This window comes from Phyllobates terribilis, unplaced genomic scaffold (assembly GCF_046119375.1).
Source record: "Phyllobates terribilis strain yellow unplaced genomic scaffold, ASM4611937v1 Scaffold_9__5_contigs__length_417890890, whole genome shotgun sequence".
Taxonomy (NCBI): domain Eukaryota; kingdom Metazoa; phylum Chordata; class Amphibia; order Anura; family Dendrobatidae; genus Phyllobates; species Phyllobates terribilis.
In genome coordinates, this window is record NW_027362769.1 from 168,408,116 (window position 1) to 168,478,888 (window position 70,773).

General features: G+C 46.5%; 2 protein-coding genes across 2 annotated transcripts; one reads left to right on the top strand and one right to left on the bottom strand.

Moving 5' to 3' along the window:
- Nucleotides 1-15,961: 15,961 nt before the first annotated feature.
- Nucleotides 15,962-26,750, top strand: LOC141160895 (uncharacterized). Its single transcript, XM_073645702.1, has 3 exons — nt 15,962-17,170; nt 25,291-25,483; nt 26,689-26,750. Exons 1-2 carry the CDS (start codon nt 16,187-16,189, stop codon nt 25,447-25,449), a joined length of 1,143 nt encoding a protein of 380 aa, XP_073501803.1. The 5' UTR covers nt 15,962-16,186; the 3' UTR covers nt 25,450-25,483; nt 26,689-26,750.
- A 5,806-nt stretch (nt 26,751-32,556) lies between these two features.
- SLC4A3 (solute carrier family 4 member 3) lies at nt 32,557-58,990 on the bottom strand. Its single transcript, XM_073645703.1, has 18 exons — nt 58,789-58,990; nt 56,806-56,942; nt 56,466-56,646; nt 55,579-55,714; nt 55,068-55,203; nt 54,117-54,210; nt 53,716-53,900; nt 50,464-50,692; nt 50,155-50,388; nt 49,881-50,029; nt 48,503-48,697; nt 48,063-48,245; nt 47,876-47,965; nt 44,208-44,374; nt 43,624-43,874; nt 33,752-33,921; nt 33,462-33,635; nt 32,557-32,634 (listed from the first exon to the last, which is right to left on the bottom strand). Exons 1-18 carry the CDS (start codon nt 58,988-58,990, stop codon nt 32,557-32,559), a joined length of 2,991 nt encoding a protein of 996 aa, XP_073501804.1.
- Between the last annotated feature and the right edge of the window lie 11,783 nt (nt 58,991-70,773).

Genomic DNA, 70,773 nt, shown 5'->3' on the forward strand with positions numbered 1-70,773 from the left:
AGAGGGTCTGGTCTGGGTCTGTATTAGAGGGTCTGGGTCTGTATTTAGAGGGTCTGATCTGGGTCTGTGTTTAGAGGATCTGGTCTGGGGTCTGGATTTAGAGGATCTGGTCTGGGTCTGTATTTAGAGGGTCTGGTCTGGAGTCTGTATTTAGAGGGTCTGGTCTGGGGTCTATATTTAGAGGGTCTGGTCTGGGTCTGTATTTAGAGGGTCTGGTCTGGGTCTGTGTTTAGAGGATCTGGTCTGGGTCTGTATTTAGAGGATCTGGTCTGGGTCTGTATTTAGAGGGCCTGGTCTGGGTCTGTATTTAGAGGGTCTGGTCTGGGTCTGTATTTAGAGGGTCTGGCCTGGAGTTTGTATTTAGAGGGTCTGGTCTAGGGTTTGTGTTTAGAGAGTCTGGTCTGGGTCTGTATTTAGAGGGTTTGGTCTGGAGTCTGTATTTAAAGGGTTTGGTCTGGAGTCTGTATTTAAAGAGTCTGGCCTGGGTCTGTATTTAGAGGATCTGGTCTGGGTCTGTGTTTAGAGGATCTGGTCTGGGGTCTGTATTTAGAGGATCTGGTCTGGGTCTGTGTTCAGAGGATCTGGTCTGGGTCTGTATTTAGAGAATCTGGTCTGGGTCTGTATTTAGAGGGTCTGGTCTGGGTCTGTATTTAGAGGGTCTGGTCTGGGTCTGTATTTAGAGGGTCTGGGTCTGTATTTAGAGGATCTGGTCTGGGGTCTGTATTTAGAGGGTCTGGTCTGGGGTCTGTATTTAGAGGGTCTGGTCTGGGGTCTGTATTTAGAGGGTCTGGTCTGGGGTCTGTATTTAGAGGGTCTGGTCTGGGTCTGTATTTAGAGGGTCTGGTCTGGGGTTTGTATTTAGAGGTTCTGATCTGGAGTCTGTATTTAGAGGATCTGGTCTGGGTCTGTGTTTAGAGGATCTGGTCTGGATCTGTATTTAGAGGATCTGGTCTGGGGTCTGTATTTAGAGGGTCTGGTCTGGGTCTGTATTTAGAGGGTCTGGTCTGGGTCTGTATTTAGAGGGTCTGGTCTGGGGTTTGTATTTAGAGGGTCTGATCTGGGGTCTGTATTTTAGGGATCTGGTCTGGAGTCTGTATTTAAAGGGTCTGGCCTGGGGTCTGTATTTAGAAGGTTTGGTCTGGGGTTTGTATTTAGAGGTTCTGATCTGGGGTCTGTATTTAAGGGATCTGGTCTGGAGTCTGTATTTAGAGGGTCTGGTCTGGGGTCTGTATTTAGAGGATCTGGTATGGGGTCCATATTTAGAGGATCTGGTCTGGGTCTGTATTTAGAGGATCTGGTCTGGGTCTGTGTTTAGAGGATCTGGTCTGGGTCTGTGTTTAGAGGATCTGGTCTGGGTCTGTATTTAGAGGATCTGGTCTGGGTCTGTATTTAGAGGGTCTGGTCTGGGTCAGTATTTAGAGGGTCTGGTCTGGGTCTGTATTTAAAGGGTCTGGTCTGGAGTCTGTATTTAAAGAGTCTGGTCTGGGTCTGTATTTAGAGGATCTGGTCTGGGTCTGTGTTTAGAGGATCTGGTCTGGGGTCTGTATTTAGAGGATCTGGTCTGGGTCTGTATTTAGAGGATCTGGTCTGGGTCTGTGTTTAGAGGATCTGGTCTGGGTCTGTATTTAGAGGATCTGGTCTGGGTCTGTATTTAGAGGTTCTGGCCTGGGTCTGTATTTAGAGGGTCTGGTCTGGGTCTGTATTTAGAGGGTCTGGGTCTGTATTTAGAGGATCTGGTCTGAGTCTGTGTTTAGAGAATCTGGTCTGGGTCTGTATTTAGAGGATCTGGTCTGGGTCTGTATTTAGAGGGTCTGGCCTGGGTCTGTATTTAGAGGGTCTGGTCTGGGTCTGTATTTAGAAGGTTTGGTCTGGGGTTTGTATTTAGAGGTTCTGATCTGGGGTCTGTATTTAAGGGATCTGGTCTGGAGTCTGTATTTAGAGGGTCTGGTCTGGGTCTGTATTTAGAAGGTTTGGTCTGGGGTTTGTATTTAGAGGTTCTGATCTGGGGTCTGTATTTAAGGGATCTGGTCTGGAGTCTGTATTTAGAGGGTCTGGTCTGGGGTCTGTATTTAGAGGATCTGGTATGGGGTCCATATTTAGAGGATCTGGTCTGGGTCTGTATTTAGAGGATCTGGTCTGGGTCTGTGTTTAGAGGATCTGGTCTGGGTCTGTGTTTAGAGGATCTGGTCTGGGTCTGTATTTAGAGGATCTGGTCTGGGTCTGTATTTAGAGGGTCTGGTCTGGGTCAGTATTTAGGGGGTCTGGTCTGGGTCTGTATTTAAAGGGTCTAGTCTGGAGTCTGTACTTAAAGAGTCTTGTCTGGGTCTGTATTTAGAGGATCTGGTCTGGGTCTGTGTTTAGAGGATCTGGTCTGGGGTCTGTATTTAGAGGATCTGGTCTGGGTCTGTATTTAGAGGATCTGGTCTGGGTCTGTGTTTAGAGGATCTGGTCTGGGTCTGTATTTAGAGGATCTGGTCTGGGTCTGTATTTAGAGGGTCTGGCCTGGGTCTGTATTTAGAGGGTCTGGTCTGGGTCTGTATTTAGAGGGTCTGGGTCTGTATTTAGAGGATCTGGTCTGAGTCTGTGTTTAGAGGATCTGGTCTGGGTCTGTATTTAGAGGATCTGGTCTGGGTCTGTATTTAGAGGGTCTGGTCTGGGTCTGTATTTAGAGGGTCTGGTCTGGGTCTGTATTTAGAGGGTCTGGGTCTGTATTTAGAGGGTCTGATCTGGGTCTGTGTTTAGAGGATCTGGTCTGGGGTCTGTATTTAGAGGATCTGGTCTGGGGTCTGTATTTAGAGGGTCTGGTCTGGGGTTTGTATTTAGAGAGTCTGGTCTGGGGTCTGTATTTAGAGGGTCTGGTCTGGGGTCTATATTTAGAGGGTCTGGTCTGGGTCTGTATTTAGAGGGTCTGGTCTGGGTCTGTGTTTAGAGGATCTGGTCTGGGGTCTGTATTTAGAGGATCTGGTCTGGGTCTGTATTTAGAGGGTCTGGTCTGGGTCTGTATTTAGAGGGTCTGGTCTGGGTCTGTATTTAGAGGGTCTGGGTCTGGGTCTGTATTTAGAGGGTCTGGTCTGGGTCAGTATTTAGGGGGTCTGGTCTGGGTCTGTATTTAAAGGGTCTGGTCTGGAGTCTGTATTTATAGGATCTGGTCTGGGTCTGTATTTAGAGGATCTGGTCTGGGTCTGTGTTTAGAGGATCTGGTCTGGGGTCTGTATTTATAGGATCTGGTCTGGGTCTGTATTTAGAGGATCTGGTCTGGGTCTGTGTTTAGAGGATCTGGTCTGGGTCTGTATTTAGAGGATCTGGTCTGGGTCTGTATTTAGAGGGTCTGGCCTGGGTCTGTATTTAGAGGGTCTGGTCTGGGTCTGTATTTAGAGGGTCTGGGTCTGTATTTAGAGGATCTGGTCTGAGTCTGTGTTTAGAGGATCTGGTCTGGGTCTGTATTTAGAGGATCTGGTCTGGGTCTGTATTTAGAGGGTCTGGTCTGGGTCTGTATTTAGAGGGTCTGGTCTGGGTCTGTATTTAGAGGGTCTGGTCTGGGTCTGTATTTAGAGGGTCTGGGTCTGTATTTAGAGGGTCTGATCTGGGTCTGTGTTTAGAGGATCTGGTCTGGGGTCTGTATTTAGAGGGTCTGGTCTGGGGTCTGTATTTAGAGGGTCTGGTCTGGAGTCTGTATTTAGAGGGTCTGGTCTGGGGTCTATATTTAGAGGGTCTGGTCTGGGTCTGTATTTAGAGGGTCTGGTCTGGGTCTGTGTTTAGAGGATCTGGTCTGGGGTCTGTATTTAGAGGATCTGGTCTGGGTCTGTATTTAGAGGGCCTGGTCTGGGTCTGTATTTAGAGGGTCTGGTCTGGGTCTGTATTTAAAGGGTCTGGTCTGGAGTTTGTATTTAGAGGGTCTGGTGTGGGGTTTGTGTTTAGAGGGTCTGGTCTGGGTCTGTATTTAGAGGGTTTGGTCTGGGGTCTGTATTTAAAGGGTTTGGTCTGGAGTCTGTATTTAGAGGGTCTGGTCTGCGGTCTGTATTTAGAGGATCTGGTCTGAGGTCTGTATTTAGAGGGTCTGGTCTGGGGTCTGTATTTAGAGGGTCTGGTCTGGGGTCTGTATTTAGAGGGTTTGGTCTGGGGTCTGTATTTAGAGGGTCTATTCTGGGTCTGTGTTTAGAGGATCTGGTCTGGGGTCTGTATTTAGAGGGTCTGGTCTGGGGTCTGTATTTAGAGGGTCTGGTCTGGAGTCTGTATTTAGAGGGTCTGGTCTGGGGTCTATATTTAGAGGGTCTGGTCTGGGTCTGTATTTAGAGGGTCTGGTCTGGGTCTGTGTTTAGAGGATCTGGTCTGGGGTCTGTATTTAGAGGATCTGGTCTGGGTCTGTATTTAGAGGGCCTGGTCTGGGTCTGTATTTAGAGGGTCTGGTCTGGGTCTGTATTTAAAGGGTCTGGTCTGGAGTTTGTATTTAGAGGGTCTGGTGTGGGGTTTGTGTTTAGAGGGTCTGGTCTGGGTCTGTATTTAGAGGGTTTGGTCTGGGGTCTGTATTTAAAGGGTTTGGTCTGGAGTCTGTATTTAGAGGGTCTGGTCTGCGGTCTGTATTTAGAGGATCTGGTCTGAGGTCTGTATTTAGAGGGTCTGGTCTGGGGTCTGTATTTAGAGGGTCTGGTCTGGGGTCTGTATTTAGAGGGTTTGGTCTGGGGTCTGTATTTAGAGGGTCTATTCTGGGTCTGTGTTTAGAGGATCTGGTCTGGGGTCCGTATTTAGAGGATCTGGTCTGGGTCTGTATTTAGAGGATCTGGTCTGGGTCTGTGTTTAGAGGATCTGGTCTGGGTCTGTATTTAGAGGATCTGGTCTGGGTCTGTATTTAGAGGGTCTGGTCTGGGTCTGTATTTAGAAGGTCTGGTCTGGGTCTGTATTTAGAGGGTCTGGTCTGGAGTCTGTATTTAAAGGGTCTGGTCTGGGTCTGTATTTAGAGGATCTGGTCTGGGTCTGTGTTTAGAGGATCTGGTCTGGGGTCTGTATTTAGAGGATCTGGTCTGGGTCTGTGTTCAGAGGATCTGGTCTGGGTCTGTATTTAGAGGGTCTGGTCTGGGTCTGTATTTAGAGGGTCTGGTCTGGGTCTGTATTTAGAGGGTCTGGGTCTGTATTTAGAGGGTCTGATCTGGGTCTGTGTTTAGAGGGTCTGATCTGGAGTCTGTATTTAGAGGATCTGGTCTGGGTCTGTGTTTAGAGGATCTGGTCTGGGTCTGTATTTAGAGGATCTGGTCTGGGGTCTGTATTTAGAGGGTCTGGTCTGGGTCTGTATTTAGAGGGTCTGGTCTTGGTCTGTATTTAGAGGGTCTGGTCTGGGGTTTGTATTTAGAGGTTCTGATCTGGGGTCTGTATTTAAGGGATCTGGTCTGGAGTCTGTATTTAGAGGGTCTGGTCTGGGGTCTGTATTTAGAAGGTTTGGTCTGGGGGTTGTATTTAGAGGTTCTGATCTGGGGTCTGTATTTAAGGGATCTGGTCTGGAGTCTGTATTTAGAGGGTCTGGTCTGGGGTCTGTATTTAGAGGATCTGGTCTGGGGTCCATATTTAGAGGATCTGGTCTGGGTTTGTATTTAGAGGATCTGGTCTGGGTCTGTGTTTAGAGGATCTGGTCTGGGTCTGTATTTAGAGGATCTGGTCTGGGTCTGTATTTAGAGGGTCTGGTCTGGGTCAGTATTTAGAGGGTCTGGTCTGGGTCTGTATTTACAGGGTCTGGTCTGGAGTCTGTATTTAAAAAGTCTGGTCTGGGTCTGTATTTAGAGGATCTGGTCTGGGTCTGTATTTAGAGGATCTGGTCTGGGTCTGTATTTAGAGGATCTGGTCTGGGTCTGTATTTAGAGGATCTGGTCTGGGTCTGTATTTAGAGGATCTGGTCTGGGTCTGTGTTTAGAGGATCTGGTCTGGGTCTGCATTTAGAGGATCTGGTCTGGGTCTGTATTTAGAGGGTCTGGCCTGGGTCTGTATTTAGAGGGTCTGGTCTGGGTCTGTATTTAGAGGGTCTGGGTCTGTATTTAGAGGGTCTGATCTGGGTCTGTGTTTAGAGGATCTGGTCTGGGGTCTGGATTTAGAGGATCTGGTCTGGGGTCTGTATTTAGAGGGTCTGGTCTGGGGTCTGTATTTAGAGGGTCTGGTCTGGGTTCTATATTTAGAGGGTCTGGTCTGGGTCTGTATTTAGAGGGTCTGGTCTGGGTCTGTGTTTAGAGGATCTGGTCTGGGTCTGTATTTAGAGGATCTGGTCTGGGTCTGTATTTACAGGGTCTGGTCTGGGTCTGTATTTAGAGGGTCTGGTCTGGGTCTGTATTTAGAGGGTCTGGTCTGGGGTTTGTGTTTAGAGGATCTGGTCTGGGTCTGTATTTAGAGGGTTTGGTCTGGAGTCTGTATTTAAAGGGTTTGGTCTGGAGTCTGTATTTAGAGGGTCTGGTCTGGGGTCTGTATTTAGAGGATCTGGTCTGAGGTCTGTATTTAGAGGGTCTGGTCTGGGGTCTGTATTTAGAGGGTCTGGTCTGGGGTCTGTATTTAGAGGGTTTGGTCTGGGGTCTGTATTTAGAGGGTCTGGTCTGGGTCTGTATTTAGAGGGTCTTTTCCGGGGTCTGTATTTAAAGGGTCTGGTCTGGGGTCTGTATTTAGAGGGTCTGGTCTGGGGTCTGTATTTAGAGGGTGTGGTCTGGGGTCTGTATTTAGAGGGTCTGGTCTGGGTCTGTGTTTAGAGGATCTGGTCTGGGTCTGTATTTGGAGAGTTTGGTCTGGGTCTGTATTTAGAGGACCTGGTCTGGGTCTGTATTTAGAGGGTTTGGTCTAGGTCTGTATTTAGAGGATCTGGTCTGGGGTCTGTATTTAGAGGATCTGGTCTGGGTCTGTGTGTAGAGGATCTGGTCTGGGTCTGTATTTAGAGGGTCTGGTCTAGGTCTGTGTGTAGAGGATCTGGTCTGGGTCTGTATTTAGAGGATCTGGTCTGGGTCTGTATTTAGAGGGTTTAATCTGGGGTCTGTATTTGCTTAGGGGGTTTAGTCTGAGGTTTTTATTTAGGGCTGTTGGGTCTGTATCTAGAGGGTCTGGTCTAGATTCTTTGTTTGTTTATGGGGCCTGGTTTGTTTATTATTTGCGTAGTGCTCAGGTATGGGGTGTGTATTTAACTCGCCCCCTGGGCCGTGGGGCACTCGGATCCGGGCAATAGGGGGAACGATGGGAGTAGTAATGGCAACCCGGTTCCGTGGCTCAGGGTGGTCAGGCCAGTGGTAGTCCGTTTTGTGCTGTTGGTTTTGTCCGACTACGCCACCCATGGATTTGCGGTCATTAGGAACCGCCGCTGCAGGGCAGACCGCTGGGACTGATGATATATGCAGCTGGGATGGTGTGACTCCCCACGGGAAGAGTGCGGCCCCAGGGCAGTGTAGTGGATGGTGGGAGTGATGGTAGTGAGAGTCCCGGTGCTGATAGTGCTGGAGGAGCAAGCAGCACACAGACAACAATTTGCAGTCCAGGGTCTTTACTAAAACAGGTAATCTGACCCATAAACAGTCCCGGCTAGGAGGGGACCTGGATGTCTGAGAGCAACGGGGAAATTGGCCCTGGTCAGGGTGAGGGTGTAGGCCTACCGTGCTTTCTGCGCTCCTTCTGGCTATCTCCTCATTATAGGGTAACAGCCCACGTTTCCGAGTTTTCCGTGTATTCTCGCCTGTATGGCCTGCGACGTGGGTTACTTTCTGCTCCCAGCCTTGTACGGCTTTACTGGTCCCTTCGGTTGTGGCAGGGCCTCCAGGCTTCTTAGGCCAAGGAATATACAGTCCCTTGCGGACTGGTTATCTGCTGGAGGATGTAGAATCCTCTCAGCCTCAGACACCAAAGTCTGGTAAAGTCAGTCTCTTATCTGCCAAGACAGGCTTGCTTCGCCTCTTGTCTCTGGCTTGTGGCTCTCCTCCTGCCACACTTCCTCTTAGGTGCAGTGCAACTGTCTGTCCCTGCTCTGCTCCGGGACAAGTTTCAGTGCTGAGACAGGCCATCAAGTTCTCTCTAACCCAGCCCCCAGCACCAGCTTTTATAGGGGCAGCCTGCTCCCCCTACTGGCCTGAGACAGGAGGCATTGCATGCTAATGGTCCCCTGACTAGAGAACCTCCCCCTTGCTCTCAGACACAGCTTTAATTACACTTGTGGCATCCAGGCCAGGGTGACACATTCCCCCCTAGTGAAATTTAGTACTCCGGGACTAAACAATAAACAAAGACAATATGCATAACCATTAAACATTAATAGACAGACGACGCACAAATTGAGTTCTTAAGGTCACAGTGTGGCCTGTGACCGGGTGTCCATATCACCAATAGAAAGGGGAGCCTTAACCAGGTGGGGGTCTGTCCTACCCCAAGTCCTTCACAGTCTTAGTTCATTCCTGGGTTAGGCTCCGAACGGAGTCCATACAAGGTCCCGGTTATAAAAATTCCATAACCTTTGAGTCCTTACGGTAGCTGCAAGAAACTGAAACACAGAATTACCAAACAAGCATGTAACTTGGCAAACATTTCAACATTTGGCAACAGGGTTATTTACAATCTTAGCGCGCTCTATATTCTCCAGCGAGCGGGTATCTGTCCCTTTGTGCTCCTGGTTGACCTCCTTAACCCACTGTCTGGTGGTGGACCAACCTGGCTTTCCCCACTAGCGTTAGGGGTACAGCTACCAGCTGGGTGTACAGGTAGGGCAGGCAGCTGTCTGCGGGTCCTTTGGCTTACCGCAGGCATGGCAGGCTCACTGTCAGCAGAGGGTTGACTCTCCTGGGCTGCTGGTACAGGCTCTTCTGCCTCTGGAACCGCTTGCTCCTCTTCACCTTCCGGCTCTGGTGCAGGTTGTTGCGCAGTTGGTTGCAGGAAATGCAGGACGGGTACCACTATGGCATCATTTATGCGAGTCCAGGACTGAGGGAACTCTCCGAGAATGGTGCTGATCACTTCTTCCTTGTCCTCTGCGGGTTCAAGGTCACTCTGATCCTCTTCTGCACTACGGAGTTGCTCGGGGCACCTTTTGAGGTGGTCTCTGGAGACGACACTAGTGGTTTCTCCTCCGTCCTTGGTGATTACGCACACCTTTGGGTTGTCGTGGTCAGACTGCAGTACGGTGTAGGGTTCCCTTTCCCACTGGTCGTCCAACTTATGTAGCCTTCTTTTTCGCTTTAGGACTTGCTCACCAGGTTCTAGGGGACCAGCAGGGGCGTGTTGATTGAAGAGTTTTTCTTGCCTCTCTCTCACCTGGGCCAGGCTCTTCTCCACACTCTCCTGTACCTTCTTGTACTGCAGTTGCCTTTCCGTATCCCAGTCCGCATCTGGGGAGGTGTCCTCAGGTATTAGGACTCCCATCTCCAGGTCTACGGGCAGCTTACCTGGTCTAGCTCGCATCAGGTAAGCCGGGGTGCAGTTTGTAGCATTCACCGGGATATTGTTGTATAGGTCTATCAGGTCTGGCAGTTTTTCTGGCCACAGGCTGCGTTCCTCCAGGGGCAACGTCTTCAGGAGATCAATAACTATATTGTTCATCTTCTCACACATCCCGTTGGTTTGGGGGTGGTAAGGCGTTGTACGAATCTTCTTACAGCCATAGAGGTTGCAGAACTCCTGGAAGATTTCAGCCTCGAACGCTGGACCCTGGTCTGTCAGGACCTGTTCCGGATACCCGTGTGGATGGCAGAAGTATTGCTGGAAGACTCTGGCCGCTGTTTGGGCTGTCAAGTCCTTTACCGGGACCACCACTAGAAAACGGCAATAGTGGTCCACGATTGTCAGGGCATAGATGTATCCTGACCGGCTGGGAGCCAATTTGACATGGTCCAGAGCTACCAGCTCAAGAGGCTGCGTGGTGAGGATGGGCCTCAAGGGGTGTCTTCTGGCTGGTGCGGTCCTTCCTCCTTAGGTGACAAGGGCCACAGTCTCTGCACCATTTTTCTACAGCTCCTCTCATGCCGACCCAAAAGAACCTTCCTCTTAGTAGGAACTCCAGTTTCTTCCAACCGAAGTGTCCCGCTCTGTCATGGTAAGCCCCCAGGACCATAGCTGCATCCCGCCTTGGGACGACGGCTTGCCAGGTCAGCTCGTGCGTCCGGTGGTTGACAATCCTTCTGCACAACTTGCCTTCGTAGAGGAACAGCTTGCTCTTCTCTTTCCATAGCTGCTTGGCTTCCTCTGGAGCATCCGGATCTATGCGGGCATCTTCCTGGGTCAGCAGATCTTTCACCAGGCGGACAGCAGGGTCACTATCTTGGGTCTCGGCCCAGCTGTGGTGAGGTAGGGGGTTGATCATCACAGTTGTTAGATCCTCCTCCTTCACGCGGTGAGAGTATTGAGCGGCTCCATACCGGTGAAACGCGGGGAGTTCTACCTCCTCCAGCTCTTCTGGGTCTTCGTCACCTTCAGGTAAGTGAGGCATTCTTGATAGGGCGTCAGCGTTGGCATTGGTTTTGCCGGCCCGGTACTTGATCACGAAGTCATAGTTGGAGAGACGGGCCATCCACCGTTGTTCTAGGGCACCCAGTCTTGCATTGTCCAGGTGTGTCAACGGGTTGTTGTCCGTGTACACGGTGAACTTTGCGGAGGCCAGGTAATGCTTGAAGCGTTCCGTCACGGCCCACACCACCGCCAAGAATTCTAGCTTGAAGGAGCTGTAATTCTCCGGGTTCCTCTCGGTGGGTCTCAGCTTCCGGCTGGCGTACGCGATCACCCTTTCTCTGCCCTGTTGGTTTTGGGACAGTACGGCTCCCAGTCCCACATAACTGGCGTCTGTGTGGAGAATAAAAGGCTGGCCATAATCAGGGTAGGCCAGGATCTCATCCCCCGTGAGGGCCATCTTCAACTGGAGGAAGGACTCCTCTTCCGGTTTATCCCACTTGAAGGGTGGCTTTTGACTCCTGGACTTAGACTGTCCGATCAGGAGGTCCTGCATAGGAGCAGCCATCTTAGTGAACCCGGGGATGAACCTTCGGTAGTAGCCTACCAACCCGAGAAACTGTCTCACCTCTTTGATGTTCGAGGGGCTTGGCCAGCTCTTGATTGCCGTGACCTTGTCAGGGTCGGGGGGCTACTCCTTCCGCGCTTACCACGTGCCCTAGGTACTGGACCTTTGGTTTCAGCAGGTGACACTTCGATGGTTTCACCTTCAGGCCATAGCCTACCAGGGCTTCGAACACCTCAGCCAGGTGTTTGAGATGGTCCTCGTAGGTCCTCGAATAGACGATCACGTCGTCCAGGTAAAGGAGGACCGTCTCGAAGTTTCGGTGCCCTAGACAGCATTCCATCAGCCTCTGGAAGGTCCCTGGTGCGTTGCAGAGCCCGAAGGGCATACAGTTGAACTCACTCAGTCCCATCGGGGTGGTGAAGGCGGTCTTCTCCTTGTCAGCCTCTGCCACAGGAACCTGCCAGTACCCGCTAGTAAGGTCCAAAGTAGAAAAGAAGTTAGCTGATTTTAGTGCGGCTAAAGACTCTTCTATTCTAGGCAGCGGATATGCGTCTTTGTGGGTGATACGGTTGATTTGTCTATAGTCGACGCACATTCTCATGGTGCCGTCTTTCTTTTTCACCAGAACCAAGGGGGCTGCCCAGGGGCTACAGCTGTCTCTAATGACTCCAGCTTCTTTCATTTCTCTTTGCATGCCCTTGGCGTTCTGATAATGTGCAGGGGGTACAGGCCTGTGTCTCTCTTTTATTGGTGGGTGGCTCCCTGTGGGGATGTGGTGTTCTATCCCCTTTACTCTGCCGAAGTCTAGCGGGTGCTTACTAAAGACTCTCTCGTACTCCTGTACCGCCCGGTAGACTCCTTGTTTTTGGTGCAGGGGAGTGGAGTCAGCACTCACATGGAGTTTCTGGCACCAGTCCTCCTTTTGTTTCTGGGAGCCATTACCCTCCGCCTGAGGAGATGGAGGCAAGGGTTCCATGGCCCTGATAGCTTTGTGTTCGACAACAAACAGTTTGGCGAGTGTAGCGTACCTGGGTAAGTGTACCTCCCTCTCCCCAATGTTGAGGATGCGGACGGGCACCCTCCCATGACGGACATCAACCACCCCCCGAGCTGTCAAAATGGTGGGCCTGCTGTCTGAGTACACGGGTTCTACCATGGCTTGGTAGTCTCTACCTCTCAATCCGATTGCAGTCCGACACCAGATCATCATTTCACTTTTGGGAGGCATGGAAATGGGGAATGGGTCACTCAGTCTTACGCTACCGATCTCACCACCAGACAGTTCTACCTGCTGCCGTCTCATCAGGGCTTTTATCTCCTTGTTGAGGACTCTCTGTTGGCTGGAACTAGCATTCACCGCCACCTGTTGTAGAATTACAATTACCTCTGAAAGACAATTTTTAATTACATTAGTACCCACAGTTATTTTAGGGTGACTTTCACGACGGTCAATGTCCACAATAATCACTCCCTGTGCCGGCAGTTCAACTTTACCAATTTTAATGGTCATCTCCTTGAACCCCATCTGCGGCACGGGTAAGCCATTACTGGCGATGATGCTCAAGTTACTGTCTGGATACCGTGTGATATCAGCATCAGTCCAATACTGCTTAAAAAGTACATAAGGGATAGTGGTTACTTGTGACCCAGTATCCAGCAAGGCGCTCATGGGGATACCGTCCAGCACCACGGGTAAAACCGGGCGCCCCCCAACGTACTTATCGCGCCAATTATAAGGGCCTGGTGATCTTATGCCTGGGGGTTGGCCCTCTGCCCCAGGTTGGACCCATTTAAATTACAGTACCTGGAAATGTGTCCGGGCTGGTTGCATCGACGGCAAATGGGCTGTCCATCCTCTGCGTAGCGGTCTGTGGGCCTCCCTCGGAATGACGGGATCCTCCTCTGTCGACGCCACGGGACATCCTCCGGACTTGAAGCCAGCTCGATGGGTCTTGCCGGGTCCACTTGCAACGCCTGGACGGTCCTGGTCAACGCCGCGACGCTCCTGGTCAGCTTCTGGACTTGGTGGTGCAGGTCTTTCGACGGGGCTTGGTTCAGGGCCTGTGCATCAGCCCCCACGGGATCCATAGAGGAGGGCGCCGCCTCCTGGTGGTAGGTGATAGCAGGGCGCCGGGGGTTTATAGCACCACTGGTTGCGGATTCACGGAGCACCCTTATGGCCCTGTCCTTAAATTGGGCAAAGGTCAGGTCGGGGTTCTGAAAGAACATGAGGCGCAGTTGGGCCCTGTGGGCGCTAGACAGCAGACCTTCTATGAATTGTTCTGTTAGCAGCTTCATAGAATCATAGAATCATAGAATGGTAGAGTTGGAGGGGACCTCCTGGGTCATCTAGTCCAACCCCCTGCTCAAAGCAGGATTCACTAGATCATCTCAGACAGATGTCTGTCCAGCCTCTGTTTGAAGACGTCCATTGAAGGGGAACTCACCACCTCTCGTGGCAGCCTGTTCCACTCATTAACTGCTTATCCGTTTCCTGCACACTGCCAGGGTCAGTTTGTTGAATAGCCCTCAAGGCTTCCTGCAGATTTAGGGCATAGTCTCTGATGCTGTCCTGTGCCCGCTGCTTACATCCATAGAACCTCATTTTAATCTCAGCGGAGGTACGTGTGTCAAAGGTACCCCGCAGCCGGGCCAGAATACCCTTCACAGTCCTTTTCTCCTCAGTGGGCCATGATTTTACCTCCCTTTGGGCTGCGCCAGTTAACTGCCCCGTTAGTATGCTAATCCTCTGTTCCTCTGTCAGGGGGTAAACGTGGAACAAACTGTATAGCCTTTCCTTGAAGTCAGTTAGGGCATGGGGCTCCCCTGAGCCGCTCCAGGGATGTAGGGCAGGGAAAAGGGCATCACCGCTGCTGCAGCTGCGTTGGTGGTAGTGGGGGCCTCTGTGTTCGACATCTTCCTCCCCCCTAGTTAAGCGTGGCCTACCTTCCGACGATCCTTTTCTGTAGGCCACGGCTCCGCTGCTGCTGCTATGGACGAGGACCTGGCGTCGCGTCCTGATGACGTCAGCGTCGCTCTCTCTCCCTTCCAGGACCTTGCGCAGCGTCGGTGCGTGGGGCGGAGCTTCGGATCTCGCGCGGTTTGGACGTCCACGCCCCTCTTCTTCCCGCGCGGCGTCCTGAAGATGGCGTCCGATGGCGGGAAGCAGCCGCGGATGGCGGGAAGACGGCAGAAGACGGCGGGAAACGGTCCAAGATGGCGTCTGATGGCGGGAATCGGCTCCGGATGGCGGGAAACTTCGCCACAGGTAAGTTACAAAAGTCTTTTTCAGGCACGCAGTACCCGGTGGTTGCGGGCACGAAATCCTGCTGACTACGCCAAAGCTGACTCGCCCCCTGGGCCGTGGGGCACTTGGATCCGGGCAATAGGGGGAACGATGGGAGTAGTAGTGGCAACCCGGTTCCGTGGCTCAGGGTGGTCAGGCCAGTGGTAGTCCGTTTTGTGCTGTTGGTTTTGTCCGACTACGCCACCCGTGGATTTGCGGTCATTAGGAACCGCCGCTGCAGGGCAGACCGCTGGGGCTGAAGATATATGCAGCTGGGATAGTGTGACTCCCCACGGGAAGAGTGCGGCCCCAGGGCAGTGTAGTGGATGGTGGGAGTGATGGTAGTGAGAGTCCCGGTGCTGATAGTGCTGGAGGAGCAAGGAGCACACAGACAACAAGTTGCAGTCCAGGGTCTTTACTAGAACAGGTAAACTGACACATAAACAGTCCCGGCTAGGAGGGGACCTGGATGTCTGAGAGCAACGGGGAAATTGGCCCTGGTCAGGGTGAGGGTGTAGGCCTACCGTGCTTTCTGCGCTCCTTCTGGCTATCTCCTCGTTATAGGGTAACAGCCCACGTTTCCGAGCTTTCCGTGTATTCTCGCCTGTATGGCCTGCGACGTGGGTTACTTTCTGCTCCCAGCCTTGTACGGCTTTACTGGTCCCTTCGGTTGTGGCAGGGCCTCCAGGCTTCTTAGGCCAAGGAATATACAGTCCCTTGCGGACTGGTTATCTGCTGGAGGATGTAGAATCCTCTCTGCCTCAGACACCAAAGTCTGGTAAAGTCAGTCTCTTATCTGCCAAGACAGGCTTGCTTCGCCTCTTGTCTCTGGCTTGTGGCTCTCCTCCTGCCACACTTCCTCTTAGGTGCAATACAACTTTCTGTCCCTGCTCTGCTCTGGGACACGTCTCAGTCCTGAGACAGGCCTTCAAGTTCTCTCTAACCCTGCCCCCAGCACCAGCTTTTATAGGGGCAGCCTGCTCCCCCTACTGGCCTGAGACAGGAGGCATTGCATGCTAATGGTCCCCTGACTAGAGAACCTCCCCCTTGCTCTCAGACACAGATTTAATTACACTTGTGGCATCCAGGCCAGGGTGACACATATTCAGTTGGTCTGGTGTAGGGTCTGTATATAGGACAAGTCTGTGGTCAATATTTTTTTATCAGCTCTGGTCTGGGGTCTACAGTCATTCTGGTGGTCTGGTCATATGCATTATTTGCAATTCATATGTTGGGGGAATGTGTTATATAAAGGGGCAGGGAATATGTTAATTAATTTTGTATACAATAAACTTCTCGAAATCTCCTTTTTTATAATTGACCAGTCAATAGATTCCAGTAATTTTTGTGGGATTCGACTTCAAGGAATTCAAGGCGCCAGTTCTCCCAACATCACAGGGATTTTTAGGATCTATTCCCACATGGCAGATTTGTTGCAGAAATTTCAGCCCCATGGGGTTTGCAAAAATCCATATACATGGTGTATTGAAATAATTTTTTGCACCACACCTGCTGTGAGTGGGTATAGCACCATAACACTGACTAGCACATGTGACACAATCCCTTGTAATTTACCAGCATTACTGCCGGAGATTTATCGCTGATAAATCCATCTGTCTCCACTCACAATGGGCACCAGGCGGACGGGTCGTAGTTGTCACCTAGAAACTAAACATAAAGTTAGAAGCAGCAGGTCTGAACCTGCCGGGAGTTACCAGGAAACCAGAGAGTGAGTTTTAGGAGCTCAGCAGAAGGTGCAGAGACACCTGAGACAGGTGAGAGCAACAAAGGCTACAAATCCGGAGCCGTCAAAAAACTTTCTAGAGTTTAAAAAATAAGGATTCGCACCATGAAGTGAAACAAGATCTGCAAAGGTATGAAAAACTTTTGCCAAACTTGTACTTTTCATCGGACACTTTTGCCAACTATGAATAGAGTTTTATAGTATTTCCAACATGGAGAAACTGTATTCGTCATTGCGAGGTGAGATCAAACTCTTCGAAGAGCAGGTCCAGAAGTGTCGCGTCAACTTTAACCAGCAAAAGTTGCAAAGATACTTGGCTTTGCTTTCCGAAGATCAAAAGGCAAAATTTGACAGCTGGAAGAAGGTAGAGCAATATGTCCAATCTACCTCCACTTCTGGAGAAGAAGAGATACCGCTCCGAATATACTTTTCTTGGTTGCTGTCCTACGTTGGGTACCTTGGCACCATAAAGGATGCATTTGATGACCATGTGGTTTTCCGGCTGTGTGATAACCTGTACATCAACGATGAGGCAGAGACCCTAATGGTTCCCTCGACCATCCTCTTACCCCCTGGTAACATTATGAGCACCGCCAGGCAACTCTTCCACCATCGACGTAGTTGGGCCCTTCTGCTCAGCTCGGGGAGTCGGGATGCCCATAAAACTTCTCAGTCAATGGGTTTACAGCATTGTATTTCAGATATATTTGAAGAAAGTCTAGTGACGGCAAATTTAGCTCGGAACTGGATCCTTCTCCATGAGGCTCGAAATAAGAATCCTTCAAGTATAGTCCCACAACCGAGGCAATTAAACCATGAGTTTCAGGTTAAAAGCAGAAAGAAAATGTCAGGGTCCGTTAATTCTGCAGTTGATGAAGAGACCCAAGCCGAACTGAAGGATGTGAGAGAACATCTGATGTTTCTCCTATGGAGAGCAGGACGAGCCGAGGCCTTGGAACAGCAGGTGAAGGACACCAAGCAGAAGGTGCAGAGTCTCCAACAGGACATTAGTGACTTGCAGAATTTAATCCAGAGAGATGGGCAAGAAGATTCTGATATCAGCCTGGAGAACCAAAGGCGTTTGGAGAAAGTACAGCGGCAGCTTGACCTAGAAAACTTCCGTCAACGGATAGTGAGTTGTGACTGGCAGCTGGAGCTGGAGGTCCGACCATCGCTCATTCGACAGATAGATATGGTAAGCTCTCTAGGGATGTATCTAAGTTAACTCAGCTTTTATTGAAAAGATGGCTAACCGCTTTAGGTTTAGTTCACAGGTTGCAGATTTGGCATAGAATATCTGCAGCATAATTCAATGCCAAATAAATAGATGAGAGTTTAACAAATTTTGTCTACAAATTGTTAGAAAACTGTTCTGCATAAATTAACACAAGCAGAAGATTCCAGAATTCTTTGTGCAGGATTTCAATCTTTGAAACAGAAAAGGTAAAATCTGCAGCAAAATCCAAATGTAGGTGTATGTGCACATGTTAAGTATTTGCAGCAGACATTTCTGCGCCAAAATGTATCTCTTGGCAGAAAAAACTCTGCATAAAATGTGAGTTTTTACTGCGCTTTTGCTTTCATTTATTGTCCCATTCACTTGAATGGATGAAAGATGCTGCAAAACGCTGAAAGAATTGACGTGCTGCAGATCTGAAACTGCATCAAATCTGCAAGGAAAAATTAAACAGCATGTGATTGAAATTTCAGGAATCAAATTCACTTTGCTGGGGCAGTAAAAAGCGGAGTTGTTTCATGACAAATGTGGGAATCGCACAGGAAAAATACGATGTTTGAACAAGCCCTATCGCTTGAGGATTTTGTTGCAGAGAAACTGGTGAAAAATCTGCACCAAACATGCAATACTTCAAGGCAAGTTCACACGTTGCGTATTTGGTGCAGTTTTACCCCACGAATGTGAATGCAGAAAATCTCCTGTGTAAGACTATGTTCCCATGTAGCATCTTGACTGAAGACCTCCCGCAGTGATACCATCATCGGGATTTACCACTGCATATATTATTGCAAAAATAGGTGCAGGGAAGTCGAAAGGTAAAATTTGCACCTATATCAGCGGCATAAACTAACATGCTTTGGAGCTTAAACCTGAAGTTCTTGTCAATTTACGCTGTGGATATTTTTAGCAGGATTTCTTAAAAGCTCCTGCTCTATATCATAAAGTTGCAGAACTTTTCTTTATATCATGATTAAACTTTATACACCATCTGAGAAATTGCCGAGGGCGAATACTTACACATAACTGATTGCTGAGCAAATCTCTGATGAAGGCGGCTTAGTTTGCTTTGCAGTTACCATGTGAGATCTGATAACATTGTGGGAGGTTGCTTTGACACTATATAGCAGTATTATGTGGATACTATGTATGGCGGCATTATTTATCCAGCATGTTGTTCTGGAACAACACGTCCTACCGAAATTCAAAAGAACCAAAATTTGGATTATAACCCTCTATAGAAATCAAGTTTGGTTCAGAAAACTATGGGGGAACCAAGTGTCAAGGCCAAAATATAGACCCTAAAATGTCACCACCATGCCAGTGAACATAGTGCAGCCATATAGTGTGAAAGCGAGATAACACATATATCTCCCTCTTCCCCCATGACATCCTAGCTACAGGGCCGGCATCAGCACCCGACACACCCGGGCAAGTGCAGGGGCCCTGGACCATCAGGGGGACCCCCTCGCCGTCGAAGCCCGGGCTGCTGCCCCCGCGTCTGTGCAGGACCTCCGGCGCTGCTTGACTGCTGGCACTTTAGACATGGCCGCGCGCAGTGAGCTGTGCGGCTGTTTCTGGTAGTAGTGACACTGCAGGGCCGACACTGAACCTTTAATTTTGTTTGTGTGTCGCCCCTGTCACGTCATTACTAGCAGACACAACCGCACAGCGCACTGCGTGCGGTCATGTCTGGTGAAGTGCCAGCAATCAGCCACATGAGGAGCTGGACTGGAGACAGGACCGGGGGCAGGTGTGTATGTCAGTGTGTATGACTGTGGATATATATTTATGTCCGTTTTATACAGTCATATGAAAAAGTTTGGGCACCCCTATTAATCTTAAGCTTAATGTTTTATAAAAATTGGTGTTTTTGCAACAGCTATTTCAGTTTGATATATGTAATAACTGTTGGACACAGTAATGTTTCTGCCTTGAAATGAGGTTTATTGTGCTAACAGAAAATGTGCAATCTGCATTCAAACAAAATTTGACCGGTGCATAAGTATGGGCACCCTTATCATTTTCTTGCTTTAAATACTCCTGCCTACTTTTTACTGACTTACTAAAGCACTTTTTTTGGTTTTGTAACCTCATTGAGCTTTGAACTTTATAGCCAGGTGTATGCAATCATGAGAAAAGCTACTTAAAGTGGCCACTTGCAAGTTGTTCTCCTGTTTGAATCTCCTCTGAAGAGTGGCATCATGGGCTCCTCAAAACAACTGTCAAGTGATCTGAAAACAAAGATTATTCAACATAGTTGTTCAGGGGAAGGATACAAAAAGCTGTCTCAGAGATTTAACCTGTCAGTTTCCACTGTGAGGAACATAGTAAGGAAATGGAAGAACATAGGGACAGTTCTTGTTAAGGCCAGAAGTGTCAGGACAAGAAAAACATCAGAAAGGCAGAGAAGAAGAATGGTGAGATCAGTCAAGGACAATCCTCAGACCACCTCCAGAGAGCTGCAGCATCAACTTGCTGCAGATGGTGTCACTGTGCATCGGTCAACTATACAACGCACTTTGCACAAGGAGAAGCTGTATGGGAGAGTGATGCGAAAGAAGCCGTTTCTGCAAGTACGCACAAACAGAGTCGGCTGAGGTATGCAAAAGCACATTGGAAGAAGCCTATTTCTTTTTGGAAGAAGGTCCTGTGGACTGATGAAACCAAGACTGAGTTGTTTGGTCATACAAAAAGGCGTTATGCATGGTGGCAAAAAAACACAGCATTCCAAGAAAAACACTTGCTACCCACAGTAAAATTTGGTGGAGGTTCCATCATGCTTTGGGGCTGTGTGGTCAATGCCGGCACTGGGAATCTTGTTAAAGTTGAGGGACGCATGGATTCCACTCAGTATCAGCAGATTCTTGGCAATAGTGTTCAAGAATCAGTGATAAAGTTGAAGTTACGCAGTGGATGGATCTTTCAGCAAGACAATGATCCAAAACACCGCTCCAAATCTACTCAGGCATTCATGCAGAGGAACAATTACAATGTTCTGGAATGGCCATCCCAGTCCCCAGACCTGAATATCATTGAACATCTGTGGGATCATTTGAAGAGGCTGTCCATGCTCGTCGACCATCAAACTTAACTGAACTGGAATTGTTTTGTAAAGAGGAATGGTCAAAAATACCTTCATCCAGGATCCAGGAACTCATTAAAAGCTACAGGAAGCGACTAGAGGCTGTTATTTTTGCAAAAGGAGGATCTACTAAATATTAATGTCACTTTTCTGGTGAGGTGCCCATACTTATGCACCTGTCAAATTTTGTTTGAATGCAGATTGCACATTTTCTGTTAGTACAATAAACCTCATTTCAAGGCAGAAACATTACTGTATCCAACAGTTATTACATATATCAAACTGAAATAGCTGTTGCAAAAACACCAATTTTTATAAAACATTAAGCTTAAGATTAATAGGGGTGCCCAAACTTTTTCATATGACTGTATGTAACCTTAAGAATGTGTTCAAATGTGTACGTATGTCTATATGTGTACGTATTTGTGTATGTGCGTGTATGCGCAATGTATGTGTGCATTTCTGTGTACCATGCACATGTATGTATGTGTGTACATGCCTGCATGTGTGCGTGCATGTTTGCATACTGTGTGCGTGTCTGCGTACTGTGTGAGTGCATGTCTGCGTACTGTGTGTGCGTGTGCATGTCTGCGTGCATGTCTGCGTACTGTGTGTGCACGTGCATGTCTGCGTGCATGTCTGCGTACTGTGTGTGCGCGCATGTCTGCATACTGGTGTGTGTGTGTGTGTGCACGTCTGCATACTGTGGGTGTGTGTGTGAACGTCTGCATACTGTGGGTGTGTGCACGTCTGCATACTGTGTGTGTGTGTGTGTGTGTATGTATGTGTATGTGTGTGTATATGTGTATGTGTGTGTGTGTACATGTCTGCATACTGTGTGTGTGTGCATGTCTGCATACTGTGTGTGTGTGCATGTCTGCATACTGTGTGTGTGTGCATGTCTGCATACTGTGTGTGTGTGCATGTCTGCATACTGTGTGTGTGTGCATGTCTGCATACTGTGTGTGTGTGCATGTCTGCATACTGTGTGTGTGTGCATGTCTGCATACTGTGTGTGTGCATGTCTGCATACTGTGTGTTACGCACACGCCCGGACTGACTGGAGTGAGCATGATTCGTGATCCCACTGGACCATGAACCGAGGAGTGCCTGGAGGGGCGTGACTAAGTATCAACCCAGTCCGACAAAGGTAAGCACGGCGGCTCAGTCGACTCCGTGAACCAGGGAGGAACCGACCAGAGGGACCAGGTGGTACTCCAGGTCAGACCCCGGTCACAGCTGTTGACCCACAGCGGGGAATGCAGGAACAGGCAGGTTAGGCTGGCATACATACAGGTGGGTACTGGCAGGCACGGCTGGTATGCAGACAGGTGGACACTGGCAGGCACGACTGGCATGCAGACAGGTGGACACTGGCAGGCACAGCTGGCATGCAGACAAGTGGACACTGGCAGGCACAGCTGGCATGCAGACAGGTGGACAATGGCAGGCTCGGCTGGCATGCAGACAGGCGGGTACTGGCAGGTAGGAACACAGGCAGGATAGGGACCAGTACAGACTGGGACACAGGAACGGAGCCGCAGGTGCGGTAGACAAGCAGAGCAGAGCAAAACCCGCAGGTGCGGTAGACAAGCAGAGCAGAGCAAAACCCGCAGGTGCGGTAGACAAGCAGAGCAGAGCAAAACCCGCAGGTGCGGTAGACAAGCAGAGCAGAGCAAAACCCGCAGGTGCGGTAGACAAGCAGAGCAGAGCAAAACCCGCAAGTGCGGTAGACAAGCAGAGCAAAACCCGCAGGTGCGGTAGACAAGCAGAGCAGAGCAAAACCCACAGATGCGGTAGACAAGCAGAGCAGAGCAAAATCCACAGATACGGTAGACAAGCAGAGCAGAGCAAAACCCGCAGGTGCGGTAGACAAGCAGAGCAGAGCAAAACCCGCAGGTGCGGTAGACAAGCAGAGCAGAGCAAAACCCGCAGGTGCGGTAGACGAGCAGAGCAAAACCCGCAGATGCGGTAGACGAGCAGAGCAAAACCCGCAGGTGCGGTAGACAAGCAGAGCAGAGCAAAACCCGCAGGTGCGGTAGACAAGCAGAGCAGAGCAAAACCCGCAGGTGCGGTAGACAAGCAGAGCAGAGCAAAACCCGCAAGTGCGGTAGACAAGCAGAGCAAAACCCGCAGGTGCGGTAGACAAGCAGAGCAGAGCAAAACCCACAGATGCGGTAGACAAGCAGAGCAAAACCCGCAGATGCGGTAGACAAGCAGAGCAAAACCCGCAGATGCGGTAGACAAGCAGAGCAAAACCCGCAGATGCGGTAGACAAGCAGAGCAAAACCCGCAGGTGCGGTAGACAAGCAGAGCAAAACCCGCAGATGCGGTAGACAAGCAGAGCAAAACCCGCAGGTGCGGTAGACAAGCAGAGCAAAACCCGCAGATGCGGTAGACAAGCAGAGCAAAACCCGCAAGTGCGGTAGACAAGCAGAGCAAAACCCGCAGGTGCGGTAGACAAGCAGAGCAAAACCCGCAAGTGCGGTAGACAAGCAGAGCAAAACCCGCAGGTGCGGTAGACAAGCAGAGCAGAGCAAAACCCACAGATGCGGTAGACAAGCAGAGCAAAACCCGCAGATGCGGTAGACAAGCAGAGCAAAACCCGCAGATGCGGTAGACAAGCAGAGCAAAACCCGCAAGTGCGGTAGACAAGCAGAGCAAAACCCGCAGATGCGGTAGACAAGCAGAGCAGAGCAAAACCCGCAGATGCGGTAGACAAGCAGAGCAAAACCCGCAGATGCGGTAGACAAGCAGAGCAAAACCCGCAGATGCGGTAGACAAGCAGAGCAAAACCCGCAGGTGCGGTAGACAAGCAGAGCAAAACCCGCAGGTGCGGTAGACAAGCAGAGCAAAACCCGCAAGTGCGGTAGACAAGCAGAGCAAAACCCGCAAGTGCGGTAGACAAGCAGAGCAAAACCCGCAAGTGCGGTAGACAAGCAGAGCAAAACCCGCAGGTGCGGTAGACAAGCAGAGCAGAGCAAAACCCACAGATGCGGTAGACAAGCAGAGCAAAACCCGCAGATGCGGTAGACAAGCAGAGCAAAACCCGCAGATGCGGTAGACAAGCAGAGCAAAACCCGCAAGTGCGGTAGACAAGCAGAGCAAAACCCGCAGATGCAGTAGACAAGCAGAGCAGAGCAAAACCCGCAGATGCGGTAGACAAGCAGAGCAAAACCCGCAGATGCGGTAGACAAGCAGAGCAAAACCCGCAGATGCGGTAGACAAGCAGAGCAAAACCCGCAGATGCGGTAGACAAGCAGAGCAAAACCCGCAGATGCGGTAGACAAGCAGAGCAAAACCCGCAGATGCGGTAGACAAGCAGAGCAAAACCCGCAGGTGCGGTAGACAAGCAGAGCAAAACCCGCAGGTGCGGTAGACAAGCAGAGCAAAACCCGCAGGTGCGGTAGACAAGCAGAGCAAAACCCGCAGGTGCGGTAGACAAGCAGAGCAAAACCCGCAGATGCGGTAGACAAGCAAAGCAAAACCCACAGATGCGGTAGACAAGCAGAGCAAAGCAAAACCCACAGATGCGGTAGACAAGCAGAGCAAAACCCGCAGATGCCGTAGACAAGCAGAGCAGAGAAAAACCCGCAGATGCCGTAGACAAGCAGAGCAGAGCAAAACCCGCAGATGCGGTAGACAAGCAGAGCAGAGCAAAACCCGCAGATGCGGTAGACAAGCAGAGCAAAACCCGCAGGTGTGGTAGAGAAGCAGAGCAGAGCAAAACCCGCAGGTGTGGTAGACAAGCAGAGCAGAGCAAAGCCCGCAGGTGCGGTAGACAAGCAGAGCAGAGCAAAACCCGCAGGTTCGGTGAACAAGCTGAACAGAGCGAAACCGCAGGTGCGGTGAACAAGCTGAACAGAGCGAAACCGCAGGTGCGGTGAACAAGCTGAACAGAGCGAAACCGCAGGTGCGGTGAACAAGCTGAACAGAGCGAAACCGCAGGTGCGGTGAACAAGCAGAGCAGAGCAAAACCACAGGTGCGGTGAACAAGCAGGGCAGAGCAAACCGCAGGTGCGGGGAACAAGCAGAACCATATACACACAAGGTACTTACAATGAAGTAGCAAGTGTACACAAAACTCACAAACAGAAGTTCAGAGACAACGAGTTGGAGTTAGGTGCAGGTTCAGACACTGCAGGAAAAGGGAAGGTTCGGACATAGAGAGAAACAGGTAACGGGCTAGGACACAGTTCAGACAGGAACTGAACCAGGAATAAGATACAGGAACGAGCCTGGGAACTCAGCCCCCAGGGTGTCGGAGACAGACTAGAAGTCACAGATACAGGTAACAGGCCTGGGTATACAGCCCCCAGGGGCGGAAACAAACAAGATACAGGACAGGACCTGGCAACTCAGTTGCACAGAACACACTGAATGAAAGTGTTGCTCAGGCACCTCCTACTGGGTGGAGGTGGTTTAAGTATCCAGTGACTCAGAGCAATAGGACTGTGCACACAGTAACTATAAGAAACAGGCAGTAGCCGCGCCGCCGCCCTAAGTAATCAGACAAGAGACATGCACACAGCAGGTACTGGAGCAAAATGTGCAGCCTGGACTGATAGGTAAGATAGCGGTCTTGCATGGTGGTAGGTGGTAAGCCATGCCAGCACGCCCCCAGGGATGTTACACTGTGTGTGTTTATGTGTGTGCATGTCTGAGTACTGTGTGTGTCGGCATATGTGGGGACAGCCTGGGCCCTGTGTTGTATACCTATATTTCTCCGCCGTATCTGTGGATCCTGAATGGTGGTATGTGTTAAAGGGGCCCCCTGAGACTCTTTCGCCCATGTCCCATGAAAACCTGGAGCCGGCCCACCCTAGCTATACCTCCAAAACATTACTTCTTTTCCAAGACAATCCTCAAAGGGCTGTAACTTGTACAAATTTGCCCCAAAGCGGCATTTGGTGGGTGAATAAAGCCAAGGTTTAACATTCTCAAGGGGAGACAAATGTTGGAAAACCTGCTTGACTGGTTTATTATAAACTTCCAGGTCCGGGAACGTTGTGGACAACTGGAGGCCTCGCTAAACCTGCAGAAAGAGCCACGTGAGGAATCTATCGGGGCGGCCAGTTACGGGGAATGGGAAAACTCAAGCTCAGTCTTCTCTCAGGGCTCAGAATACTGGTCAGATGTTCATTGGACTCTCTGAAGGACACCATCAACGTATCCGGGCCACCATCGACGTGAGTCTGGTCATAACGTATTTATGGATGCTGCGTTGGTTGTCAGAACACCCCGATTGTTAATTACCATCAATTGACGTTTCCTGAAAAAGAGGCTGAAAGTACCGGCCAATTTTTCTACAGCTTCCATGAGAGTTACTGTGAAGACCTGGGGTCTTCCGTGGGCGTAACGCTACTCAGACAACACAGGGTGAGGGTGAAACAGTGTGGCAATATTTTATTGACCCACAAAGCGGACAATAAACAAATAGAACAGTCCCAGCTAATACCCAAGATGGTACAACATTACACAGTCCTCACCCTTCCGCCGGCCAGGGATAGAACAGCTGCGACTTTGGGACTTCCAGGGCCAACTACCTCAACCAGTAGCCCCCTGCTTCTTGTGGATCCCCAGAGAGAGAAGATATCGGCAAGCTTAGGAAGCTAGCAGTCCATCAAGGTACAAGGCCAGAAGACTCGAGAGTCCCACCCTGGTACTCTCCGAGAGTTTTCATGGGGCCAGGTGACTGGTGGGTCCCGATCTGGCTTCTCCGAATGTCTCCATGGGTTCCAGGTGACCAGTGGGTCCCTCTTGGCAACCGCAAACATATCCATGGTCTCTCTGATGGTAAATGGAGCAGATCCGTATCTTTCCAGTTAGGGCTGATACCCTTAGGCCAGAATCATATAGAATCCAAATCTGTGTCTCTTTGGGTAATGCCATGCAATCCATCTAGTGTCCTGAAGGATGTCTTTCATTCTCCTTGTAAAGTCTTTCTGATGCTCTTTGGCTCTCCTTGATTCTGTCTGCAGCACTACAGACTTCCCTGTTTATATTTACATCTATGTAAGGTCATCAATCACAGGTTGGGGAAAGGGCAGCACTCAGATCTCATTGTTTGAGCTAATCAATTTACATAGTTGGTATACAGTGGCTTTTAGTACAATATGTAATTAGCATATTAGTAAACAACATTGTTTCACAGACCCAAGAGGAGATAACAATCAGGGTTATACAAATACTGGTCTGTTCTTCCCCAGCCACAGAAATGCACATACATTAAAAAGTCAACCCAAAGAGAAAAGTGTATTTCTCTTGGATTAAAAATCTAATTGTCTAGCTAATTAAGATTATAGGCTGTATCATCACAGTTACCATCACCAAATTTTTTTGATTCGTTGTTTGATAGGATAACTAGTAGCGTTTCTTTCCTCATCCAATCCAGAAGGCCAAGAGAACACAACTAGTCTCACTAACACAGAGATGTTATCCGCCATTGTACAGGAGGAGGAGGAGGAGGAGGAGGAGGAGGTGAGCTGTGACATCATCTATTGTGAATGGTGGATCCTATATTATCTGCTGTATATAGAGATGTTATCAGTCATTGTACAGGAGGAGGAGGAGGTGAGCTGTGACATCATCTATTGTGAATGGTGGATCCTGTATTATCTGCTGTATATAGAGATGTTATCAGTCATTGTACAGAAGGAGGAGGAGGTGAGCTGTGACATCATCTATTGTGAATGGTGGATCCTGTGTTATGTACTGTATATAGAGGTGCTAGCAGTCATTATACAGGAGGAGGAGGTGAGCTGTGACATCACCTATTGTGAATGGTGGATCCTGTGTTATCTACTGTATATAGAGGTGTTATCAGTCATTGTACAGGAGGAGGAGGTGAGCTGTGATATTACTAATTGTGAATGATGGATCCTGTGTTATCTGCTGTATACAGAGGTGTTATCAGTCATTGTAATCTTGTCTGTGATGATAATGAGACTACTGGAAAGTCTTCTGTACAGCGCAGGAAGAGTCTAATATTAGATCTAATGACAAGTGTGAAAATTGCAAGATTTCGGATCACTTATTTAATGATAGATATATGGAAATTTAAAAACCATTATAGAGATAAACATTGGGTCTTTTTTCAAGGACACATTCCTTATAAGGAGGTTTTGCTTATTGCCCCAAAGCTCTCATTGAGCATATTCACTATATGGCCAGGAGAAAATGTCTGTGGACAAGGGTCAGTAAAGGTATGTGCAGACTGTCAGGAGCCGCTGCAGGTTCGACGCTGCGTGTTATACAGCGACAAACCCGCAGCGGCCAGCCGTTACAGCATAGTGGATGGGATTTGTAGAAATCCCATCTATGCGTCTCCATGCACCTGCGGACACAGACATGCGCTGCCTGTACGGATCGTGTGCACATACCCTAAGTGCTGAGAGCAGATACTTAGGAGAGGGGGACGGTGATCACTTTTTATGGTCATAAAGCAGTTTTTTTTTGTCTTGATTTTTGTGAGAAGTTGCAACAATCCCTGCAACGCTCGTTACATACGTCCGCAACATATAAATATACCCTGAGGGCAGCTCCACATGTGGCTATGCAATAGTCTTTTCTAGATATTTTTTGATAACAAATGTGTCACAACTGTGTCAGCCGGATGTTAAATCTCAGCCCCTGGACAAGAAAAAAAGTCGATATTTCCTCTGATGCTTGTGTGTTACGGGAAGAAAGAAGTGGACTTTAAAGCTTCCATCAGATCTGATGCATTATCTGGTTTTCTCTCTGCTTTTGATCTCCCGTCTGCGTGTCGGATTTGCAGAAATATTCTCGGCTCATTAAGTACAATTAGAGCAGATTCATTCATTCGCTCGGTCCGGTTACGTGTCGTGGCATGCCGCCAACGCTCCGCGGATGAGGTCACATATCGCAGCTATATTAAGTCTCGGGAAGGGCAAAAGAAGAAGCTGGATGATTCGTGATAAGTAAACTTGGCCGGCAAAGTCATTGCATAAGTTTGCACAACCCCAGTTCGAAAAAAAAATTACACCATATTTGACACTTGAAGGTATTTTTTTTTTTTTTTTTTCGCATTGTGTTTGAAGAGTCGACACAGGTCTCAAATCTGCACCAATAATCCAGTTTCAGACCCAATTTCATGATCCTGCTCCACATTCATTCTTCCGACACAGTAAGGCAGCTTCTCTACCCTGGTGATATGGATCATCAGTTCATGAGCTCAGCCAGCCTCCATCCTCTACGAATTCATCAGACTTAAAAAGGGGCTGGCTGGGCTAATGAACCAAGTCAGATAGCCATCCTCCTTCAAGCACAAACTGGAGGAAGAATTGTTCTGCCGGTGTTGGAAGAAATGCAAAAGTGGAGTTTTCGGCACCATTAGTCAGGGTCGGACATCGGATGATCGGTGCAGATTTGATTAATAAAATATAGTGAGTTTTTCTTACCTTTCAAAAACAATTTCATTTTTCTACTGATGCACAATCCTAGTACCAGCATACAACGCCATCATAAAATGCTCCATACAGTGCTCGGAGGGGCTGTCCAAGAAATAACAGGAATCGCCTATCCACAGGATAGTGATAGTATATGATCAAACTTCTGAGACCCCAGCTGAACATGAGAACCGGGGGCCAAAGTCTGCTGTTTGAATGGAGCAGCAGTGAACAAGTGCGACTATACTGTCTACAGGAGTGGTGGTCCCACACGTCTCACTGCTCCACTCGCTGTCTACAGGAGTGGTGGTCCCACACGCCTCACTGCTCTACTCGCTGTCTACAGGAGTGGTGGTCCCACACGCCTCACTGCTCTACTCGCTGTCTACAGGAGTGGTGGTCCCACACGCCTCACTGCTCTACTCGCTGTCTACAGGAGTGGTGGTCCCACACGCCTCACTGCTCCACTCGCTGTCTACAGGAGTGGTGGTCGCACACACTCACTGCTCCACTCGCTGTCTACAGGAGTGGTGGTCCCACAGTCCCACACGCCTCACTGCTCCACTCGCTGTCTACAGGAGTGGTGGTCGCACAGGCCTCACTGCTCCACTCGCTGTCTACAGGAGTGGTGGTCCCACAAGCCTCACTGCTCCACTCATTGTCTACAGGAATGGTGGTCGCACACGCTCACTGCTCCACTCATTGTCTACAGGAGTGGTGGTCCCACACGCCTCACTGCTCCACTCACTGTCTACAGGAGTGGTGGTCGCACAGGCCTCACTGCTCCACTCACTGTCTACAGGAGTGGTGGTCCCACACGCCTCACTGCTCCACTCGCTGTTTACAGGAGTGGTGGTCGCACACGCCTCACTGCTCCACTCGCTGTTTACAGGAGTGGTGGTCCCACACGCTCACTGTTCCACTCACTGTCTACAGGAGTGGTGGTCGCACACGCCTCACTGCTACACTCACTGTCTATAGGAGTAGTGGATACACATGCTCACTGCTACACTCATTGTCTACAGAGGTGGTGGTCACACACTCTCACTACTCCATGCTCACAGCTCCATTAACAGAGGAATTTGGCCCCTGTTCTCAGGATGGTTGGTGCCCCTTTAAATAAATACTAAAGATTCACAGATTTTGTGCCAATGAAAAGTTATCAAGCAGTCCTGTGCCGGATACAAGTGACGGGCTATATAAAATTCTGGATGATCGGATGTCAGACTAAAGGAATTTTACTGCATGTACATTACATACACCATGGGGGACAAATAAGGGATTTTCAGGTCTTTTTCTATGAAGTCATTGCTAGAATCAGTGATCGTCTACGGATCCATAACTGGATGCAGATGATGAGCGCTGCACGTCTGTATAAGACAAGCGAAGGGTCTCTCAGCCGCCTCTCGGGACCCTCCTCAGACTGATCACATGCACATAATCTTGTACGTCTCTCTCGCCCGCAGTTTGTTAAGGACACTTCCCCAAATAAAAAAAATATTATTTATGATCCTGGTTAAAGGGAAAAGTTCATAAAAAATGAAAGATCATTCATGGAAAAGTGACAAAGTAATAATCCCCGTGAGGAGTAATCTCATTTTGGCTTTGGGGAAAAAAATTGCAGTTCTGGAAAAATTATGCTCCAATGTTTCACTAATTTTGAAGGTCTTGTTTTGTGCATTTTTGTAGTTCTTTAAGTAGAATGTGTAAAACATAATAATAAATAATAATTTAATCTTTTTTTTTTTTTGCAGAGTTCTCCAATCACCGTGCATTGTGAATGTACTGTAACTATTAATGGCATACATATTGCATGTGCTTTTTCTGTTTTCTGTTTATATATAATAAAAATTATTTTTTTTTAGCGCTCATTGCATTCATTATCGACTCCCCCCCCCCCCCCCATCTTATTATTGTATTACATGATTTTTATTTTTTTTTGTTACAATATATTGGAATATCTATGTATTTTAAAGGGGTATTCATTCTCTATGGGAATGCCGCAGATAGTGGAGCGCTGTACTCCGCTGTACATAGCCCCATAGGGAATGAATGGAGCGGTGGTCGCACATGGGCGCAACTGTTCTATTCAGACGGGAGGCAAAAGTGCCTCATTCCTGCAATCGCTGGGGGTCACAGCAGTCGGACCACCACCAATCCTGTAAATATTTGATCGCTTCCTGTAACCGGAATAACCCTTTAATGTATCACTCCAGGTGCAACGTAAAACTCTCCAGTAACATTGAGGAAAGAAAATTTGTATCAAACCTCCAGGAAGGATCTGTGCAACCAAGCGATTCCTTTGCTATGAGGCCAAGGATGCTGCAAAACCTAAAGGGGTGGGACAGGTTGTAAATTGGGTGTGGCCTATGAAAAAGGGGTGTGGTCTGAGATAAGGGCATTTTCAATGCAAAAAAAACAGCAATCACAGCTCTCCCGGGAAACAAGTCATAAAAGTTGGGCATAACTCAGACACATCCATAAAACTTTTAATAGGCCCACTGATATCCCTTTAAAACCTTCAACACCAGCGATCACTATCGTAGAGGAGGTGGTTAAGGTTTCAATTGGACCCCGCCCCCCTCCTCCCCACTTTTGATGCCACTATCCCCAAGGGTTAAGAAAAATTTACATTTAATGCAAACTTAAAAAGGTGTATTCCCAGCTCCAAGATACTCTACAAATATGTAGTAGGTGTAACAGTAATAATATTAGCAAATACCTTCAATTAGAAATGTAGTATAGTTCTTCTGATTCACTATGTTGCTTACCACATGTGCAGGGCATTGCAGTAGCTTAGGTATCCATGGTTACGACCAGTCATATAGTGACAGTTAGTTGTTATTGGTTGTAACCATGGATACCTTAGCTATTGCAATGCCCTGCACATGGGGTAAGCGACGTAGCTAATCAGAAGAACTATACTACATTTCTAATTGGAATTAATTGATATTATTATTATTATTCCTACTATATATTGGAATAGAATCTTGGAGAATACCCCTTTAATGATTCACAAACCTAAGAGTTTGTTACAATTGCATCCAGTATGGACAATCTCCTGATCGCTACTCAATGGCAGCACAAATCTTTCCCTGTACAAAATAAAATTAACTAAAAAAATAGCAATTATTAAACCTTGGCTACACTAAGTCCTTACGTGCCGCCATATGGTACATGGTACATCTGTACGTTACAGTAACATGGAGATATTCTCTCTCATATGACCATGTTAAACTCAACAAATAAAACCCTTGTATGCCATCAGATGAAATGGAAGACATACAGTTGTACACTTTGGGCCATATTTTGACTATAGGGGTTGAATTATGGCCACGTACAACTTTGAGGTTGAAACGAGCCATAATATATGCAGAAAGTCTAACTTCAACTTAACTAATAAAATATAAGATTGCTCTGATAGAATAAAAAAGAGAAAATACTAATAAATAAGAAAATATGTATTTAAAAATGTTACCAACAACAAGGCAAAGGTAAAAGGGAAATCTAAGAATGCAATTCCCCAACTGGCCACTGGGGGAGCTATTCCCACACAGTCTCCTTAGAGGACTAATAACCATCACATCGGATTCCTGAAGAAAGTCTATGGATGCCAGCAAACAGTTTAAGGCAAATGTTTCCATTGATCATTCAGTGGCAGAAGCTTCTATACGATGGCGAAGATTTGTGTGTGTTTTGGAGCGATCTGTCAATCAAATATTTTCTTTGGCAAAATCCAGCCCCTATCTGTTGATGCTACAGGGTTTAGCAAAAACGAATGGAAAATATGATCATACATTAAATAGATGAAGGACAAATTGGCACCAAAAAGGGGAAATCACAGCGGGAAATTGTCAGACAGGCATGTGAAGCTCATTGTATTCATCTTGGCCGTCTTCATCAAAGTTTGGTGCAACATCTTCAGAATCCAACTAATACAGAAAAAGGATAGAAAATGAAATCATCAGAGGATTCTGCAAATTATTATTGTAATTTAAAACATAGGAGCAGTATTATAGTAGTTATATTCCTGTACATAGAGGGCAGTATTATAGTAGTTATATTCTTGTACATAGGGGCAGTATTATAGTAGTTATATTCTTGTACATAGGAGCAGTATTATAGTAGTTATATTCTTGTACATAGGGGCAGTATTATAGTAGTTATATTCCTGTACATAGAGGGCAGTATTATAGTAGTTATATTCTTGTACATAGGAGCAGTATTATAGTAGTTATATTCTTGTGCATAGGAGCAGTATTATAGTAGTTATATTCTTGTACATAGGGGGCAGTATTATAGTAGTTATATTCTTGTACATAGGGGGCAGTATTATAGTAGTTATATTCTTGTACATAGGGGGCAGTATTATAGTAGTTATATTCTTGTACATAGGGGCAGTATTATAGTAGTTATATTCTTGTACATAGGGGCAGTATTATAGTAGTTATATTCTTGTACATAGGGGCAGTATTATAGTAGTTATATTCTTGTACATAGTGGCAGTATTATAGTAGTTATATTCTTGTACATAGGGGCAGTATTATAGTAGTTATATTCTTGTACATAGGAGCAGTATTATAGTAGTTATATTCTACTACATAGGGGGGCAGAACTGCCAACCATTTGTACAAGAGTGAATGTCTTCAGAGCAGTTGTCACTTTACTTCCTCCATTCTTCCTGGCAGCTGGATAATTAATGTTAATATTAATATATTATCAAAAACACAAAAATTATTCATATGTAATGATTACTTACAACTTTTAGTTCTCTCTCATGGAAAAAGCGAGGCAGTATAAACCTCCTTAGTGGGACAGTGAGTATGAGGAGGAATGGGAAGGCGAGTGACGCTGGAGAAGACTTCACTACCCACAGCAGCACAATGCAGGACAGCTGTACGCAGGTGAACAGGTGCATCCTCCATGTGCACACCTAAGGAAATATGTATAGTAAATTCTAAATAAATCCACCTAATGTAGAAATCCCCCCCATATAGAGAATAGAAGGTTCCATCAGACACATTTACAACAGTAGCTGGACCAGCTCACCTTCACCACGTAGGTGTGTTCTGGATGATGTTTCGGATGCATGAGGATTAGAAGAAGTCTCTCAAAAAGTTGAATTCCAGTTAGAGAGGTCACTCCCATATACAAGAAAATCCCAAAAAGAACAGCTAATGGGATCTGACGTAACATCTCTCCCATTACTATGGATAGTCCTTTATTAGAGATACAGATAAAAAAGAATGTGTTGCACAGAACATACATTTTTGGAACAAAAGCCTGATAATTGCATTGAAATTGATAGAATAAAGACACAAGAGTATGTTAAAATTCAGAAATTGTACAGAAAGAAATATGCATAGACAGACAATGGGGACATCACCTTCCAGGAATTCTGCAATAATGCAAAAGTTTCATTTTTATACAATAAAGTTTATACAGCAGTGACAACTAGAGGTCATATGTGGTACTGCAACAGTGTAGCTACATAGTTTATATTACAATGACAATAGTGAAAAAAAAATGCATGGCTGAACTATAGGGAGTCAGAGGATGCAGACACACCTGGGACCTAAGACAGTGTATCACTGTGTGCATCATCTTTCAGCTTTAGCATTGTGTTTATTACCTCTTTACTGTGACATCACTCTGTGCATTAACTCTGCACTATAAAATTACTGATTATCCCTGTACTGTGACATCACTGTGTGTACTATCCCTGTACTGTGACATCACTGTGTGTACTATCCCTGTACTGTGACATCACTGTGTGTACTATCCCTGCACTGTGACATCACTGTGTGCATTATCCCTGCACTGTGACATCACTGTGTGCATTATCCCTGCACTGTGACATCACTGTGTGCATTATCCCTGCACTGTGACATCACTGTGTGCATTATCCCTGCACTGTGACATCACTGTATTATCCCTGCACTGTGACATCACTGTATTATCCCTGCACTGTGCCATCACTGTATTATCCCTGCACTGTGCCATCACTATGTTATTATCCCTGTACTGTGACATCAATGTGTGTATCTCTGTTCTGTGACATCGCTGTGTATAATATCCCTGTACTGTGACATTGCTGTGTGTATTATCCTTGTACTGTGACATCACTGTGTGCATTATTCCCTGTTCTGTGACATCACTGTGTGTATCTCTGTACTGTGACATCGCTATGTGTATTATTCCCTGTTCTGTGACATCACTGTGTGTATCTCTGTACTGTGACATCGCTATGTGTATTATTCCCTGTTCTGTGACATCACTGTGTGTATCTCTGTACTGTGACATCGCTATGTGTATTATTCCCTGTTCTGTGACATCACTGTGTGTATCTCTGTACTGTGACATCACTGTGTGTATTATTCCCTGTACTATGACATCACTGTGTGTATAATCCCTGTACTGTGACATCACTGTGTGCATTATCCCTGTACTGTGACATCACTGTGTGCATTATCCCTGTACTGTGACATCACTGTGTGTATTATCCATGTACTGTGACATCACTTTGTGTATTATCCCTTTACTGTGACATCACTGTGTGCATTATCCCTGTACTGTGACATCACTGTGTGTATTATCCCTGTACTGTGACATCGCTGTGTGTATAATCCCTGTACTGTGACATCACTGTGTGTATTATCTCTGTACTGTGCCATCACTATGTGTATTATTCCCTGTTCTGTGACATCACTGTGTGTATCTCTGTACTGTGACATCGCTATGTGTATTATTCCCTGTTCTGTGACATCACTGTGTGCATTATCCCTGTACTGTGACATCACTGTGTGCATTATCCCAGTACTGTGACATCATTGTGTGCATTATCCCAGTACTGTGACATCACTGTGTGCATTATCCCTGTACTGTGACATCACTGTGTGCATTATCCCTGTACTGTGACATCACTGTGTGCATTATCCCTGTACTGTGACATCACTGTGTGCATTATCCCTGTACTGTGACATCACTGTGTGCATTATGGGGCAAAAAACATGGGGCAAAAAACAATAATAAAATTATCATAGGAGTCTGTTATAAACCACCAAATATAGCAGAAGCCACGGAAAGTCTATCAATGAGACAAATAGACGAAGTAGCAAAAAATAACGAGGTGATTATTATGGGGGACTTCAACTACCCCGATATAGACTGGGAAACCGAAAGCTGTAGATCTCAGAAAGGAAACAGGTTTCTGTCAATTATCAAAGACAATTATTTGTCACAACTTGTGCAGGAACCAACTAGAGGGACGGCCCTTTTAGACTTAATATTAACTAACAGGCCAGACAGAATAACTGAGGTGCAGGTCGGGGGGCACCTGGGAAATAGTGACCACAACATTATACAATTCCACATGTGCTTCAGTAGGTGCCCAGCAAGGGAGTCACAAAAACACTGAACTTCAGCTAAGAGATGCCCTTCACCTTATAGACTGGGATAGTATCTTCAGTAATAGGAGCACGGATAGAAAATGGGAAATTTTCAAAACAGTCCTACATAGTCACTGTAGAAGGTACATACCTTATGGGAATAAAAGGGCTAGGAATAGGAGGAAGCCAATGTGGCTAAATAAGGAAGTCAAGAGGGCAATGAAAAACAAAAAAAGGGCTTTCGGTAAACTTAAACAAGAAGGCAGCGAGGAAGCGCTAATATCTTATAGGGAAAAAAACAAAATCTGTAAGAAACAAATAAGAATAGCAAAAGAGGAGACAGAGAGACTAATTGCCAAGGAAAGTAAAACCAATCCCAAACTGTTCTTTAACTATATAAACAGGAAAAGGATTAAAACTGATGGAGTTGGCCCATTGAAAAATAACCTGGGTAAAATCATAGAGGGCGATGAGGGTAAAGCAAACCTACTCAATAGCTTCTTCTCCACTGTTTTCACAGAAGAAAACAATTTATCGGAGGAAATGCAGAGTGATAAAGTAAACCCTCCGCTAAATATCACCCACCTAACCCAGGAGGAAGTTCAGAAATGCCTAAATAATATCAAAATAGACAAGTCACCAGGCCCAGATGGCATACACCCCCGGGTACTAAAAGAATTAAGTAATGTGATAGACAGGCCGCTGTATCTTATATTCAAGCACTCTTTATGGACAGGGACTGTCCCACTTGACTGGCGCCAAGCAAATGTGGTACCAATATTCAAAAAGGGGTCTAAAAGTGACCGTGGGAACTATAGACAAGTAAGCTTAACGTCTGTTGTGGGTAAATTGTTTGAAGGATTTCTTAGAGATGCTATTGTAGAATATCTTAATGATAATAACTGTCTAACTCCATATCAACATGGATTCATGAGGGATCGCTCCTGATGGCCTTCTACGAGGAGGTTAGCTCACAGCTGGACCGGGGAGAGTCAGTGGATGTTGTATACCTTGACTTCTCCAAAGCGTTTGATACCGTGCCACACAAAAGGTTGGTATATAAAATGAGAATGCTTGGTCTGGGGGATAATGTGTGCAAGTGGGTAAATAGCTGGCTGAGTGATAGAAAGCAGAGGGTGGTTATCAATGGAGTAAGCTCAGGGGGTGTCAGGGTTACTAGCGGGGTGCCTCAAGGGTCTGTCTTGGGCCCTATATTATATAATATATTTATTAATGATCTAGTGGAAGGGTTGCATAGTAAAATAGCAATATTTGCAGATGATACTAAACTTTGTAAAGTAGTTAATACAGATGAGGATAGGGCACAGCTACCGGAGGATTTAGATAAATTGGGGAGTTGGGCCAAAAAGTGGCAAATGGGGTTCAATGCCGATAAATGTAAGGTCATGCACATGGGAAAGAAAAACAGCAGTCACCCATACATATTAAATGGGAAACCGTTGGGGAAATCTGACATGGAGAAGGACCTGGGCGTCTTGGTTAATAGCAAATTAAATTGGAGTGCCCAGTGTCAGGCAGCAGCTGCAAAGGCAAATAGAGTCATGGCATGCATCAGAAGAGGAATAGGGGCATATGATGAGAACATTGTTCTTCCTCTGTATAAAGCGCTGGTAAGGCCGCACTTAGAATATTGTGCACAGTTCTGGGCTCCGGGGCTCAGGAAAGACATATTGGAGCTAGAGAGGGTACAAAGGAGGGCGACTAAGGTAATAAAGGGAATGGAGGGACTAGAATACCCAGAGAGGTTGTCAAAATTAGGCCTATTTACATTGGAAAAGAGAAGGCTTAGGGGAGACCTCATAAACATGTATAAATACATCAGGGGGCAGTACAGAGATCTCTCCCATGACCTGTTTATACCAAGGATGGTGACAAAGACGAGGGGGCACACTATGCGTCTGGAGGAAAGGAGGTTCCTGCACCAGCATAGAAGGGGATTCTTTACGGTCAGAGCCGTGAGACTCTGGAACTCTCTGGGAGAGGAAGTGGTGATGTCCAACTCACTTAATGAGTTCAAGAGAGGCCTGGACGCCTTTCTTGAGAACAATAAAATTACATCTTATGCTTAGTGATAGTTAATTAATCCAGGGATTTAATCTGACTGCCAGATTGGAGTCGGGAAGTGAATTTTTCCTCAATGATGTAAATTGGCCTATACCGCATGGTTTTTTTTTGCCTTAACCTGGATCAACGCTGCGGAATAGCTGCAGTGCACAAGAAATAGGCTGAACTGGATGGACGCTTGTCTTTTTTCGGCCTTATAAACTATGTAACTATGTAACTATTATCTCTGTACTGTGACATCACTGTGTGTATTATCCCTGTACTGTGACATCACTGTGTGCATTATCCCTGTACTGTGACATCACTGTGTGCATTATCCATGTACTGTGACATCACTGTATGCATTATCCATGTACTGTGACATCACTGTGTGCATTATCCCTGTACTGTGACATCACTGTGTGTATTATCCCTGTACTGTGACATCACTGTGTGTATTATCCCTGTACTGTGACATCACTGTGTGCATTATCCCTGTACTGTGACATCACTGTGTGCATTATCCATGTACTGTGACATCACTGTGTGCATTATCCATGTACTGTGACATCACTGTGTGCATTATCCCTGTACTGTGACATCACTGTGTGTATTATCCCTGTACTGTGACATCACTGTGTGTATTATCCCTGTACTGTGACATCACTGTGTGCATTATCCCTGTACTGTGACATCACTGTGTGCATTATCCCTGTACTGTGACATCACTGTGTGCATTATCCCTGTACTGTGACATCACTGTTTATTATCCCTGTACTGTGACATCACTGTGTGCATTATCCCTGTACTGTGACATCACTGTGTGCATTATCCCTGTACTGTGACATCACTGCGTGCATTATCCCTGTACTGTGACATCGCTGTGTGTATAATCCATGTACTGTGACATCACTGTGTGTATTATCTCTGTACTGCGCCATCACTATGTTATTATCCCTGAACTGTGACATCACTGTGCGTATCTCTGTACTGTGACATCACTGTGTGTAATATCCCTGTACTGTGACATCGCTGTGTGTATTATCCTTGTACTGTGACATCACTGTGTGTATTATTCCCTGTTCTGTGACATCACTGTGTGTATCGCTGTACTGTGACATCACTGTGTGTATTATTCCCTGTTCTGTGACATCTGTGTGTATCTCTGTACTGTGACATCGCGGTGTGTATTATTCCCTGTTCTGTGACATCACTGTGTGCATTATCCCTGTACTGTGACATCACTGTGTGTATTATCCCTGTACTGTGACATCGCTGTGTATTATCCCTGTACTGTGACATCACTGTGTGTATTATCCCTGTACTGTGACATCACTGTGTGTATTATCCCTGTACTGTGACATCACTGTGTGTATTATCCCTGTACTGTGACATCACTGTGTGTATTATCCCTGTACTGTGACATCACTGTGTGTATTATCCCTGTACTGTGACATCACTGTGTGTATTATCCCTGTACTGTGACATCACTGTGTGTATTATCCCTGTACTGTGACATCGCTGTGTGTATTATCCTTGTACTGTGACATCGCTGTGTGTATTATCCTTGTACTGTGACATCACTGTGTGTATTATTCCCTGTTCTGTGACATCACTGTATCGCTGTACTGTGACATCGCTATGTGTATTATTCCCTGTTCTGTGACATCGCTATGTGTATTATCCCTGTACTGTGACATCACTGTGTGTATTATCCCTGTACTGTGACATCACTGTGTGTATTATCCCTGTACTGTGACATCACTGTGTGTATTATCCTTGTACTGTGACATCACTGTGTGTATTATCCCTGTACTGTGACATCGCTGTGTGCATTATCCCTGTACTGTGACATCACTGTGTGTATTATCCCTGTACTGTGACATCACTGTGTGTATTATCCCTGTACTGTGACATCACTGTGTGTATTATCCCTGTACTGTGACATCACTGTGTGCATTATCCCTGTACTGTGACATCACTGTGTGCATTATCCCTGTACTGTGACATCACTGTTTATTATCCCTGTACTGTGACATCACTGTGTGCATTATCCCTGTACTGTGACATCACTGTGTGCATTATCCCTGTACTGTGACATCACTGCGTGCATTATCCCTGTACTGTGACATCGCTGTGTGTATAATCCATGTACTGTGACATCACTGTGTGTATTATCTCTGTACTGCGCCATCACTATGTTATTATCCCTGAACTGTGACATCACTGTGCGTATCTCTGTACTGTGACATCGCTGTGTGTAATATCCCTGTACTGTGACATCGCTGTGTGTATTATCCTTGTACTGTGACATCACTGTGTGTATTATTCCCTGTTCTGTGACATCACTGTGTGTATCGCTGTACTGTGACATCACTGTGTGTATTATTCCCTGTTCTGTGACATCTGTGTGTATCTCTGTACTGTGACATCGCGGTGTGTATTATTCCCTGTTCTGTGACATCACTGTGTGCATTATCCCTGTACTGTGACATCACTGTGTGTATTATCCCTGTACTGTGACATCGCTGTGTATTATCCCTGTACTGTGACATCACTGTGTGTATTATCCCTGTACTGTGACATCACTGTGTGTATTATCCCTGTACTGTGACATCACTGTGTGTATTATCCCTGTACTGTGACATCACTGTGTGTATTATCCCTGTACTGTGACATCACTGTGTGTATTATCCCTGTACTGTGACATCACTGTGTGTATTATCCCTGTACTGTGACATCACTGTGTGTATTATCCCTGTACTGTGACATCACTGTGTGTATTATCCCTGTACTGTGACATCGCTGTGTGTATTATCCTTGTACTGTGACATCGCTGTGTGTATTATCCTTGTACTGTGACATCACTGTGTGTATTATTCCCTGTTCTGTGACATCACTGTATCGCTGTACTGTGACATCGCTATGTGTATTATTCCCTGTTCTGTGACATCGCTATGTGTATTATCCCTGTACTGTGACATCACTGTGTGTATTATCCCTGTACTGTGACATCACTGTGTGTATTATCCCTGTACTGTGACATCACTGTGTGTATTATCCTTGTACTGTGACATCGCTGTGTGTATTATCCCTGTACTGTGACATCGCTGTGTGCATTATCCCTGTACTGTGACATCGCTGTGTGCATTATCCCTGTACTGTGACATCACTGTGTGTATTATCCCTGTACTGTGACATCACTGTGTGCATTATCCCTGTACTGTGACATCACTGTGTGCATTATCCCTGTACTGTGACATCACTGTTTATTATCCCTGTACTGTGACATCACTGTGTGCATTATCCCTGTACTGTGACATCACTGTGTGCATTATCCCTGTACTGTGACATCACTGCGTGCATTATCCCTGTACTGTGACATCGCTGTGTGTATAATCCATGTACTGTGACATCACTGTGTGTATTATCTCTGTACTGCGCCATCACTATGTTATTATCCCTGAACTGTGACATCACTGTGCGTATCTCTGTACTGTGACATCACTGTGTGTAATATCCCTGTACTGTGACATCGCTGTGTGTATTATCCTTGTACTGTGACATCACTGTGTGTATTATTCCCTGTTCTGTGACATCACTGTGTGTATCGCTGTACTGTGACATCACTGTGTGTATTATTCCCTGTTCTGTGACATCTGTGTGTATCTCTGTACTGTGACATCGCGGTGTGTATTATTCCCTGTTCTGTGACATCACTGTGTGCATTATCCCTGTACTGTGACATCACTGTGTGTATTATCCCTGTACTGTGACATCGCTGTGTATTATCCCTGTACTGTGACATCACTGTGTGTATTATCCCTGTACTGTGACATCACTGTGTGTATTATCCCTGTACTGTGACATCACTGTGTGTATTATCCCTGTACTGTGACATCACTGTGTGTATTATCCCTGTACTGTGACATCACTGTGTGTATTATCCCTGTACTGTGACATCACTGTGTGTATTATCCCTGTACTGTGACATCACTGTGTGTATTATCCCTGTACTGTGACATCGCTGTGTGTATTATCCTTGTACTGTGACATCGCTGTGTGTATTATCCTTGTACTGTGACATCACTGTGTGTATTATTCCCTGTTCTGTGACATCACTGTATCGCTGTACTGTGACATCGCTATGTGTATTATTCCCTGTTCTGTGACATCGCTATGTGTATTATCCCTGTACTGTGACATCACTGTGTGTATTATCCCTGTACTGTGACATCACTGTGTGTATTATCCCTGTACTGTGACATCACTGTGTGTATTATCCTTGTACTGTGACATCACTGTGTGTATTATCCCTGTACTGTGACATCGCTGTGTGCATTATCCCTGTACTGTGACATCGCTGTGTGCATTATCCCTGTACTGTGACATCACTGTGTGTATTATCCCTGTACTGTGACTTCACTGTGTGTATTATCCCTGTACTGTGACATCGCTGTGTGTATTATCCTTGTACTGTGACATCGCTGTGTGTATTATCCTTGTACTGTGACATCGCTGTGTGCATTATCCCTGTACTGTGACATCGCTGTGTGCATTATCCCTGTACTGTGACATCACTGTGTGTATTATCCCTGTACTGTGACATCACTGTGTGTATTATCCCTGTACTGTGACATCGCTGTGTGTATTATCCTTGTACTGTGACATCGCTGTGTGTATTATCCTTGTACTGTGACATCACTGTGTGTATTATTCCCTGTTCTGTGACATCACTGTGTATCGCTGTACTGTGACATCGCTATGTGTATTATTCCCTGTTCTGTGACATCACTGTGTGTATCTCTGTACTGACATCACTGTGTATTATTCCCTGTTCTGTGACATCTGTGTGTATCTCTGTACTGTGACATCGCTATGTGTATTATTCCCTCTACTGTGACATCACTGGGTGTATCTCTGTACTGACATCACTGTGTATTATTCCCTGTTCTGTGACATCTGTGTGTATCTCTGTACTGTGACATCGCTATGTGTATTATTCCCTCTACTGTGACATCACTGTGTTTATTATCCCTCTACTGTGACATCACTGGGTGTATCTCTGTACTGTGACATCGCTATGTGTATTATTCCCTGTTCTGTGACATCACTGTGTATTATTCCCTGTTCTGTGACATTACTGTGTGCATTATCCCTGTACTGTGACATCACTGTGTATTATCCCTGTAATGTGACATCACTGTGTATTATCCCTGTACTGTGACATCACTGTGTATTATCCCTGTACTGTGACATCACTGTGTGTATTATCCCTGTACTGTGACATCGCTATGTGTATTATTCCCTGTTCTGTGACATCACTGTGTGTATTATCCCTGTACTGTGACATCACTGTGTATTATTCCTGTGCAGTAACACCACAATCACACAGATAGAAGAGATAGATATGACATACTGTACATCATTGCTATTAGACAGATGGACAGATTTCTTTACGCCCTTTACCTACTAGTGCAGCGATCAGCACGCCTGTGATTCTCTGCTCTTTAACCTCGGAGATCCGCGGTCTCTCTCCTGGCGCAGTCTTGCTCATCAAAGTTAATGCATTAACATGAGTGACAGTTCGTACCGTAGTCGCTGTTAACCATGGAAGCCCAAAGAGGGCGCAAACACCCCCCAGAGTGCCAATAAGCAGGAGGTCCAGGTGAAACCCACTGCCCTTCTGTAGGCATCTCTCCTTCCTGCTGACTATGAGACTGAGAGGGGGATCAGACACAAAGAAAAAAAATAAAATATAAACATCAGATTTTAATGAATAAATTCTAACAAACAGCAAATACCCACAGTGCCCCCACAGGGAAAATTAGGTATTTACATGGTATACACTGCAATCAATGAGCTGTGTAATGCTCAGAGGGGCTGGGTCCTCCAGAGGCAGAAGCATGTGTATCCCTCACTACTGTGGCTTCTGAACAGGAGCAGACCCTCGTATGATAAGTGAAGATTACCCAACAGGATACTTCTCTCTAGACGAGACGTGTCCCCTTTAAGTTCTGTTTTAAGAGACTTATTGTATCAGCTCTACTCACGTTGTGATCTGAGTCTCCATAAAGATGAGGATGAAAACCAACAGCGCTGGGATAGCCGAGGCGAACATCATCCAAAGGGGGAAAGGACTCGACGTCCCCATCGGATGGATAAACCAACCACGTTTACCGGGAGAAGTGACCGACAATCCGGACGGGACATTCAGTTTCTAGACAAAAGGCGAGATGGAAAATGGACGTTCTCCATTACGTGCACGCGTCCATTATAATCATAGTATCGCAATGTTACTTATAGACCAAAGAGTTCAAACGAGCGCATGAGAAATCAGCCAGAAAACCGTATCCGGATCAATGAACACCACCAAATACCGCTCCCTACATTAATAACCGCAAAGTATCATAAAATTCAGATGATGCACAATGCAGATGTATAGGAGGTTTGGATTTTTTTTTTGCTCACCCATAGACTAGACTCAGCGTAAACTTCCCAACTATACAATCGTCTGAACAAGCCCTAATTTTAGGCATATATTGCAGAATTATAGTACAGTGTATTGTTCTTCTAAACAGGCACAGTACTATAGTAGATATATTCTTGTATATATAGGCAGTATTATAGTAGTTATATTCTTGTACATAGGGGCAGCGTTATAGCAGTTATATTCTTGTACATAGGGGGCAGTATTATAGTAGCTATATTCTTGTACATAGGGGCAGTATTATAGTAGTTATATTCTTATACATAGGGAGCAGTATTATAGTAGTTATATTCTTAAACATAGGGAGCAGTATTATAGTAGTTCTATTCTTGTACATAGGAGCAGTATTATAGTAGCTATATTCTTATACAAAGGGAGCATTATTATAGTAGTTATATTCTTATACATAGGGAGCAGTATTATAGTAGTTCTATTCTTGTACATAGGAGCAGTATTATAGTAGTTATATTCTTGTACATAGGGGACAGTATTATAGTAGTTATATTCTTGTACATAGGGGACAGTATTATAGTAGTTATATTCTTGTACATAAGGGCAGTATTATAGTAGTTCTATTCTTGTACATAGGGGACAGTATTATAGTAGTTATATTCTTGTACATAGGGGCAGTATTATAGTAGTTATATTCTTGTACATAGGGGCAGTATTATAGTAGTTATATTCTTGTACATAGGGGCAGTATTATAGTAGTTCTATTCTTGTACATAGGAGCAGTATTATAGTAGTTCTATTCTTGTACATAGGAGCAGTATTATAGTAGTTCTATTCTTGTACATAGGAGCAGTATTATAGTAGTTCTATTCTTGTACATAGGAGCAGTATTATAGTAGTTCTATTCTTGTACATAGGAGCAGTATTATAGTAGTTCTATTCTTGTACATAGCGGCAGTATTATAGTAGTTCTATTCTTGTACATAGGAGCAGTATTATAGTAGTTCTATTCTTTTACATAGGAGCAGTATTATAGCAGTTCTATTCTTGTACATAGGAGCAGTATTATAGCAGTTCTATTCTTGTACATAGGAGCAGTATTATAGTCGTTCTATTCTTGTACATAGGGGGCAGTATTATAGTAGTTATATTCTTGTACATAGGGAGCAGTATTATAGTAGTTATATTCTTGTACATAGGAGCAGTATTATAGTAGTTATATTCTTGTACATAGGGAGCAGTATTATAGCAGTTATATTCTTGTACATAGGGGACAGTATTATAGTAGTTATATTCTTGTACATAGGGGACAGTATTATAGTAGTTCTATTCTTCTACATATGAGCAGTATTATAGTAGTTATATTCTTGTACATAGGAGCAGTATTATAGTAGTTATATTCTTGTACATAGGAGCAGTATTATAGTAGTTATATTCTTGTACATAGGGGGCAGTATTATAGTAGTTATATTCTTGTACATAGGAGCAGTATTATAGTAGTTATATTCCTGTACATAGGGGCAGTATTATAGTAGTTATGTTCTTGTACATATGAGCAGTATTATAGTAGTTATATTCTTGTACATAGGGGCAGTATTATAGTAGTTATATTCTTGTACATAGGGGGCAGTATTATAGTAGTTATATTCTTGTACATAGGAGCAGTATTATAGTAGTTATATTCTTGTACATAGGAGCAGTATTATAGTAGTTATATTCTTGTACATAGGAGCAGTATTATAGTAGTTATATTCTTGTACATAGGAGCAGTATTATAGTAGTTATATTCTTGTACATAGGGGACAGTATTATAGTAGTTATATTCTTGTACATAGGGGACAGTATTATAGTAGTTATATTCTTGTACATAGGGGACAGTATTATAGTAGTTATATTCTTGTACATAGGAGCAGTATTATAGTAGTTATATTCTTGTACATGGGGGCAGTATTATAGTAGTTATAGTCTTGTACATAGGGGGCAGTATTATAGTAGTTATATTCTTGTACATAGGGAGCAGTATTATAGTAGTTCTATTCTTGTACATAGGGGCAGTATTATAGTAGTTCTATTCTTGTACATAGGAGCAGTATTATAGTAGTTCTATTCTTTTACATAGGAGCAGTATTATAGCAGTTCTATTCTTGTACATAGGAGCAGTATTATAGTCGTTCTATTCTTGTACATAGGGGGCAGTATTATAGTAGTTATATTCTTGTACATAGGGAGCAGTATTATAGTAGTTATATTCTTGTACATAGGAGCAGTATTATAGTAGTTATATTCTTGTACATAGGGAGCAGTATTATAGCAGTTATATTCTTGTACATAGGGGACAGTATTATAGTAGTTATATTCTTGTACATAGGGGACAGTATTATAGTAGTTCTATTCTTCTACATATGAGCAGTATTATAGTAGTTATATTCTTGTACATAGGAGCAGTATTATAGTAGTTATATTCTTGTACATAGGGGGCAGTATTATAGTAGTTATATTCTTGTACATAGGGGGCAGTATTATAGTAGTTATATTCTTGTACATAGGGGGCAGTATTATAGTAGTTATATTCTTGTACATAGGAGCAGTATTATAGTAGTTATATTCCTGTACATAGGGGCAGTATTATAGTAGTTATGTTCTTGTACATATGAGCAGTATTATAGTAGTTATATTCTTGTACATAGGGGCAGTATTATAGTAGTTATATTCTTGTACATAGGGGGCAGTATTATAGTAGTTATATTCTTGTACATAGGAGCAGTATTATAGTAGTTATATTCTTGTACATAGGAGCAGTATTATAGTAGTTATATTCTTGTACATAGGAGCAGTATTATAGTAGTTATATTCTTGTACATAGGGGACAGTATTATAGTAGTTATATTCTTGTACATAGGGGACAGTATTATAGTAGTTATATTCTTGTACATAGGGGACAGTATTATAGTAGTTATATTCTTGTACATAGGAGCAGTATTATAGTAGTTATATTCTTGTACATAGGGGGCAGTATTATAGTAGTTATAGTCTTGTACATAGGGGGCAGTATTATAGTAGTTATATTCTTGTACATAGGGGACAGTATTATAGTAGTTATATTCTTGTACATAGGAGCAGTATTATAGTAGTTATATTCTTGTACATAGGGGGCAGTATTATAGTAGTTATAGTCTTGTACATAGGGGGCAGTATTATAGTAGTTATAGTCTTGTACATAGAAGTATTATAGTAGCAATATTCTCCTCTTATTCTTAGATAAAGTATAAGAAAATATACCTGTGTATATGTATCCGTTATGGAGTAATCAATAAAGACCATTACTAGAATAGATATGGGAATCCCAAAATCACCAATAACCCTCCTTGCCTGAAAAAAAAACAAAACAAACAAAAAAAAACACAATTAGAGACAGAGACAAACAGATAACCCCTGGACCCCATATCATGTACCTTGTGCACCTCACCTTCCCTCCCAGAAACCGACTATTCTTGAACTTCCGTAGGAAGAAAGCAATAAGAAAAGTTCCTGACATCAGGATAAGGGATAGTAAAGCCGTATTGGGTTGCATGCGAGGACCAAGAGTGGCCGTGCGACTTCCCGACCCTCCAGACGGGTACGTCCTTAGAAGGGGATGATCTGTAAAGACCTAGGAACAGAGAAAATATTAGGATTTGGGATTTACACCATATTGTATTTTTTTTTATTATCATTTTTCCCCATATACTTGTTGAGTTGATTTACTTTTTAAAATGCTTTACTGGAAGGATCCCTCGGGATGCAAATTGCAAAAATTAGGCATTACGCAATTACCAGAAAAACTTTTTCATAAACTTGACAACTCCTTTAAATTCTGTAAATCACTGACAGAAGTCATTACATGAAGGAAACAATCATAAGTCCCACCTTATATAACTTGTAAAAGGTTTCATTGATGAAGATGAGGGAAATTAGAAATGCAAAGATTTCTTGGGTGAATGGAGAGATGTAACGGACCAGAAAGCTGCCTTCAGCTGCCACCATCACCAGGACAAACAGGACCAACCAAAAACCGATCCATACACGGCCAGTCAGGTACTCTATGTCCTGCACCTGGCAAAACTGGTATAAAGAAAAGATAACATGTTAGAGTTGTGAAAGATTCCACAATGCTTTCTTTGGTGCAATCAGTGATTGGCTGCAGCAATAACATGTAGACAGCACGTGACTGCTACATAGAACTAAACAGAGACCCACAAGACCAGAGAAGCAGAACTGGAGCCACAGAAGATCCATCAGATAAGTAATAATTATTTTTAAAAGACATAACCTATCTTTATATAGATGTTATTTTATCTTGCTATAAGTCCTTTAAATAATTTATAAAAGAAAAAAACCTAGTTACCTGCAGCCACCAGGGGGAGCCGATCATAAATTAACTCAATAACAAAAATGTATACAAACAGTATACAGTAAGTTCCTATGCTCCCCCTAGTGGTGGCTTCAGGAAGTCAAAATTCTATCAAGTTTTTATGCAGGTGACTGGAGCCCTGTATCAGAAAAACCAAACTTTGATCATTATAATGATATATTAACACATTATGGAACTAATTAGATACAAAAAAATCTATTTTTGAACTATAGGGGATTGATAAGGAGATTATGATTTTTATTCATGTTAAAACATTTTAAGCTTTTTTCAGATTTTTTTTTTTTAACAGCCCACCATTTAAAAAAAAACATCTACCTGTATTTATAATTGGCATTATTTTCTTTTTTATTATATGGAAAAAACATTCCTTTTCAGAAATATGAGTTTAAGAAAAAAATTAGAAATTGGAACCGCCATGGGGTCATCACTGCTGCCTGTTTTTTTTTTATATATTTTTGTAATCTAAATCAGATATCTAAGCCATTCACAGAGAGGACTTTAGGATCCTGGTTCTTGGGATAGGTGGAAATCCCAGCAACCGAACTCCCAACGATGCTACATTTATCATATATTCTGAGGTTAGGTGATGACTTTTGTAATTTATCCCTTTCAGCAAACAAAGCCTATTCTTTCTGTAGCAGAAAGTTATACAGTTTTCCAATACGACTTCTGTATCAATTACTCACAGTTCTCAAGAACATTAACATGAACCGCCTGATAACACCTGAGTATATGGCTCGCTACAAGATAACTATAAAGAGCCAATCACACACATGGCCAGGTTAGATTTCATCCACAGAAAGTGAAACAATGAATGTCATATTCAGCAAGCAGAGGTCTTGAAAACTTGTAATATTTTTCTTTTCCATATACCTTGAAAAACGCTTCTTCAAAAACAAGAAGTGGACCAGAAAAGCCAATGATGAGCAAGGGCTGTGCAGCGAGTAAGGAGAACAGTACCCCGAGCACCGAGGTTGACACTATGAGCTCCGATACACCCATCAGTCCTTGGGTCTTCTCGCCTGAAAAAAAGTAAAGACAGTTTGTAGCCTACAACAGTGTTTTTCATGTTTTAACATTTTTCTTGCAGCTCTGGATGTGACTGGAGTATGTAAGACATGTAGAAGTAACTAAAAATGGCCCTTACCCAAGAGACCTCCAAAGGTAATAGCCGGAGACAGAGCCGCGAAGTAGATGAACAAGGCGGCGGCGAAACACTGACTGTTGAGACCATCCTTAATGTCGCTCCAGTATCTCACATACCGCCTGCGTATGTCTCGAATCAGACCCCCAAAACAAAATCCGGAACGTTCCAGGGGATCTAGGTCGCTATCATCATCATCATCATCGTCGTCGTCCTCAGGCTTCATCTCACTGGGGTCTGTGCGTAAGAGAGGACATGAAATCAGATTTATCCGGCAAAACAAAAATTGCAAAAATCTCTCAACCATCTTACCTTCCGATAGTCCCGCCGCTTTAGGAGCGGCGTGCTCCTTGGCTGAACGCCGCTGCTCTCTCTCCCTCCTCTTTCTCAGTAGTTCCTTCTGGAAAGTAGCAATAGAGCGGAGAAGATCCTTCCCTTGCATCTCACACGGAGGAAGAACCATACTGCAGTCCAAAAAATCATTGATGGCGTTCAGGAGGTCATGTCTCTCTGCGGCCATGTACGCAGCTTCATGAAACACCTGGAAAACAAATTACAGTTTAATGGAATATATCTGGAATTTGATATTTCATTGTCTGATAACCAGGCGCTAATGGCACGTGCACACGACGCCTTTAAGACACCGAAGTTCTCTTAGGCAAAGCTACTTGTAGAAAAATAATGTTGTCAGCTGAGCCACTGCAAAAACGATGGCAAAACCACCAGCGAAGCTGCTTCAGGAAAAAGACCATTATTCAATATCATTATTGAAAAAGACCATCAGAGATTGATGTACAATCACTGATAACACCTCGATATACAGCAGATAACAGGATCCACCATTCAAATAGGTGACATCACAGCTCACCTCCTCCTCCTGTACAATGACTGATAGCACCTTTATATACAGTAGATAACACAGGATCCACCATTCACAATAGATGTCACAGCTCACCTCCTCCTCCTTCTGTACAATGACTGATAACACCTCTATATAGAGTAGTAACACAAAATACACCACTCAGTGTGTGAGTGCTCACCTCCTCCTGTACAATAACATAACATAGGATCCACCATTCACAATAGGTGATGTCACAGCTCACCTCCTCCTCCTGTACAATGACTGATAACACCTCTATTTACAGTAGATATCAGTCATTGGACAGGAGGAGGAGGTGAGCTGTGACATCACCTAATGTGAATGGTGGATCCTGTGTTATCTACTGTAAATAGAGGTGTTAACACAGGATCCACCATTCACAATAGATTAAATCACAGCTCACCTCCTCCGCCTGTACAATAACTGATAACATAGGATCCACCATTCACATTAGGTGATGTCACAGCTCACCTCCTTTGCTCCCTGCACAATTATCTATGTCCCAATTGGAGCACTCTCAGATAACACTTCTATAGTCAGTCTACTGCTGCAAATGATCAGTTGAAAAACAGGAAGGAGATGAATATTAAACCTAGTGGCTAATGTGATTTTTTTTATGTAGATTAAATCTAGATTAAAATAAAAAAAAAAACATTTAACATAAAAACTTGATTAAAAGAGTAGGTAATATATTTTAATGACACATTCACTTTAAGAATCAGTATAAATAGGGGCTGATTGAATCATTACACTTCCAGTTTATGGATTATTATGCTAAAAAAAAAAATCCCCGGCGTGCTTCTCTAAGTCTGGCCCTACATATAGCTGAAATATAATTACCACATTATATTCCATAAAGCAATTTCCGCTGTTGTAGATCCTGCTATCTGTGCATTATTAATACTGAATATTAGTAAAACGAGGATCCAGCACGACGCAGCCACTAAATTATGCATGATAATAACCCCGACAGAACGGAGCACAGAGCCGGCGCTGCTACATCACCAGCAAATTACAGCGCGGGCTCCGCACATCCCACCATTACTCCATCCGTCTGCAGAGCCCAATAATCTCCTTGTAATTGCCGCTGCTCGTATATATCCTGCGCTTCTAAAATCACTGTAATTAAACCAATTAAATGGAAAGAAAAAAATCCCAGCAGGGAGTAATAATCCCATGGTGTCAGGACTTTCTTTACGGCCTCTGGAATTTACGCTTTTATCCGTGCACCACGAGATGGTCGCGATCACGATTTTCCTGTTCAATCTGATAATTAATAATATCTAATTAATGTCACCCTCGTTGGGCTACATGATGGAAGATCACACATCTCTGCAGGTCGTGAGAGCGGAAATATCAAGGGTTTATCTTAACTGGAATTTTGCGGCTACAGAAATAAAGCAAAAAGTCAAGTGTTTGATTCTTCAGGGACAGGTATTGTATTAAGTGCATGGAATAAATTCTATGCACAGGATCACTAGTAGATTGGTATTAAAGGGGACCTGACGCTACTTTTCTATAGATATTATATGACAGGGATATAATTTAATTCTGGCAGTTTGCACCTACCACTAGGGGGAGCTCCCTGTATACAGAGCTACATGATAAGATTCTGTCTGCAGCCACCACTAGGGGGAGCTCCCTATATACAGAGATACATGATAAGATTCTGTCTGCAGTCACCACTAGGAGGAGCTCCCTGCATACAGAGATACATGATAAGATTCTGTCTGCGGCCACCACTAGGGGGAGCTCCCTGTATACAGAGATACATGATAAGATTCTGTCTGCGGCCACCACTAGGGGGAGCTCCCTGTATACAGAGATACATGATAAGATTCTGTCTGCGGCCACCACTAGGGGGAGCTCCCTGTATACAGAGATACATGATAAGATTCTGCCTGCGGCCACCACTACGGGAGCTTCTTGCATACTACTAATAAATTAAAAGGAATCCCCTTTTCCTAAACAGCTCTCTACTTCTCTTCCCATTCAGTAAGAGCAAGTGTCACGGGTGTGTCAGATGTGACAGACAGTGACAGACAGTCGCCCTGCAGTTGTTTGCAGGAGATCTTTTCGTTTGGCATTAAAGACACCTTCTTAGAAGCTGTCTCTCTAGGACCCAGCTGGCTACCTTCCTCTTGCTAATTAACACCCTGGCCTGGGTGTATAAATACCTGTTGTTTGCTAGAGGGAGGTGCCGGCGATACTGACATGACCCATTGTAAAGGCTCGGAGCAAGTGCATTTATTCTTCCTCTCTGGTGCTAAGAGGACATGTGTTCATTTCTCTGAAGTCAACTAAAGCTAAGCTATCTTCCCTGGTTTGTTCCCCCTTGTTGTCTTTAGTTGTCAGTGGGGATCGACTAGCGCTCATCCCCTCCCTTCCCTAGCCAGGGCCCAAGCCAGGGAAAGACAGGGGCGAGGTTCCTGTTCGGCGATTGGTGCTGAACTAATATAGAGACATTAGGGGAGACAGGGTGATATAAGGTCAGCCTAGGAAGTCTCCACTACCTTCTTTCCCTAGAGCCTGGGCCCCATTTTCCCCTTCCCTTCGTGTTGCATTTAGTCTTTCCCACACCCACACCTGGCGTGACAGCAAGCAGAGCTCTTGTAGTTGAAACTTTACTGGGATACCTTTTATAAGAGGCAGTGACAGGACCGCGAGGGTGAGGGTGTACTTACTTTGTCTGACATGAGAGTGGAGATGGAGCGGCCGATTTCGTGGTAATCCATATTAGACTGAGAGGGACCAAGCAAAACAAACAGGAACCGCACAGGAACCGGCACCTCCAGGACGGACTCCAGCAGGACCGCCTCTCCGAGACGCACAAACGCCATGGCGGGATTGACTAGGAATTCCACGCAACCTGCGGATAGCACCAGACCATGTGCTCAGTGTTACACTGGGGGCACAATTCTTGTGAGGACCATTTTTTGACGCATTAAGAGCCACGCCCATTCTTTCCTAAGCCATCCTCCTTCATTACAAAATCATGCCCACTTGTCAAATGAGACACAAAAAAGTCTTAATAAATGTGAGGCAAGGTATGAACCACAGGTGAACACAGACGACATTTACTGACCCACAAGGACGACGGTGGCCTCTGCGTTGTCTGGTATCTTCTCCATGAGCTTCCAGTGCTTCAGCCGATGACCATCAGGTCCATTCAGGATTTTCTACATCACAGAATCAGAGGAGAAGACTCAGTAATGGCCGCAGCATTACTGGGGGGAGACGCGATGTGGAACAGTTTCTGCTGTGAAATCAGAGTTTCCTTTTGTTCTATGTGTTGTATCTCTACTGAGCAATATCCCTCCACCTGTGCTGTGACGCTGTATACCTGCAGTGGAACATTATTGTGTGTTTTATTACTTACGGTATTATCCCTATACTGTGACATCGCTCTGTGACACTGCTGCGCGCAATGTCCCTTGTACTGTGGCACTGCTGCGCGCAATATCCCTTGTACTGTGGCACTGCTGCGCGCAATATCCCTTGTACTGTGGCACTGCTGCGCGCAATATCCCTTGTACTGTGGCACTGCTGCGCGCAATATCCCTTGTACTGTGGCACTGCTGCGCGCAATATCCCTTGTACTGTGGCACTGCTGCGCGCAATATCCCTTGTACTGTGACACTGCTGCGCGCAATATCCCTTGTACTGTGACACTGCTGCGCGCAATATCCCTTGTACTGTGACACTGCTGCGCGCAATATCCCTTGTACTGTGACATTGCTGCGTGCAATATCCCTGTACTATGACTTCACTGTGTGCACGATTCCTGTACTGTGATATCACTATGTTTAAACTGTATAGTATCCACTCTTGTTCAAATGAATATGGGTGGCTCTGCAGTACCCGCTGCGGCCATTAGGCAGTTGGCGGAGCTGTGCTGTTCCGGGAACAGCTGATCGGCGGGGTACACGGTTTTGCATAACCACCAACCTGGTATTGATGACCGATCCTAAGGGTAGGCCATCATACTAAAGTACCAGCCAACCCCTTTAAAGCAGAACCCGCTGCCTCCGCTCACCTGCTTGCTGTCTTGGTCATTATGGGAATTACTGGTCGTGCTTTCTTTGGGTGGGCTGCTGGGTGTGACGTGGTTACTGGCTCCAGGAGTGGAGGGGTTACGAGTGTGGTGAGAATCCCGTCCATCATTAGGGTGACTATAAGAGACATGGCGGCATCATTAAAAAGACCTTGTGATCGTCCTTCACTCGTCTGTTCTAGTAATTCATTGTATCCCCCGTAGCGTAACCATTCTTAGAATCCGGTGTGGATCTGTTCCTCTGTTACTCTTAGTGGAAATGTATGAATAAATCGACAACTGGGTGCTACCAGATAGCAGTGTGTCCTCTCTCATCACTAACAACTGAGATAAACACCCCCCCCAATTGGTAACTCCCAGTTGTCAAATTGGACATAAATTAGAGGCCACAGACGTCTAAACACCAATTAGACCTGTTGGTTGTATATACAGTATAGATATATCTATAACTTTCCAGAAGGATAAGTCTACAGTCACTTCAGGTCCACTTCACCTGTGCTTCAACAAAAGAGACTGCAAAACATCAGCACGATCGACGGCCCTTATCTGGTCAGAAACAACCATGGTCTCTACAATCATCTGGGCGATGCCGGGCAAAGTGGTCTGGTCCAAATCCAAGAGTACAGCTCCTGAAAAACGAATACAGTCATGAAACAGAGGAGGAGCGTTTAACATCCTGTAATCGTTCCTTACATTGTGCTGAATGAGATTTACTGCCATACAATATCCACTGTGTGTCCCGACTGCACAGAGTCAGTCTGCAGCTGTAAAGGCCACCAGGACAATGAACGGTTGGAAATATGTCTTGATTTGTATGTGGATACATTTTTTTTTAACAGCTCTTCCTCTATAGCAGCACATAAGCATTGGTCCTCTAAAATCGTTCCAGACTTCCAACATAAGAGTGCAAACCACCGATATCTCCATACCAGATCGTTAGCCATCAATTGTGCCGTCCACAGAAACCTCATTACACTTACCCTATAATCGTGTGCCAGCCAATGATGCTGCCACAACTGTGCACGTGTAACAGAAGCCCCATCCCCCCAGTGTTGCCTCCATTATAATTTGCCAAACACAGATGTCCCCATACCACTGGTAGCCATAGGTGCCCACAGATGCCAACTACAGAAACCCTGCCCTGAAAATGTGAAAGCTGCAAAAGCTACGAGAACCACACTGGTTGGGACAAATCCAGGTGAACATCCTGATGTCATATCTAATAGAACAACAGCATCGTCCTTCTTCCAATATTCAGGGGACAACACCAAATACACACTGAGCTCCTCATAACTACATTTTTATTTCAGACTTAAAGACCCAAGACATTCAGGACTTTACTGCCAAAAATCAGTGAGAAAATAGATCCACAAAACCCACCATGAGTGATGGTCTTCCTGAGCTCCAGAAGGCTACGGAAGGACAGTGAAGCCACATGAGGTTTTCCCCATCGTGATGTGTCCTGCTCAACATCCTCCTCAAATTTTATCCATCGAGCAGTCTCCTTCCATTGCATGTCATGGGCTCCTTCACACACAAGCTCGTTCAGCTCCACAAAGACCTGGAGATATCAAACAGTAGGTCAATAGACATGGTCCAAGTGGTATCTAGAGCCATTGGCACGTGTCGAAGTGGCTGTCTCACCACCGTAACAGAAATAGAAAAGTGGTGACACAATCAAGGACTGCTACTCTCCAAACATCGGGCTCTTTGGTCATACCTCGTGGGGTCCCTTCTTTTCTGGCTTTTTCTTGGCACAGTTCATCTGTGGTGGGAAGACAGTGGCTTCCTTTCGGCTTGCGCGGTTTTTTGCTACAAGCTGTCTCCGCAGTGATGGAGGATCCTCCAGATTCAGAACTAGATACGAGACAACCAAGTGTTAGCTAAAGACAATGTGGAGGGGTTAGGGTGGGGAACGACCCAAGTGTCCATACCAATAGGTATAACGATGCTGTGCATTCAGAGCCATCAGACAATACCTATGAGGTCATGTTGATGTAAAGGACATATTGATACTCATGCTAGAGCAACTCCATTTTGTCTGCTTGCTTTAAAATCATGTTATTATACTCCTTGCATAACATGCATTCTTTCCTTCTTTTCTCATGCTTCCCAAGCATGTTTCCCACACTAACCTTTTCTCACAAGAACATTCTGTGAGACATCCTGCTCCCGCTATCTGACTAGTCTGAGCCGGCATGGGTAACCTTGTAAATTTCCATCATGCACCGAACTAATGATAATATGACCATATGTGTATTTCCGTAATAATTGTACTAACATTGGTTTAAGCTGGTAGTATGGCTGTAGGTGATTGGCTATTGATATACTCAAAACAATATAAAACGCCAAGTAAAAATAAACGAGATTAGAGATTCTCTGAATCCTCCCATACAGAGCACTGCCTCTGTCTGGTTTTCTGTTGGATTGCGCAATCAACATAATAATTTGACGCTCACTTGGTCAACCGTGAAGGGACGTTGGTGCCCTCCCTCAACATTGAGATGATCCCCAATTTTTGACTCATTCTGAGTAAGATACTCAGGTGTTTGCGCTCTACTCTATCTGCACAGGGCACACCGCCCCGCTGGTCTCACTCCTCGTTCTCTGCAGAAGGGTTGTACTCCATCACTTCCTGGAGACTGCACTTGTCTATTGACAGTTCCCTGTCAATTGACTCATTCCTTGCAACTGCCATAAAGCAGTTCTGCTGCGCTGCTCATACAGGGAAAATGCGTGTCTCCAATATGGTCACCCCATACTCAGGGAAGTTTTAAAAACAAAAATAAAATAGCTTTCCCATCACTTCCTCCAAAAATGCAACATTCAAAAGTGATCCACGATCCTTTGTTGCAAAATCCTGGAGCATCTATGAACCTAGAGTGGCAACAATCTCATGAGTTGGCCACTTACCATACAAAGGATCATTTATTTGACAGCGATGTCTCCTGATTCCCCCATACACATATGCACTCTTCTTGGTCGCTGCCTGATAACTTTTACTGCCTTGTCTACCCTGAAAACAAAAGTATCCACCACTGAAATTTCAGTTGTCCAATTCTTCTTTCACCTATCGTCAAGGGAGAGTCGGGAACCCTCCATACACGAGATGGTCGGCCGGTCTCACCAAAATCACTGCTCACAACCTTCATATTTTGATTTTTAGGTCTTTTATGCCCCAACCTTTATTAATGAGACTTTTCTGTAAGGGTTGCGAAATACTGTTCTAAGATACTCAGGTTCTTAAAAGGTTTCACCATCAATCTTTTTTCTTAAAAAAAAATCTAATTAATATGGCAGTAAGGTTGATAAATATATGCTTGGTTAAAGCCTTATTGCTCTTTTTTGCCTCCACTAATTTCTAAATTGCCTTATTATTTAACTTGATTAATCTGAGAAAATCTGGTTACGAGGTATGCACCGTGACAGTCATTTAGAAAAGTCTGGAGAAGATATATCATTTATAGAAAAAATGACTGGTGAGTGCAACTTTCCATGATAAAATCACTAGTTTGTGGTGGGTGCAAGACCCCTGGTGGTCCAAATTGAATAGGGTTGGGCATAATCAGACAACATCTTTTAGAAATGTCCAGCGGTCAAGCAGCAATGGATTCATCTCCTTCTTATATTACAGAGCGTCTGAAATAGTAATGAAAGAACACAAATGCCATAAAGACAGGAGGAATAGATGAATGTTACTCACGGACACCGTCTCCTTCTGGATTTGACAGATGGATTTTGATGGATTCCCAAAGGTCATAATCGTCAAAGTTCAGAACAAACTCTTCAAAGTCTTCACGTCCTACCGAGTCCCTCATATTTCGGGAGGAACTTCCTTTCCTGACCAGTTCATTGGAGGCTTCCTCCTTCCCCTCACTCTCATCTCCTTCTTGAATGGTCCTCATCCTACCTCTTGACTAATTCGTCGAAGAAATGCCCTTACTCTTAATCTTCTTATTGTCTGTTGTTGGGTCCCTCTACAATTTACTATTTTTTGGTAAAGGGTCAGCTACTCAAAGGGAACATGTGAATACCAAGACAGGAGTTGGATGCTTCCCACAATGTCCACATATCACTGGTGGACTTCCTCACCTGACCTGTAGGCAGATGATGGTGCGAGACATAGCTCTTGCGTTCACTAGACTATGGATCCTAAAAATTGCTTTTGTAATAAAATTACCCAATTCCTTCTCTATTCCTACCTGGTGGAACTGGAATGGTTGCTTGGAGATTAACAAACTTTGGTCAATACATCCCTGTTCTACCCAATTTTTGGTCTACCTTCTTCTTCTACAGACTATCCCGTTGCATTTCCTCCTATCTCAACCTTCCCTCAATGCTCTGGTGTGGTCTCCAGCCTGTCCATCTTCTGTGTGCACCGCTACCCACCAGTTCTATTGAGTTCTCCATGTCCTCGGGACATCTCCATGGATTTCCATGACGCCCAGTGACGACAGTCTCGGCCACACATTCTTTTTTTAGAATGTAGGGTAACACATGAGATGGTTCCCTTCTTTCTGTAGGACATTGGGTAGAGGTCAAGTGGACAACCAACGTCCACATAGGTTCATCATTTATTCCGGTAATTACTAAATATCCAAGGTCCAGCAGGAATCGCAGAATCATTTATCTTTTCCTGCATACACAGTATATTTTTGGCATTGAACAGACATAACTGTTGCTGAAATATAACAAATCAATACTTTCCCTTGGAGTAATTATCGACCAGCTGGTAATTGATCGCTCTCCGGAGCCTCCGGCAGTTCCTGCACTTCATTCAATGTCAGAGCACAGTTATGATAAATAGGTGAGAGGATAAGCCAGAGACGGCTCTATACTGACAGTAGATGTCTGCTGGATGCAATACATAACTCAGGATCAGTAATGTATGTACACAGTGACTGCACCAGCAGAATAGTGAGTGCAGCTCTGGAGTATAATACAGGATGTAACTCAGGATCAGTAATGTATGTACACAGTGACTGCACCAGCAGAATAGTGAGTGCAGCTCTGGAGTATAATACAGGAGGTAACTCAGAATCAGTAATGTAATGTATGTACACAGTGACTGCACCAGCAGAATAGTGAGTGCAGCTCTGGAGGATAATACAGGATGTAACTCAGGATCAGTACAGGATCAGTAATGTAATGTATGTACACAGTGACTGCACCAGCAGAATAGTGAGTGCAGCTCTGGAGTATAATACAGGGTGTAACTCAGGATCAGTAATGTAATGTATGTACACAGTGACTGCATCTGCAGAATAGTGAGTGCAGCTCTGGAGGATAATACAGGATGTAACTCAGGATCAGTAATGTAATGTATGTACACAGTAACTGCACCAGCAGAATAGTGAGTGCAGCTCTGGGGTATAATACACGATGTAACTCAGGATCAATAATGTAATGTATGTACACAGTGACTGCACCAGCAGAATAGTGAGTGCAGCTCTGGGGTATAATACAGGATGTAACTCAGGATCAGTACAGGAACAGTAATGTAATGTATGTACACAGTAACTGCACCAGCAGAATAGTGAGTGCAGCTCTGGAGGATAATACAGGATGTAACTCAGGATCAGTACAGGATCAGTAATGTATGTACACAGTGACTGCACCAGCAGAATAGTGAGTGCAGCTCTGGAGGATAATACAGGATGTAACTCAGGATCAGTAATGTAATGTATGTACACAGTGACTGAACCAGCAGAATAGTGAGTGCAGCTCTGGAGTATAATACAGGATGTAACTCAGGATCAGTAATGTAATGTATGTACACAGTGACTGAACCAGCAGAATAGTGAGTGCAGCTCTGGAGTATAATACAGGATGTAACTCAGGATCAATAATGTAATGTATGTACATAGTGACTGCACCAGCAGAATAGTGAGTGCAGCTCTGGAGTATAATACAGGAGGTAACTCAGAATCAGTACAGGATCAGTAATGTAATGTATGTACACAGTGACTGCACCAGCAGAATAGTGAGTGCAACTCTGGAGTATAATACAGGATGTAACTCAGGATCAGTAATGTATGTACACAATGATTTCTCTTTTTATGATTCATTCCATCTCCAAGTTGTATAGTACACTGCTCAAAAAAAATAAAGGGAACATTCAAATAACACATCCTAGATCTGAATGAATGAAATATTCTCATTGAATATTTTGTTCTGTACAAAGTTGAATGTGCTGACAACAAAATCACACAAAAATCATCAGTGGAAATCAAATTTATTAACCAATGGAGGCCTGGATTTGGAGTCAACCCCAAAATTAAAGTGGAAAAACACACTACAGGCTGATCCAACTTTGATGTAATGTCCTTAAAACAAGTCAAAATGAGGCTGAGTATTGTGTGTGGCCTCCACGTGCCTGTATGACCTCCCTACAACGCCTGGGCATGCTCCTGATGAGTCTCAGTATTGTGTGTGGCCTCCACGTGCCTGTATGACCTCCCTACAACGCCTGGGCATGCTCCTGATGAGGATGAGTATTGTGTGTGGCCTCCACGTGCCTGTATGACCTCCCTACAATGCCTGAGCATGCTCCTGATGAGGTTGCGGATGGTCTCCTTTGGGAACTCCTCCTAGACCTGGACTAAAGCATCCGCCAACTCCTGGACAGTCTGTGGTGCAAAGTGACGTTGGTGGATGGAGCGAGACATGATGTCCCAGATGTGCTCAATCGGATTCAGGTCTGGGGAACGGGCGGGCCGGTCCATAGCTTCAATGCCTTCATCTTGCAGGAACTGCTGACACACTCCAGCCACATGAGGTCTGGCATTGTCCTGCATTAGGAGGAACCCAGGGCCAACCGCACCAGCATATGGTCTCAGAGGGGGTCTGAGGATCTCATCTCGGTACTTAATGGCAGTCAGGCTACCTCTGGCGAGCACATGGAAGGCTGTGCGGCCCTCCAAAGAAATGCCACCCCACACCATTACTGACCCACTGCCAAATCGGTCATGCTGAAGGATGTTGCAGGCAGCAGATCGCTCTCCACGGCGCCTCCAGACTCTGTCACGTCTGTCACATGTGCTCAGTGTGAACCTGCTTTCATCTGTGAAGAGCACAGGGCGCCAGTGGCGACTTTAACAATCCTGGTGTTCTGTAGCAAATACCAAGCGTCCTGCACGGTGTTGGGCTGTGAGCACAACCCCCATCTGTGGACGTCGGGCCCTCATACCACCCTCATGGAGTCGGTTTCTAACCATTTGTGCAGACACATGCACATTTGTGGCCTGCTGGAGGTCATTTTGCAGGGCTCTAGCAGTGCTCCTCCTGTTGCTCCTTGTGTAAGGGGGATGGACGCCACCACCCCTTTAAGAAGGAGTTTTCCCTGTTATTTTTCCCATGTGCAGCAGTATTTGTCCCCGTGTGAGTGTAATGTCTAATGTAATGTTGATGCTTTTATGTGTTCTCCCTGTATTGTACAGTGCAGTAGTTGCCTAGTTACAGCAGCATGGCAGAGCTGGCCAGAGGGAGGAACGTAGCAGGGAGGAGCAGAGGCAGTGAGCTTAGAGACAAGAGACAGGGAGTCAAGGAGCAGTGTCCGGGCGATAAGTTGTCAGAGAAGAGCTCCAGAGAAAGGGAACTTGTGTGAAGACGGAGGTGTCCCCGCAAAGAAGGAGTCGAGGCAGTGGGGGCCGTAAGCCCACGAGTGAGGACCTGCTCGTGACAGGTCGGGACCGAGGACAGGTCGAGGCAGTGGGGGCCGTAAGCCCACGAGTGAGGACCTGCTCGTGACAGGTCGGGACCGAGGACAGGTCGAGGCAGTGGGGGCCGTAAGCCCACGAGTGAGGACCTGCTCGTGACAGGTCGGGACCGAGGACAGGTCGAGGCAGTGGGGGCCGTAAGCCCACGAGTGAGGACCTGCTCGTGACAGGTCGGGACCGAGGACAGGTCGAGGCAGTGGGGGCCGTAAGCCCACGAGTGAGGACCTGCTCGTGACAGGTCGGGACCGAGGACAGGTCGAGGCAGTGGGGGCCGTAAGCCCACGAGTGAGGACCTGCTCGTGACAGGTCGGGACCGAGGACAGGTCGAGGCAGTGGGGGCCGTAAGCCCACGAGTGAGGACCTGCTCGTGACAGGTCGGGACCGAGGACAGGTCGAGGCAGTGGGGCCGTAAGCCCACGAGTGAGGACCTGCTCGTGACAGGTCGGGACCGAGGACAGGTCGAGGCAGTGGGGGCCGTAAGCCCACGAGTGAGGACCTGCTCGTGACAGGTCGGGACCGAGGACAGGTCGAGGCAGTGGGGCCGTAAGCCCACGAGTGAGGACCTGCTCGTGACAGGTCGGGACCGAGGACAGGTCGAGGCAGTGGGGGCCGTAAGCCCACGAGTGAGGACCTGCTCGTGACAGGTCGGGACCGAGGACAGGTCGAGGCAGTGGGGGCCGTAAGCCCACGAGTGAGGACCTGCTCGTGACAGGTCGGGACCGAGGACAGGTCGAGGCAGTGGGGCCGTAAGCCCACGAGTGAGGACCTGCTCGTGACAGGTCGGGACCGAGGACAGGTCGAGGCAGTGGGGGCCGTAAGCCCACGAGTGAGGACCTGCTCGTGACAGGTCGGGACCGAGGACAGGTCGAGGCAGTGGGGCCGTAAGCCCACGAGTGAGGACCTGCTCGTGACAGGTCGGGACCGAGGACAGGTCGAGGCAGTGGGGGCCGTAAGCCCACGAGTGAGGACCTGCTCGTGACAGGTCGGGACCGAGGACAGGTCGAGGCAGTGGGGGCCGTAAGCCCACGAGTGAGGACCTGCTCGTGACAGGTCAGGACCGAGGACAGGTCGAGGCAGTGGGGGCCGTAAGCCCACGAGTGAGGACCTGCTCGTGACAGGTCAGGACCGAGGACAGGTCGAGGCAGTGGGGGCCGTAAGCCCACGAGTGAGGACCTGCTCGTGACAGGTCAGGACCGAGGACAGGTCGAGGCAGTGGGGGCCGTAAGCCCACGAGTGAGGACCTGCTCGTGACAGGTCAGGACCGAGGACAGGTCGAGGCAGTGGGGCCGTAAGCCCATGAGTAAGGACCAGTGATGGTGTAAATGCACTCAGAGAAGAGGCCAGTACACGACACATCAAGGGTCCATGTGAGTACCAGAGAGTCCGGCAGCCAGAGACCTGAGCCAGGGTTAGAAGGTGCGCCGATCCGAGGACAGCGACTAGGCACTAAGCAGAGTCCGGCAGCCATAGACCCAGGCCAGGGTTAGAAGGTGCGCGGGAGAGAGAGTGCCGACAGCCCTCAGCACGAGCTGAGGACCGAACAGAGGCTGTGGAAAGGGATGTACATATATACAGGGTGGTCCAAAAGTAGGTGGACAAAAAGTCCATTTTCTTTGATCTGTATTTAAATTATTTGCCATTGTGTTATCTGAAAAGAAAACAGATTAGGGGGAGATCTATCAGTGAAAACTAGATCTGTAAAACTGGCTCAGTTGCCCTTAGCAACCAATCAGATTCCACCTTTCATTTTCCAAAGAGTCTGAGGAATGAAAAGTGGAATCTGATTGGTTGCTAAGGGCAACTGAGCCAGTTTCACTTTACACCATGTTTGATAAATCTCCCCTTCATAACCCTATTACACTTTCTGTCCACCTACTATATATATATCCCAGTAGCACAGCGACAGAGAACAGGGACAGTGGAAAAGGGATATGAGCCTTATCCGAGTAGCACAGCTTCCCTAGGACAAGCGGCAACCAGGACAGAGGGTGTGCTGAAGGTGAAAGTCTGCCTGCTGTGATAAACTGAGTCTGAAGATAGAGAAACGGCTTATTGTCCCTGCATAAGATCTGGGCCTGAGAATATCTGCTGCACCTGCCTGTACACTGCAATCTGTCAGTAAAGTTGGTTTTATTTAAAAGCACTGACTCTTATCCGTTTATTCATGTGCGAGTTGCCGGGGTGCTCACTGAAGGTTGCTCAGTAGACTCACCCACGACTACCACCTCGTTACACTTGCACAAAGGAGGAGGTAACGGTCCTGCTGCTGGGTTGTTGCCCTCCTATGGCTCCCTCCACGTCTCCTGGTATCTGCTCCATGCTCTGGACACTGTGCTGACAGACACCGCTACCCTTCTTGCCACAGCTCGCACTGAAGTGCCATCCAGGATGAACTGCACTACCTGAGCAACTTCTGTGGGTTGTACTGTAGACACCGCCTCATGCTACTGTACCTCTAGGGGTGAGAGCAATGGCAAAATGAAAAAGTGACCAAAACAACAGCCAAAAAGGATGAGCACAGAGAAATGGTCTGTGGTCACCACCTGCAGAACCCCTCCTTTATAGGGGGCATCTTGCTAATTGCCGATCATTTCTACCAGTTGTCTGTTCCATTTGCACAACAGCAGGTGGAATGGATTCACAATCAGTGTTGCTTCATAACTGGACACGATGATTTCACAGAAGTGTTATGGACTTGGAGTTACATTGTGTTAAGTGTTCCCTTTATTTTTTTGAGCAGTGTAGATCACATATAGATATATTTTAGGTCTGGCTGACACACAGCAGGAATCTCTGATTCTTTCTTCTCAGGTTTGCTTTACCTTTCGGACTCCTTATGATAATTATTTATTGTGTATCGGATCATCGAATGGTGAACAATAATTTTGCTCAATGTCACTGATCCATCAATTAAGCTGCACTTGTTCCTACATACGAGCCATCAGCAGATGAAGAACTGGATGGAGTCCTGGACAAAAGTAGGGTTTACGGTCGTCTGCAGCAGTTAACAGCCGACGACAATCAGTGCATTTATCACAACGTTGCTGCAGCCATGAAGCCTACAAGTCAGCAGATCTCAGTCATAGGCCACAGCCCCCCTATCAGTATTCGGTCAGTATTTTTTTTCAGGAATGGGAGCCAAAACCAGGTGAGGAACAATCAGAGAAAGGGTATAATAGAAACAAGTCACCAATTCTGCATTTATCACCCACTCCTGGTTTTGGTTCCCACTCCTGAGAAACAATACTGACCAAATACTGATAGTGGGGACGTGGCCTAATACTAATGTCAGTCACACCTATGAATGTTAATGTCTCTGCAGGTTCCCAGCACTGGACATGAGTGATCCACAGCAACATTAGTGATCGCAGGGAGTCGGACACTTTTCTGCACTCCTTATTAACTCATCTCATTGTCAGTCTGTCCTGGTGATGATGACCGCTCCTCTGCAGTGGTCAGACACAGGTCTCTGCCAGGAGATGGTGGTCCGGTGGTACCAATGTCTTACTCTACTTCCAGAACTTCCATGCCAAGACTGATATTTCTCCTATGGGCCTCAGGACAGGCGGAGATGTCGGTGTCCTGAGGTCTGTGTTATGGAGGAGTGGTTCAGACCCCCAATGCTGCACTAACAAACCTCCCAGTGACCCCTGGAATCACATGTCTATTAATCTGGAGATTTTCTATCCTCTGCTCACTGGACAGATTGTCTGACGTCCTCCACAAAAAAAAAAAAACGGTCTACTACTTTTTCTTCAGTTATATAGTTCTTATTAGCTTCCTGGGAGAAGGCGCCTTAGACTGTGTCAGAGGACCTGGACTGAGCACCATGGACAGTGGATGAGGTTTATGCACCCTGATGTTATAGTACAGGCTCATATATTCATTCATATAGGTAGGAGCAGAGTATATAAGCTGAACTATGCACGGCTCTCATGTCCGTCTACGCTGAGGTGGAACATACGGTCAATGGTGTCAAATACTAATTCCTGCAACAGATGGAAACAAGGTCTGATATACGGGACCGGAGGCATCAGGCATGCGGGACCGGAGGCATGCGGCATCGGGGGGGACAGGACCGGAGGCATGCGGCATCGGGGGGGGGGGGGCGACCGGAGGCATGCGGCATCGGGGGGGGGACGACGACGACCGGAGGCATGCGGCATCGGGGGGGGGGGGGGAGGACGACCGGAGGCATGCGGCATCGGGGGGGGGGGGGGCGACCGGAGGCATGCGGCATCGGGGGGGACAGGACCGGAGGCATGCGGCATCGGGGGGGGGGGGACCGGAGGCATGCGGCATCGGGGGGGGACGGACCGGAGGCATGCGGCATCGGGGGGGGACGGACCGGAGGCATGCGGCATCGGGGGGGGACGGACCGGAGGCATGCGGCATCGGGGGGGGACGGACCGGAGGCATGCGGCATCGGGGGGGGACGGACCGGAGGCATGCGGCATCGGGGGGGGACGGACCGGAGGCATGCGGCATCGGGGGGGACGGACCGGAGGCATGCGGCATCGGGGGGGACGGACCGGAGGCATGCGGCATCGGGGGGGACGGACCGGAGGCATGCGGCATCGGGGGGGACGGACCGGAGGCATGCGGCATCGGGGGGGACGGACCGGAGGCATGCGGCATCGGGGGGGACGGACCGGAGGCATGCGGCATCGGGGGGGACGGACCGGAGGCATGCGGCATCGGGGGGGACGGACCGGAGGCATGCGGCATCGGGGGGGACGGACCGGAGGCATGCGGCATCGGGGGGGACGGACCGGAGGCATGCGGCATCGGGGGGGACGGACCGGAGGCATGCGGCATCGGGGGGGACGGACCGGAGGCATGCGGCATCGGGGGGGACGGACCGGAGGCATGCGGCATCGGGGGGGACGGACCGGAGGCATGCGGCATGGGGGGGGACGGACCGGAGGCATGCGGCATGGGGGGGGGACGGACCGGAGGCATGCGGCATCGGGGGGGACGGACCGGAGGCATGCGGCATCGGGGGGGGGCCGGAGGCATGCGGCATCGGGGGGGGGGGGGCCGGAGGCATGCGGCATCGGGGGGGGGGGGGCGGAGGCATGCGGCATCGGGGGGGGGCGGAGGCATGCGGCATCGGGGGGGGGACCGGAGGCATGCGGCATCGGGGGGGGGACCGGAGGCATGCGGCATCGGGGGGGGGACCGGAGGCATGCGGCATCGGGGGGGGGACCGGAGGCATGCGGCATCGGGGGGGGGACCGGAGGCATGCGGCATCGGGGGGGGGGACCGGAGGCATGCGGCATCGGGGGGGGGACCGGAGGCATGCGGCATCGGGGGGGGGGACCGGAGGCATGCGGCATCGGGGGGGGGGCGGAGGCATGCGGCATCGGGGGGGGGACCGGAGGCATGCGGCATCGGGGGGGGGGGACCGGAGGCATGCGGCATCAGGGGGGGGGACCGGAGGCATGCGGCATCGGGGGGGGGGGGACCGGAGGCATGCGGCATCGGGGCGGGGGACCGGAGGCATGCGGCATCGGGGGGGACCGTTAGTCCCCCAGGAGGTTCCTAACCATAGTATATAACACAGCTGTAGAGAAAGCCTGGAGAGCAGACTCACAACTTGTACATTGATCTATTGCAGCTCAGTAAAAATTAACAAAACTAAACATGAGGTTGTTAAGTTTGACATTCTGATCGGACTGTATGAAGCCGCTGCCACGTCACGGGGAACCTCTCAGCGGGTCCCTGATCTTAATAGGTGCGGCGCTAACAACAGCACCTGTGATAGTGCGCCAGTAGGGTGGGCGACCCGATGCCACACAGCCCCCATGCTGCAAGGCTAAATCCCCTGGCTCCAGGCCACAGCAACAATGGCCGCCACACAGCACCAAGTGAGAGGAGCTAAAAAATCTCACCTTCCACTTGTTCTCTGACTGTGAACTGAGACCAGAAATGGGTGTAATCCCTCTTGCATTCTCCTGCTAATTACAAACGCCTGTGCCAAATGGGAGGAGCGCTGCTCCAAGAAGAGAGGACAGCAACACACCAAAGCTGTAGGGAAAGACATGGACGCACATCCAAAAAGTATACAGTGATATATTGCGGCACCATTGCTGAGGTGGTTGTTGGCGCGCGGTGCTGCACTCTTAGGCAACGTTCACACATTCAGTATTTGTAAGCCATGGTCTCTTTCCTTTTTTTGGGTTTTGCCTGGACCTGCGCTCCTCCCATTTGGCCCAGGCTTTTTAATTAGCAGGAGACTGGAAGACGAGGGCCGCCTATTGCTGAGAGTCTGAGAACATGTGGAAGGTGAGTTTTATTTTTTAGCTCCTTTGACTTGGTGATGGTGCTGTGGCCTGGAGTCATGGGGAACCTTGAATCATAGGTGCTGTGGGGCACCGGGTCGCCCTCTCTGCTGGAGCACTATGGAGGTGGTTGGCACACGGCGCTGCACCTTTAAGACCAGGGACTCACTGAGAGGTTCACTATGAAATGGAAGAATCTCACTTTTGTAAATTTTTGCTTAGACGCCAATAGATTAATGTATATGTTTTGGATGCGCGGTCCAGGGCTTTCTCTACAGCTATGGTAGGTTCTTAACCCTGCAGCTGCTGGCAGCTAATTTTCAGGGGGTCCTAGACAGGTGGTGCCCTTGGTGGTCTTCACTGGAGGCGTTTCATAAGATTATGATGATCAGCGCTCTGTAAATACATGCCGGCATCCATATTTGGAGATCATAATTTCTTTTATGTATTGTAAGAATATTGGGGTATTGCAGTGTATAGAGCGAACGATTCCAGATCCCTCTAAGAAGGCTGAAAAATTAAAACAAGAAAAAAAAAAGTTTGAATAATTGTCTTTCAAAATAAATAACATCTAAACATATCTGGTGTCTGACAGGAAGTAGAAGTTTGACCTATGAAAATATTTAGATAACGTTGTACTTATTTTCCTCACTTATATAGCGCCATTAATTCCACAGCGCTTCACAGATCATATCGGCACTGTCCCTATTGGGGCTCACAATCTACATTCTCTATCAGTCTTTGGAATGTAGGAGGAAACCGGAGAACCTGGAGGAAACCTACGCAAACATGGGGAGAACATACAAACTCCTTGCAGATGTTGTTGCCCTGGGTGGGATTTGAACCCAGGACCCCAGTGCTGCAGTGCTAACCACTGAGCCACGTGCAACCATATGTATGGTACAGTGCTAACCACTGAGCCACGTGCAACCATATGTATGGTACAGTGCTAATCGCTGAGCCACATGCAACCATATGTATGGTACAGTGCTAACCACTGAGCCACGTGCAACCATATGTATGGTACAGTGCTAATCGCTGAGCCACGTGCAACCATATGTATGGTACAGTGCTAACCGCTGAGCCGCCGCGCTGCCCTAAATATAGTGCAGTGGTGTCCACTGAGCCACCGTGCCGCCTTATACAGTAAAGAGAAAAAAAAATCTAAATTCCATTATTTCCATTGCACAAAATGTATTAAAGTGAACAGAACGTTGCATCTGCCCCACATTGATATCAATAGAAACTACAGCTCCGTGAGTAGAAAACCAGTGCTCACAGCGCCCTCCACAGGAGAGAAAAAGTTATGGCGACCCAAACAAACATTTTTTATTAAGTTTGGAATTTTTTTTAAGTAATAAAAAATATAAAAACTCCACAAATGTGATGGCTGCTGTGATGGCTGCTGTGATGGCTGCTGTGATGGCTGCTGTGATGACGCTATGGTGGCTGCTGTGATGGCTGCTGTGATGGCTGCTGTGATGGCTGCTGTGATGACGCTATGGTGGCGCTCTGGCGGGGCTGTGATGGCTGCTGTGATGGCTGCTGTGATGGTGCTGTGGTGGTGCTGTGATGGCTGCTGTGATGACGCTCTGGCGGGGCTGTGATGGCTGCTGTGATGGCTGCTGTGATGGCTGCTGTGATGGTGCTGTGGTGGTGCTGTGATGGCTGCTGTGATGACGCTAT

Excerpts from the sequence above, each read along its gene's own strand:
- LOC141160895 (XM_073645702.1), top strand. The coding sequence starts at position 16,187 with ATGGAGAAACTGTATTCGTCATTGCGAGGTGAGATCAAACTCTTCGAA. Across the intron at positions 17,171-25,290 it reads TCATTCGACAGATAGATATG|GTCCGGGAACGTTGTGGACA; the intron begins GTAAGCTCTCTA and ends ATAAACTTCCAG.
- SLC4A3 (XM_073645703.1), bottom strand. The coding sequence starts at position 58,990 with ATGAGGACCATTCAAGAAGGAGATGAGAGTGAGGGGAAGGAGGAAGCC. Across the intron at positions 55,715-56,465 it reads CAGGAAGACCATCACTCATG|GAGCTGTACTCTTGGATTTG; the intron begins GTGGGTTTTGTG and ends TTCGTTTTTCAG. Across the intron at positions 48,246-48,502 it reads CCTTTTACAAGTTATATAAG|GTCTTTACAGATCATCCCCT; the intron begins GTGGGACTTATG and ends CTCTGTTCCTAG.